This window comes from Accipiter gentilis, chromosome 17 (assembly GCF_929443795.1).
Source record: "Accipiter gentilis chromosome 17, bAccGen1.1, whole genome shotgun sequence".
Taxonomy (NCBI): domain Eukaryota; kingdom Metazoa; phylum Chordata; class Aves; order Accipitriformes; family Accipitridae; genus Astur; species Astur gentilis.
In genome coordinates this window covers 6,513,873-6,585,961 of record NC_064896.1, presented here as the reverse complement: position 1 = coordinate 6,585,961, position 72,089 = coordinate 6,513,873, and positions in this window count along the sequence as shown.

Genomic DNA, 72,089 nt, shown 5'->3' with positions numbered 1-72,089 from the left:
ATCACTGATTGACTGATTATATGGATAATAAAGAATACTGTTAATCACGAATATTTTTATGTCAGGATGTGAATTTTGCCAGACTCAGACTGTACTGGGGCTGTCATACAAATATAGGAATATGCATGTACCCATCCTATGATTAATCATACATATTTTTGCGTTATGGTGGCTAGTAATATATACTTAAAGATCTACTGTAATTCATATCTTTATAGGAAGGAAGGTCATTTTTTGTGTTATATCAGGCTGTGAACCAAATTCCCATGGTGCTTCAGCACTGATGTCAAAGCTGTAACTAAACTCTGTGTAACCTCTGTATTGTAAAAAATGCCAAACGCAATACAGTTAGGAATGTGTAAAGGTGATTTCCCAGGCGCAGGTGATGCACATATTCTGTGCCAGCACTAATTTGGCACCAAAACTACTATGCCCTTGTGGATTAAATGTAAGAGTGTATTGCAAGACAGAACAAAATGGATTATGCCATTGATTCCTAGCAAGCATGTCCCCCATGGCGAGGCAGGTTAGAGCAAGCTCTGCTCAGCTTCTCACATTTTTTGCTGGAAATTAAATAAGAACCAATAGATGCTTTACAGGCATTTAGCATATTCCTGCAGTATTTTAGGTGGGAGCAAGGGATCCAAATTCAAGAACTTCCAAGGGTGGCTTGGCCCAGCGTGCTTCAGGGATGCTGCTAAGTCACAGCACACAAGGTTGGGGATATGTGCTTTATCTAAATATGTTTGTGTTTGTATAAACAAGGCAGCAACATAAAGAGCTTTATTTACCAAAATCAATAAACTTGTTAACTTGGTCTTCTCTATCAGAAAAGATTAGTAACTAATCCTTTCTCCTTCACCTTGGGGGCAGTCCAGGCATATTTATTACAGAATAAGAACCTTTCTGCATCAGCTTGTGGGATGATTAAAACAATCGTATGGACAGGACAACTCTCTCTGCAGCTAGCAATGCCCAGTCACCAACATAGCTGCACCAGTGCCCGCCCCATGGGGGACACGGTTAGCTGTGGCTTCCCAAGGTAAACAAGGACCCAGGAAAATTTTTACAGAGCTCAAGGATTCAAGGACTAGGGTCCAAAAGGAGAGTTGCTGCCCAATGGCCCTTAGCAGGTTCTGCATTTGCAGGCATGCATACATAGGGATGTGCATTTGCAGAAGAGTTTCTGTACTCTCTATGCCTGGATTTTGAGGGCACCCTCAAAGGTGCAACAGTATATAGGAGACTTAGGGTGCCAGGGCTCTGGACAGTGGTGGGTGAGAGGCTGCTGGGAGGAAGGGCAGTTGGTTAAGTCTAGGATGAACCGTTGGCTTAGAGCAGGTAGAAATCTCTGCAATCCACTTGGGCTTTGTGAGGTTGAGCTTTGTATCCACGTCAATCAGCCGTTAAGAGGGGGAATTTCCTTTTGTTCCTGGATTGGTCTTTGTATCTTCAAGAGAGACAATAGGGAGATTATTTTTTTAAATAATAATTTAAGAGCTCAGTGAACACAGATCAAGGAACAATAACTGGTGGCAAATAAAAAGGCACTTGATGTATGAGATGGGTAAAGGTTGTTGGCTAGGGGAAGCTATACATCTAGCACAATAAGCCAGGATGATCATGTATTACCCAGCTTAAAGATCCTTGTACTTATTCTTTATTTTAAAGGGTGATTTAAGATGAAATCCTGGCTTTGTGAGAAAAAAAAAAAAAAGTAAAAATTGGTGGTTTAACCTTTGATTTCAATGGGGCTACCTTCTGCCTCCTGAAATTTAAATAGAAGTTATTATAGTTGTTGGAAAAGGAGGAATAGAATCACTAAGAGGGAGAAGATGGGGCAGAGGAGGGATGAGAGGCAAAGCTGCCTGGGGGGAAGAACAGAAGCATCCTGGAAAACGAGAGTCACAAGCTGAAAAAGATCTCAGAGAAGCTTTCAGGAGAATACTCCAGCCAGGCTACTTTTTGCAGGTCCTGTACCTGTAATTTTGGAGGAAAGCCCTGCCATGGGTTTTAAGAGGGAGCTTTTAAAAGGGGACCTAGGCTGAGCTGTACAAAGTGTGGGTAAGGGGACAGCTAATCCTCCCTGCACAAGGAGAGAGTCTGGTCCTTATTCCACCAGGCTACAGAGAGCCACAGACACAATCTCGCCTGCTTTAGTTAAATTGGAAAAAGTACCTTTGAGTATGTTTCTGCTCTGTCCCATGCCAGTCTTTGAAAAGCCTCAGGGAGAAAGAAAGTTGCTCACAGCCTTTTGTCAGAAAAGTGTTGTGCTTAGTTCTGGGCAGAGAATGGTTAAAGGGCAGCATAGAAATCATCAGAAATGCATCAGAAGATTTTTTTTTCTTTCCATTCGTCAATCAAAGAATCTGGTGTAATTGGTCTTTAGTGGGATGATTTATTCACAGTGTTTTAATGTGACCTAAATCCAATCTTACTCATCATCATCAGCAACCATTGTTCTTGGCGCTCATTTTAATCAGATGTCTCACTAATCCAGACTGATTGTCTAGTGGCTTTCACACATGCCGAGACGGGGTTCTTCAGAGCAAGGAAAAATCCAGGAAAAGTTCTTTTCTTTGCAGTTGTCTTGAGCTAGAGCTTGTGTGCTGTGTATTTCTCAGCTCTGGGACACCCTTGTTTTTGGATGTTTCCAGCCCAGGCTCTCTTTCAGTTTTGTTCAGCTGCTATTTAACTAGGATCCAGAGTAATTTTTTCTCCCCTTTATTTTCTGAGTAATCTAAACTACATCAGGACTTACCAGGAACACTAGGCAGGGATTCACCTCTCCTCTACTAGCCATCAAAGTTGGGTTTCATCCCGGGTCCTCTCACTGAAGGAAGCAGTGAATCAATCATTCTAGTTATTCGAGAGATGTATTTTGGGATGGAAGAAGCATCTCTGAAGGGAACCAGAGCCACCTCACCACCCCCACCCCACCCCCCAATATCTCAGGGATGTGAATTTAAAAGAATCTTTCCATTAGCCTCATGCAATTCAGATGAGGCCAGGAAGGGCAGCAGGAGCCCCGGGCTGATGGGACCTTGCTGGTCCTGTCATCCTGCAGCCAGCTTTAGGTGAAGAGGTGGCAAAATTTGGCACTTCCTCCTTCCTCAGTGCTCAGTTTTGCAATTTTACAGGCGTTCTTTTGTCATTGCTTTTGAAGCAATGTGAAGGCTAATAATTAAACAATCCTTGGCTGTAGAAGACTAACAGGAACCCGGAATGTGGGAGATGCCCTGTTGGAGAGGCAGAGAACTGGGGGAGCTTCACCGGCCCAGTTTGCCCAGACCAGGAGCTGGTGAGTCCGTGGTGGTGGGGTCTGAGTGCTGGGAAACCTGCAGAGGAGGAGCCGACATCCTTCACTTCCCTGCTGCAAACAAGGAGGGTGGAGAGGGGGCAGCCATAACACTGCAACGTTGGTGACAGTTTGGGGGAAAATAGGATGCTGATGAGTGTTTTGATTGAAAGTGACAGCAGATCCTTATCTAGGTTGTGTGGGGGGGGGGGTTGTTGGGCTTTTTTTTTTTTTTTTGTATTATTAATCTTTGCTCAGGAGGGTACCATGGTCCTGTTCTAACATGCTGCTGCTTGCGCAGGTGTGGGGAAAGGCAATGCAGACAGAATGTCATCTTAAGAGAAGTAGCAGCTGCATTTTTAATGGTTTACTTTTTTTTTTTCTTTTTTTTTAATCCCACACTGCTGTAGAGCTGACCTTGCAAGCCTCATGCCATCCCATGACTGTACAGAGCAAGCTCAGGGCTCCTAGTTCAGGTCCTGATGAACTGAATGTAATTTCTAAATAATGGCTCCAAACACAGATGTTTTCTCTCTGATTTCCCCACGTCCTGCATTCCTTGCTCTACCTCTTATAGTAGGTATGTGGCTATTGATCAGGTGGTCATATAAATAAGAATAGCAGTAAGTGCTTGAAATCCTTAGTGTTTCATCCTGGTGTGCTGAGTGCCCTGTCTGGTCCACCATAGCTTTACATGTGTGAATACCCATTAGCTTTGATTAGCACTGTAATTTTGCACTGCTCTGCACCATTGTCATGGTTTAACCCCAGCCGGCAACTAAGCACCATGCAGCCACTTTCTCACTCCTCCCTGCTCCCAGTGGGACAGGGAGGAGAATAAGAAAAAAAAAGTAAAACTCATGGGCTGAGATAATAACAGCTTAATAACTAAACTAAACTACAATAATAACAATAATAATAATAAAATAATTGTAATGAAAAGGAATACAACAAAAAGAGAGAGAAATAAAACCCAAGAAAAGACAAGTGATGCACAATGTAATTGCTCACCACCCACTGACCAACACCCAGTCAGTCCCCAAGCAGCAATCCCCCCATTATATACTGGGCATGACGCCACATGGTATGGAATACCCCTTTGGCCAATTTGGATCATCTGTCTTGGCTGTGTCCCCTCCCAAGTTCTTGAGCCCCTTCAGCCTTCTTGCTGGCTGGGCATGAGAAGTTGAAGAATCCTTGACTTGGTACAAACACTACTGAGCAACAACTGAAAACATCAGTGTGTTATCAACATCAACATTATTTTCACACTAAATCCAAAACATACCACTATACCAGCTACTAGAAAGAAAATTAACTCTAGCCCAGCTGAAACCAGGACAACCATTCAGAGCTGACACCCCTCCCTGCCCCCCTTTTCAAACTGTCTGGTCAAAGATATCAAGAAGTGGCATTGCCATTTCAAGGCAGGGGAAACTGAGGTACAGGGAAGAAACCAGGTTTGACCATTGGTCATTAATTGAGTGTCAGAGATGGGTCTGAAATAGAGATCACCTGGGTGATACGACCTCTCAGCTGTCTCAGGCCTTAGTAAAGCCTTTGTGTGTAGTGAGATGAATCTTTCTGCTTCTGCAAAACTGATTTCCATTGAGAATTGCTCTTGTGGGCTGCACTGGAGATGTCCCATCAGACAGTGGACGCAAGCTTTCCTTGCACCCACACCCCATTTGTATGCTCCTGCCAGGCTTTGGGCACCAGAGAGACCAGCAGGAGGGGAATGCGGGTTGCCAAAACCAAGGTGGGATGAAGTCTTTCAAGTCCTGCAGGTGAAAGAAAGCAATTCCCTGAAAGCCTCTGTCTTCACCGACCATGCAGGCTTGGCAGATGTTCCCCATTAAAATGCACAGAGGTATAATGCTGATCTCAACATCCATTTCTGCCATGATCTGGGATCTCAGATACTTCATTTGTTTATGCTTAAAAGCATTTCTATTCACCTGTGAAATAATCTCTCTTTCTCTTGTCCCCCCGCCACGGCTTGAGCAGTTAGACATGCTTTAAATTCCTTCTCCCTTCTCTCCCCCCCACCACTGCTCCACCGCCTCCGTGATCGGGTAGCTGTGTGCATGCATTATTGGCCAGCTGATAGTCCTGCCTGATATGACAGCATTGCTAAGTACCCTCCGAATGCTTAATGCTGCAATTATTATTCTGGTGGGCATCTCCAGAAACTTCTTGCAGTTGGATGAGTCTAGCCTTTTACCTCAGCTCCATTAACAAACATCTTCATCATCCTGAATGCTGTAATGGCCTACAGGGCACGTGCCTCCTGGAGATGCTCCCATCCTCCCCCTGTGGAGAGGACGGAAAGCCTCCTCTGAATGCAGGGACCTCTCCTATCAGTAATAATCTGCCCAGGAATCTCAAAATAACACTGCTGTTGTTGGCATGGCTCTTCCCACTCCTCCCTTGTGCCTGGCTGAGGGCCAGGAGGCAGCTCTCCCCTCCCTGCTCCCAGCAGCACGTCTGTCCTGTGTGATGCATGTTACATGCTACATACATTTATCACATAGATGTGCTGATACCTGGCTGAATATTTCATGGCAAAGCACCTCCAACAGTGCCCAGCTTTTTGACCTTGAGCACACCACTTTATCAATCACTGCCGCTCCTATTTTTATTGGGCTATTGCATCTAGAATATGTCAAGCACCAGGAAAGTGGGAAACGCCTTTCAGCCCATGCTTTCTAGGCCAGCATCTCCTTGTCTGTTTCCTGACGCCTCATCATGGACAAGGCATTGCCATGGCCAAGCCAAGGTCTCCAAGGACTGTATGAGGCTTGGAGGCAGGTGAGGTGTTTGGATCTGCATTGAGGGTGTTTCCATGCCTGGGGATGGTGTGAGGGCTGGGTGGCTCCATCCTGGAGACCTCTGGGCTTTGCATCAGCCTCAGCATCCCTGTGGGAGGTCTTAAAAATGGTCAGTACTGGTTGTTTCAGAAGGGGACGTAGGAAGAAATCATGGTTCAGCTCCTAACAGGGGAGTTTAGTTTGACAGGTTGTTTTCAGCTTGAAAGCACAGAGACAAATCTCCTGCCAGTGTCCGCGTGAACTGCTGCCGCCCGGGACACGCTGGTACCCAAAGGCACCCCTTCGCTCACAATAAGCAGACTGATTTGCTGGGTGTGCGTCAGGCTTGCAGCAAAACGCCGCAGGCGGCGTGCCGAGCAAGGCTGCTCCCAAAATGCAACCCTTGCTTGCCACTTCCACTCAGTCCTCCATCACCTTAATGAATCCTTGTTCCCAGTGACAGCAGCACCTCATAACAGGTCAGGCACTTTCAAGATACAACGGAAGCCACTGCCTGCCCTGGAGGAGATACAAATTAAGTCCATCTCGCCTTGGAAATTAGACTTGTGGGGGAAGGGGAAAGCGCTGCTGCTTCCCACGGCTGTTGCAAGCCAGTGAGATTCATGGACCAGCACGTTTGTGGGGTGATGCTGTGGGAGAGGCACACGTGCTCGAAGAAGCTCACACTCCTCACGGCCAAAAGTCTTCCAGCAAGCAACAGTGACCAGGAGTCACTGGTGTGTGTTTCTCCCTTCCTGCATCTGCCTTTGGCCCTGGGTGGATTAATAGCTTGGGCTGAATATTTTCTGTTGGTTTATTCATTCCTTGGCTTGTTTTGTCAATTGAGCAGCTCTTGTTACCCCAGAAGGAGCTTGGGGAATGATATATGGCCCTGACAGCAAGATTAAACATCCCATTTACTGCACCCTGTCTCCAGAATTCAGACAGCGGAGGCATGGGGAACAGTAATAATAGTCACAAAGCAAACAGAAAACAGATACTTTTCATCTTTAGTTCATTTCTTTAGGGGAAGAAGGCAGGGGGAGAAAGGGAAGGAGAAAACAGAGGGGAAAGAAGAAATGGTCTGGAAAAGGGAGAAGAAGGGGGAAAATATCAGAGGAGAAAAATGAAAAGGAGTTATTAACGCTTGATTTAAATGAGCTCAAAGTCAGCTCAGGGTTAACAGTTTCTCTCTCAAAATCATGGCAGAGTAGCTGTGGACTGTACAACTGGGAGCTTTTGCTGGTGCATGGCCTGATCACTTGTGCTTAACGCTGCTTTAAGTGGCATCTTCTGACACAGTTTTTTTTATTATTTTTTTTTTTAGGAATTGCAGCTGCTCTGGGCTGAGTGGGAGCTCAAGACACGTGGGATGACTTTGAATGCAAAGTGGGCCTGGGTGGCAGATACCCAAGGCTTTGCCTTGCTGCTGCTTCTGTGCCAGAGAGCAGCAGATGGGAGAAGAGCTGAGAGCAGCTTTGGAAAAGCAGAGCTGTTCTGGTCTAGCTGTGATGGGCTGAGCTCCTCTGGGCTGGGCTGGGCTGGGCTGGAGCTGGTCCTAGAACCCAATCCTCGATGGGAACCCACAGACTGGGGTTGAGGCAGGATGGGGTGCCCCTTCACCCTCCTGCAAGCTGAGGGAGCACAACACCAGCTGCTTTGCTGGCGGACAGGCTTCTGTTCCTGGCTTCTAAAACTTTCCTGGTCCCAGGAGGAGGCTGTGATCCTCTTTCGTCTTTGAGCTTGGCTGGCACTGAAGGTTGCTCAGCTGCAAAACATAATGTGCAATGGAAATGTTCCTAAAGTCTACCCCAGGACAATAGATATATCAGGGCAGCCTGATATCCCCATAGCCCTTTCTGATAGCAATTTGCACTGGGACACCTACAAAGAGGGGCAGAAGTGGAGATCAGAGTATGATAACTGTCTGGACACTTGAAGTCTGGCATAAAAGTGAGGGATGTGACAGGTCTTTCACTACTTGCAGTAGGTTATATCACTTTTTTTTCTGTGGAGGAGGCCATTGCCATGAGATGGGGGAGTATTCAAGCCCCTTATCTTCATTCCTCTGGGTTTTTTTGATGAAGGGGTCATTCCTCCTGATGTGCAAGTTTATGTGTTCAGCAGGTCCTGTGGCCCAGCTGATGCACAGGGGTGTTTTAAACTCTTGTGTCTTGTGTTTTAGGATGATAGTTCATAGCATTGAACTGGGACAAAGAAAATGTACTAGCCAGGCCAATAGCTGATTTTGAGAGATTGCTGTAAATACAGCCATTCCTAAAAAAAAGTCCCAGGACTTTACTGGCAATTCCTGAACCACTTCTCCTCCCAGGACTCCTCTCCACCATTTTCATAAGTCATGTGGGATTCTGCTTCCCTCTATGGACAAGACCTGTCCCCATGCTTTAGGATGTCCTCCTTCAGCACCTGCTAGAGACTGGGAGCTGCTGAAATTCTTGAAACTTAAAATACACATAAAGGTCTTGGGGAGAGGGACAGCTCTGAGCACTGAATCGGTTGAGCCATCTCAGCTGTAGCACTTCGCAAGTCCTGGAGTGAGCTTCCACAACATGGTGATCTCTTGCTGGGAGGGGAGGTGGGGGACAAACCTGCTGGATCTGTTCAGGGTTGTCCCTCATTTTTGAGCTGAGCATGGGAGTGGCTTTGGTGGCATTTGTGCCTTTTTCATGGCTCAGTAAATGTCACTGTGAAATGATCACATCTAACCATGCGTGATGTATCAGCAACAAAAAAAGGTCAACTCCAACCGTAAATATTTCAAACCATGTAAAATATTCATTGGTAGCCATGAATACCGAAGAGGTGAGATGGGCCAGAAATCTTCCAGCCCGCTTCTTGCCCCTGCCAGCCGGGCTGCCCAGCTGCTGCTGGGTCAGAGTTGTCTCGTCCTACTGCCTTTCAACACCGATTCCCAGCAGCATGTCCTCTGCTCTGCGGGATGTAGACATCTGAGGAGTGCTACAGCTTTCTCCAGATATTTTTGGCTAAGAAAAGCTGGCTTTCCCAGGGCATTGTGTGTATTCTTCCCACTCGCATACCTAGTTGTCTGCTGCCAGATTTCAGGGCATACCAAGCACACACATGCCCAGACTGACACCACGGCTCATGCAAAGAAGAGCTGGGCTCCCTGTAGGTTATGCTTTTCTGCACTCACGCACATGTCTCTGGCTTGAAAATCCTAGGCAAGGTTTGCAGTACAAGGGCATGATTTTCTTAAGTCAGCAGATATAGTGGGAAGAAACCAGACTGGTTTTAGGGCTATTCTACCTAAAACAGGAACAGCAACCTCCGATGTCCAGGGCAGGTAGAAACCAGCAGCTCTCAGTTTAGTTGGGTTGTACTACCTATTTAGTTAGGCCATATGGGAGAAGAACAAGCTGGCGAAGGAAAAGGAGAAGTGCTATGATGGCAAAAGGAGATGGGGAGCTACTGTAACCTCTCCCCACAAACCATCATTTTTATCCTTTACCAGTATACCTTCAGCAGCACTTCTCTTGGGAAACCCTGCACTGAAATGCATACCGCCTTGCTGAGGGCTCTCCTGGGCTACTGACAGCTCTACTTCATGTTGTCACTGTCACCTCACTTACTGTGGACTGAATCAGACCTAAAAACACCTGAAAAAGGGCCAAAGTGCATTTTCAGTGTACTGAATGCGGGAGCAATGAAATCCCATGGCCTTCCCATGAATTCTGGAAGGACAGGGCCCATCCCATGTATCTCTATCCATCTGAAGTAAAGTGTGTTCTGGCCAGCAAGGTGCCCCAAAAACCATGGGCATAAACAGGCCTCCCCAAGAGCGACTCATGCCATGTCAGTCTCCTTCAGTCTCCTCTCCATGGGACTGGACTGCCGTGGGATGGACGGGATTTGGGTCTCCATGTGTGCAGGAAGATCCCACAGCCTTCAGCTGCTGGTTCAGAAGAGGGAAGTTTCCCAAAGGTCTCATGTCAGCCCTGCCAGCCCTGCAGAGGTGCCCTGGATGCTCTAACACTTCTTAACTGGCACAGTTGTCTGTTTTTTTAAGCAACCAGATCACACCTGTAGTGTTTGCTCCATTTGATTCAGAGACCTTAAACTAGATACTTAACTTTGGGTGGACAAAGGGAAATGAGACTGATTTCACCCCAAATAAAAGACTGTTCCTCTCCTCCCCACCTCGTCTGCTGAGCAATTACAGGTGTGTTCATCCACAAGCCAAGCCTCCCCCCAGTTTCCTGCCCATTGCCCGAATCTCTTCAGTTGCCTTTGTCTTTTCCCTGTCCTCTCTTGGTGTTTGCAACATGTCCTAATTCATCACAGTCACTGGTGTTTATTATTATGAGTGTAACACCTCAGACCAAGATCGGGCCCCATTGTGCTGGATATTTGACACCCGTAATTAAAAAGATGGTTTCTCCCCCCCAAAGAGCTGAGCAGTTGAAGAGTGCAATGAGGAACCACAGATGGAGACAGACACATGGGCTGTATGGGACAGCAGGGGACAGCAGTGTAATATTTTTCTTTTATCTAATAGGTAGTAGTTTTATTTAATAACATATTTCTGCCCCCTTGGCAAAATCCTAATCAAATATCAATAGATACCTTCACATTTTCTTTTACTGGACCAGTGCTTCAATAAATAATCCCCATTTTTCTAAGAGCCATTGCAAGGTCTTAGATCTCAGGCAGAGCATTTCTGTCTTAATGCCTGCTTTTACTGAGGAATGAGAATGGGCTAATAATCAATAACCAATTGAACAGTAATAGTCCTTGTTTCAAAGCAAGCCCCTTTCAAGCCCTGATCTACCAAGGCAATTCAGCTGGGAGGAAATAGTGGTGCCTCTTAATTATAAATGCAATAAAGACTTGTGGAAATTGCCTCTTTTTTTGCTGAGTGGAGTCACTGTACAGTCCATACAGAGTATTCTAGGGGTGGAGGGAAAGCAAGCAAAAGGCATCTTGAGTCTTTAAAGCAAAAGGCAGAGCTTTTACTTTGTCCACTGATCTCATTGGTATTTTTTTCCCTGGCAGAGGCGTCCTGCACGTCCTCAGGCACTTGGTGCCACCCCTCTGTACCACACTTTTCCCCAAAGAAGATGTAGTGACTCCAGTTTCTTACTGTGCGTTGCTCTGAGGGTGAACACAGTGCTTTTAACAAACACCTACCCAACAGTTCTTCCTTTTGAGAAAGGTCTGTATAGCAAAGCAGTTTTACCAAAGACTGGCGGTGCATACAAATCGTGCTGTCTGCTGGCTTGTGCGCCCAGAGTATATTGTATTTCTTGGCTGGATGCTTGTCACACACAACCCGAATGGATTACTTGAGCTTTCCAAAGAATTTCTTAAGAAATTACATATTTTGTAAATATTAGCTGTTAACCCCAACCCTTTTGTCCTGCTCTCCGTGTCACCAGACTGACCTTAGGAGCGTTTTGAAGGACGAGATTAGATTCTTTGCTCTACCCAGAATCAGCTTCTCACATCAGGGCAGGTGGGAGGAGGTTCAGACTCTGTGATGGTGGAAAAATTACTTAAGAAATATCTGAACACTGCCTGAGAATGAAAGATGTCAGCTGGCCAGAAGAGCTGAAAAAGTGTGCCAGAAATATCAGTGGGTCCCTAGGAAGTCTGGCAAAAAGCAGGCACATTTCACATGGTTTCAGACCCAGCTGCACTGGCTGAGGATTTGTCTGCAGAAACATCGAAATTAGATCTTGGGGCCATAGTGGACACTCTTGCGAAGACCAGCTGGGGAGATCAGAGCATCAGTGCTAACACTCTGGGTTCTCGGAGAGCAGAGCTCTGCGGTCTTCCCAGGGAATTTGTCGCCGCTCTGACTGGCAGACTTGGGCATCCTGGCATCTCTGTTTGCTCTCCAAGAGCTCCAGACCAATTAGGCTCAGTTTGTAATGTTGGTTTTTCCCCGTCCCCAGCTGTCGGCATCACTGATACTCCTGACACCAGAGATCTGACAGCCCGCTGGGAGCATCCTGCTCCTTACATCATTGCTCGTGCCGAATCCCCTGCAGACAAACACACACCATCCCTGAGACCTGCAAAATGCCACCGCCTTCAAGAAACACGTCCAGCTGAAAGATGACAGGAAGCTAGCGCTGACCCACCACCGAGCTGAGAGTCTAATATGCAACTGGTTAGGAGGCACCTAACCCCCCCCTTTCTGGACAGGGCCATTCATTTTTCTGCTGACAGCATGCAGGAGGGTACCAGATGCATCCCACCAAGCTCTCTGTAGGCATTAGCCGCCTATCTATGCAGGAATTAAAAGCAATACAGCCTCTGTTCATGGCTAGGACATGTCAGAGGGAATGGAGTTGTTGAGCGAGGTGCTATTTTTACAGTCAATTCTCTGAGCAGTTTAACGGTCATGAGTGGTCAAGACCTCCATTTTCTATCTCACCATTAAGAAGGATGCCCCGAGCAATAGGAGCTTCCCCTGATCCCACAACCTGGGGCACCGATTTGAGGTGAAGAGCACTGCCTGCTGACATCCTTCCCTGTAGCTCCCTGGATTGTTGGTGAAGGTCCCTGGCCAAGACCTGGCCATGCACAGATTCAGATTCAGGACTTGCACAACATGGGGCTGCCTGTGCGGGCTCAAAAAGCTCCTATCCTGAGGGGTGGCTTTGTTTATTTGCTGTTTTAATTGGAAAGCCATGGAGTCTGGCAGCCTCAGAGGAAGAAGGCTGCTCTGTTGTGTGTCCTGCCAGGCACGAGGTCCTCCCTTAACATCACCTCCCAGCTGTGACCTCCTTTCCATGCCTGTCTGAGCAGACTGTTGTGGTCCAAGACTCCCTGTAGGACCATCAACCTGTCCATCAGTGATGGTGACTTTTGTGAGGAAAATACTTGATCCTATTCCTCAACCCTTTTATGGAAAACTGTTAAAAACACCATAAGAAAGTAGTGATTTTTGGCTGCCACCAGCCTGGGCTGGATGTGAACCCAGCCCTGTATCCTGCAATTCACTTCCTGATTGCCCTTTGTAATGGTGTTAAATGATGGGCTCTGTTGATCTGAGACTTTGTCAGAAAGGACTTTCTCTCAGTGCTGCATGCCATGCTGCAAATCAAGGATTGAGGATATTTTAAATACGTATAGGTTGATGGAACGCAGTCATGAAAGGAAGAGAGCGGCTGATGAGTCTATGTGAGATTTTTCTATTACTGAATTAATTGGTGTAGGAGATGAGGCAGACGCACAATGAATTGTCTGCCTTTCAGAGCAGTTTAATAGAAAATACACAGAGATTCACTCTTTGATGCTTTCTCCACTCCCTTGCCTGGCCTGTTGTCTAGCTGTGCTGGCCCTGTGTCTGCTTTTCCTCTTGCTAGCCACACGCTTTGGTATTTCTTTTGCTCTTGTTCATCCTGTATCATAAGCTTTCGTCTGTATTTTCCCCACCATCCCTTTAATCAGCCTGGAGGTCTGAGGCCATGCCAGCAATTCCCAGCCACTTTGCAAACCAGCTAAGAGTGCCTGGGACAAGCTCTGGTGACCAGCATGCCCACAACTTCATGCTGCTTTGGGATGAGATCCTGTAGGTTCAAGAGAACTGGTTGCTCTCCCAGCAGCAAAGGCTGGATGGATCAGGCTCATGGTCTTCTTCCTCACAGCAGTACGTACCATGGACAATCCAATCCTGCTCTTATCCCTAGATGAGAGATACCTTGCCCACACAAGCCCACTGAGACTTACAGGCACTGTGCCTGGAGCCACCAGTTGGTGTGACTGGAGCCAACACCAGTTCAGAGCTGCCAGGAGCTGGTGACACCTGAAAGTGAAAGTGTGCTGGCTGAGGCATGAGAAAATTGTGGTTCCTGCCCGCAATTGAGTACACTGTTGCACTGGGCAGTTCCCCATGGGTTGAAAAGTTACCTGGCAAATGCAGGCAGAAGGGGTTGGTCTAGCTGCCACTGGGCACTGGGATGCACTGGGATGCACTGGCATGTATTGTCACGCAAGGCAGCGGGAAGACTGAAGGCTATTCTGCCATTACTGGTGCTGGGTGCAGTGTTTCTCTCAGCGAAAAGCATGGATTGAGACACCAAAATGCTCCCAGCACACCTTCCTCCTCCCCCAGCTAAAACATGTGAAAAAAGACCCTGCTATTTTCTTTTTAGATTCAGCATGACCTTTTCAGTTAGGGCTTTTCTTCATTTCATTTTTAAGGAGTTTAAAGGAACGCTTAAAATCTGAACAAAATCCATTCCTTTTTAATTTGCTTGGTGTTTTTTTTCTCTGATTGACCTAAATTCAATCCCCCTCGTCACCCCTTGCCCCAGTTTTTTTTTTTTTTTTGACTTGGCAATAAGCCAAAAAAATGGAAAAAAAAAAAAAGAAAGGAAAAGAAAAAAAAACCCCAAAACCGAGGAAAGATATTCACAAAGCCCCATTTGTTGCATTTTCTCTGAGTAGATTGATCCGAGCTCTCCTGCTCAGCTTTTCTTTGTGTCCAGACAATGAAGGTGCACTTTTCCCTGCTGGCATAATTGGCTACAATTAAGCTGTGGACAAGATATTTGGTTAACGATCCCCAGGAGACACAATTTGGGGATTAGGGGAGATATTGTTTCCTGAGCATGGGCTATCATCCTCTTCTGTGTCTAGTTATTGAATGTCTGTGTCACCAAAGCATGGGCTCAGCCGGACTTTACCCTCTTTCCCTGAGCACCACTCCTTTCGCATTTCAGCTGAGGATCTTGAAGGGCTTTGCAGGTCACGGTTAAGTGAGGACAGCCCTGGATTTTGGCCAGCTAAGCAACATAGCCTTTAGCATCATGGATAGGAGTGTTGCAGAGGAGATTGGGGGTGGCAGGGAATGGCTTAAAAGCCCAAGCGAAAATTTGGGTGCTGGTGGCTGGAGCCAGCTCTGACCCCCATTAGCGTCTCCATGTGTGACCACATGTCTGCATTGCCCCCAGCCTGCTCCAGCATGGATGACTCAGGAGAAAAAAACATTTTCTCTGGAAACCCAATGGTCCTCAGTTCCCATAACTCCATTTTATGCAGAAGTTGCTGATTTTGATTTGACCCACACAACCTCCTTAACCATCTGCAAAAACTGAGCCAGTGGATGTTTCCAGCCTGTGGAGGATCTGCTGAAGCACTTCAGGGAAGGATCTGCAGTCCATTGTACGTTTGTGAATTAAATCCACACTTTGAATGTAAAGATTTGCTCATGGCTTGGGTGGAAACAGCCCCGCTGGGATGTGAGTTGTCATCCCGTGTCAGAGGGCTCAATGTTTTTCAAAGATTTGAGGGGAGAGGGATCACAACAACCAAACGGGAAGCTCCTTGTTCCACATGATGGGGGTTTAATGCTTCATTTTCCTCTTTTGTAGCCTTACTCCCCAGTGGATACTCCAGAGCTCGACCTTTGGCTTGGCTGAAACTGAATTTGCATTGTTTTTCACCCACAGGCAGGTCTGACCTTGGAAGAGAGCTGGCAAACCCTGGTTGCTTTATGAGTCTGAATTTTGTAAATCTGAAGCAAATAGTGTGTGTGCAAGCAATGCTGAGATGGGGGGGGGGCTGTGCTTGGGATGCCTTTTGGGACCCCAGGAGGTGGAGCAAGTCCTACTGCAGAGCCAGGTTGGAGCCAAGGAGAGCCAGACCACCTCTCCCCCTGCAAGATATAAAGCAGAGTCACTAAAAAGCATCACAGCAAATCACTGAGACCCCCCCCCTTTGGTCACCGTCCCTCAACTTGATTCACACTCCCCCCATCTCGGGCAGCTCGTCCTTGGCTGGAGGCAGGATTTCCTCCTCCTGGAGCCTGGGCTGCCTGCGGGATCTCAGGCAAACACTGCCCTCTCCCTCCCTCCTCCCCAGCTCTTGCTAATCACAGTCAACATCCCCCCTCGCAGCCTCCCCAGCACCCGCCAGCTTTGCCGTGTCTGCTCGGCAGATGCAGCCCATTACGAGGCGGAAAGGGGAGAGCAGGGTGATGGAGAGAGGGGAAATCAGCCAGGCCTCCCCGAGACATTAAATCTAACGGTCAGGTAATAATCAGAAGGTCATTGAACGAACAGGCTATAAAACCAGCCACTGCCTCTGCCCTGGATGGGGTTGTTTGTGAACCTCAGCAGCTTTTCCTCGTGTAAACAGCCGGAGACAAACAATCTCCGCTACCCAGAGCCCACTCCCGGGAATTCTTCTTTTTTAGGGCACGTTTCCATTTCTATCCCTTGACCTTTCAATTGAGTGAGCTCTGGTGCTTGCAGAAGCGCCTTGACCCTGGGCAGGGCTCCCAGCACTGCTGCAGTTAAAACATCCAGTACTGGGGGAGAAAAATCCCTCTGCAAGGGTGAGGGAGGCTGGGCTGGGAGCACTGAGCTCTCTCCCTGCCTTTGTATAAATCAAAGCTGCTTGAAAAATGTCTCAGACCATTCAGCAGGGGCACATCGGGTTTTGGCTAAATAAATATTTCTGTCTCTATGGAGAATGTCACACCGTGCTCATAAAATTTCTGGGTGAAGCTCAGTTTGGTTGTAAATTTGGGGAGGGGTGCTCAACTTGCTTGCTTTATTATAATAAAACAGAGTTGTCCATTTTTTTCCTCTGAATTGTTCCCCAGGAAAAAGAGGTTGGAGAGGCTGTGTCTTTGACTCGCTGCATCAAATTATTTGGTCTGTGCCTCAGTTTCCCCATCTGTGGTGAAAGGAGCAAAACAATTCCTCTCTACCCGATGAGGATCAGAGAGGATTCATTGTCACATGGGGTCGTTGCATAAAGAAAAAGATCCTTTTTCCAGTTAGTTTGATGCTGGGAATAGTTCACAGATTGTCTTGGATGATTTTTGGATTGAGCCCTTGGCCAGGTCTCAGCTCTGCAAGCTCCAGGAAAACCAATTGCTGAGCATGAGCGTGCTGAGTCCGACACCTTCACAGTATGCAGCCTCTCTGCCTCAGCAGCGAGGGAAAAGCTTTGGATGCCTGGGGTAAGGTGACGTGTGAAACAAACTCCTCCAGCTCCTTCTCTGATGCTTTCTAAGATGCAGTCATGTTTCGGCCAGAAATGTTGCTCTGCAGAGCAAATGCAATTGAAACACAGGGGCAGCCCCTGCACTGTGAGTGCTACAGGCTGTGGGCTGCGAAGGTCTGATAGCTACATTGTCTTGGGCTAAATTCAGGTAATATTTGCCTTCTCCATCATTCTTACTCTGTTGTGCCTCATTCTGCTGTCACTTGTACCCAGGCAGATCAAGAGTTGTACAGATGGGAATATGGCATGAGTTCTCAGATGCAGAGATGTGTTTTTTCTACAGCAGGGAACATCTTCTAACCCTTTCCAGCTGGGGACATACAAAATGCTCCAAAGGCACATGGTCTGTCTCATCTGGGAGGAAATCACAGCCCCATGTCTCACCTGAAATTCCATCTTTCTCTTCCTCCTTTAATTGCTCCATCAATATTTCCAGCCCGGATGGTTCCTGGGAACTCTGCAAGCAGATGGGCCAGTCATGAGTTAAAGTGATGTGACAAGTTTTGAGTCTGTGGTGCTGCAGTACTACCTGACCAGCACATTAGCTAATGCAGGCGTAGATATTTGCTCTGGATCATGTGTAGGCACATGATGTATTTTGGTTAAACTAATCAGAATTTTTTGCCATATTAGTGATTTTAATCCAGCAGTAGAGCATGGACAATAGCTGATCTGGAATAAAGTTAGAGTTTTGTGGACATATAATACCTGTGTGGATAGGAAAGCTGCTGGCACAAAGTTAAAACTAATCAAAATTTCTGAACACATTTGAAACAGCCAAGTCAGTTTTATATAGTTCTTGGCATCGTGTAGTTGCAATGCTTTTGATCTGATATTAAGCGCCCTAAAGCTGCCTTTAATGAATTGGTAAACCATGACTTGTCTTCAGTCATGTTTCTTCTAAGACAAATTATGTGATGAGATTTGTGTCTGGAAGACTACAGAATGCAGTTCCGTGTCTTTGCTGGTACTGTAAGAGAGGGCATCTTCACAAGGATGTGGGGACTCAGAAATATTCCTAGTTTCTCAGTGCTTGGGAGCAAACTTAGTAATTGTCTTGAAAATCCCTTGACATGGGTAACAATGGGTGTGGTATGAAGCCTGCAAAGAACAGAAGGGAAAAGACATCAGTAATTCTGGTCCCAAGCTTGCAGCAGGGACCTCCCTCTGTGCTGAAAATCCTATCAACTATTGACAAGATTCTTTGGAAGGGGGAGGTTTCTTTGTAACAAATTTCTCCTCGAAGAAGGAAAAAGGAACCTCACAGCATCTTTGGTAGCTTGGGCATGAGACATGCTCGGCTGATACTACAAGTGGCAAATAAATCACACTTATAAACTCCAGTGTCACAGAAAAGAGGCAGCTAACACAATATCGCTGTATCTGCCGGTATGCACAAATGTCTCAGAGATGCAAAAGGAGAAACACACATCAGGTCCAATTTGCATAACATTACAGTTTATTAAAAATACTGCTGGCCAGGATGGGTGTCCCAGATGAGATAATTGATGTGTATTTATGATCTTCTTGAGAGCGAGTGACAGGTAGTGATGAAGTGTGGGCTTGCATTGAGAAGAGGGCTTCCTCTGAAAGTGCCTCTCGTTGCTGAGGCAGAGAGGCACCCCGCTCTGGAGGGAATTTCAGCCTGAATTAATGGCTAGACCAAGGTACAGAGAGGGTGCATGTCCAGTTCCTGATCACGGTGAGTTGCAGAGCACTGGATGTGGTCATTTCCCATGGCAGGTTGGGTTGTCGCAGGAGCGTGACCTGGGCCAAGGTGGGCAGATGGCTCTGGCACAGGCAGAGCCATAAAAATCAGCTGCACAATCACTATTTCTTTTATCTTCTTGTAACCTCTGCAGAGGCAACTCGTAATGGGATGGATGGAGGTTAGCAGAGAGGTCAGTAACCATTTACAACCCAGTTCTTCAGCCATGTCTTCAGCATTACGGCAGCATGGACAACTGCTCTCCTCTTCTCTCTCCCAACACCTTTCTAGCTCCCAGCATCCTTGGATGAGAGGCAGGCATTGAGGAGGGTGCTCAAGCCAGTCCCAGACAAAGGAGAGGGTAGTCTCTTCCCCAGACGCTGTGTGCCGACAGCTAAGCCCTATGGCATCTTTGCAGCCCACGCTTTCTGTAAAGATGCTTCCTGCTGGGTCAGGAATACTGTGGGCTGCTCAAATGCTACAGGACCAGCCACCTTTTTCAGCAGAAATGCCTTTGCCCTGATGCTGTCTCCCAGGGACTTGCACATCTTGTTTTTTTTCTCCTGTCTGCATCCCTCACCCTGGTCCAGGGGAGCCCCTTTGCCTGACAAAGGCACATTTTTGAGTCAGAGGTTGAAAGGTGAGTCAAAGATGAGACCCTGCATGAGCTCTCACCCTGACGGATGGGTAGATATTACATCTTCAGTGACTTCAGTGAGCTGCGGGGCAAGTTAAGGGCCAGGATCTGACTCTCACAGTTCCCAAGAGGAGGACAACATCACAGCTTAGCCCCGACAAGCTGTCCAGAATAACCGTGCTGTTCCTTTGCCAGAACCAGAGGCTTCCTCTCAGCTTCCTAGGGGTGACACAAGGTCTAAATTGCATCCAGATGGAAGCACTGCTAAGGCTGACAAGTCATGGACATAACTGGTTTAGGTAAAAACAACAGCCGATGCCACCAAAAGAGACTGCTGCAGAGCTGAGGGCTGAACCTGCGCTCCCCGCTGGTCAAAGAGGGGCCATTACACCAGAGTTGGGCTACTGGTGGCAAAACAGCTACGACTTGACGTTAATGACTCCTGGAGAGAGGCAAGCCTGAAACAAAAACAGGACTCGAGCTGAAAGGCAGCTCTGTACAAGGAGAGGGGGAAACTACGAGTCTTCTGGCAAAGGACAGCACAAGGGGATGTGTGCTGAATGGAGCATGCCCCAGCATACTGATCAGAGGAGAGATTTCAAAGGTATTGTACGAGAAAATATCTCCAAAGCCCTCACCCTCCCCTGCACAGGGGTGGGTGGCATCGTACAGCGGCAGAATGCAGATCAGGGTAGGACAGGCTGCTCTGCGCAGGGGCCCCAGCACCTCCCATCCTGCCTGGCTGGGGTCCCCACGATGCAGGGGACAACATGCAGCCTTGTACTGGGCATGGGGAGATGCCCTGGGCTGGTGGAATGGGCTGTTTGCCTCTGGATGCACTGGAAAACAAGCAGGGTATTGCAAGAAGGGTGCTGTGCCTGCACGTGGAGGCAAGCAGAAGCTGGGACCCAGTGACTGACGAAATAAGCCCCGGTGATGGAGCTGGGCTGTGGGAGCCTGGGGCAGTCATGGGATGGAGCTAATGGCCTCCATGGCTTGTCTTGCACTGGTGTCACTGTGGTCCTCAGAAACTCTGCCAAGCTATGGGCTAGGGCACAGGGACCAGTACGGGCAGAGAAGGTCTGAGTCCCTGTGGTGTAACATCAATGCAAAACTGGATTTTGAACATCTGCTTGTAACAAGGTGAGAACCTGCAAAGAGATGAGCAAGTCCTCAGGGTTCAGGAGCTGCTTTCAAATTCCCCCAATCCCACCTAAAACCCAGTTCTGCATGGCTGGCTGGAGCTCCTTAGCCCATGGATGGGATTCAGCCACCTTTGCAGTCCAGGCAGAGCTATTTGCGCTGCAAACACAGATACTAAATTCATCATGGGGAGGTTAAACTGGTGCTTATGTGCTGCTCAGCATCAGGAGGGGGGAGAAGAGCAGAGCAGGGAAACCCATGCCCAGAGAGGGGACGGCTTTCTCGTTTCTAAGCACAAGCCACACCATGGCACTTCTGTGCGTGGGGCACCTTTGCACGGTGCCTCTGCCTCCCACATTTCCCTGCCCTGCCTGGTGCAGAAGCAATGCCAGTGCCCGAAGAGCAGCCGGACATGGCAGGGCACAGCCCGGGGCATCCCGGGGAGCCCTGTATCTCCTAGAGGTGCTCCAGGAAACAGTGAGACTGTTGTTTTAGATGAAGGTCCCAGTAAGGCACCAGTGCAATCCAAGAGCTGTGCCATTTGCTGACCATGGGAGGGTTTGGGCGAGGGCAGAGCCACACAGCCCTGAACCAAGTGGGCAGCTGGGGGCAAGACGCTCATGGGGGAAACGCAGCTGAGTGGGTAAAGCATGGGCATCCACTTTTAATCTCTCTTCCAACCTTCGACACACACCTAAGCACTCTCTTCTGTGCCTTCTCCTCCTCCTGCACTGTGTCTGTCCAGTTCGTATTTCATTTGGTCCCACCACTGCCTGGGACCCGTGGTGCAAGACACTGCCCAGAGGTGACAGTCCCAGCCCCAGCAGCCCAGCCCCAGGGTTTCATGGTGGCACAGCGTGGGCTTCCTCTAAGGTGAGATCTCTAGTCACCATTGCATGCTAAGAAACATGTATTAAGAATAATTGCTGTTGATGCTACAATTATAACAACAGCACTGCGTAATAAGAAATTCATACTTTATATAAAGTAGGTGCATAAGTCTTCATTTGCTTGTGTGGCATTTTATAAAACAGAGGTATAATCTTGTATTATAAATCTTGTTTGCATCTGTACCCCAGACATTAACCTCTTCCTAAGCTGCAAAGCATATCTGATAGGAGGAAGCTGCCTATTCCAGGATTCCTGATGAAGTTCAGGGTTTGAAAGCAGCAGCCACGTATCTGTCGGATTGCTGACTTTTTTGTAGGTTAGAAAAGGGGGGGAGATGGGAGGGAGGAAGAGACGAGGCTGTACTTTTAATAATGGATCTTGTGCATTTCAAAAATTAGCGTCAGAAGAGGCAGAAAAAAAAAAATCTTGTGTTTATAATATATTTTTACATAGTCAACATTTCCAGACAGTGATAAATGCATTTTGCAACATGCATTCAGCTAATGACAGCAAAAGTCTTGACAGAATTAAGTGGAAAATACCCACACTTAACTTTTTTTTCTGATAAAGAAAAATGCATGTGTTTGTGGATGTTTTATTTTGATGAAGCTGCAAATGGTTGTGAGCTACCGGGGGGGGGGGGGGCACAGTCCCTGTGGAAGAGGGGCTGCTCCTCTGCGACCTGGAGGTGAGAGGGGGGTGTGATGGCTGGAAACACATAAATGGTCCAGGACAGAGACCCAAGCCAGGAGTCCCTGCCTGGAGCACTGTTTGCAGTGGATACAAGCCAGAGCAGACCCTGGGAGAGGACAGCAGACTCCGGTCCATCACATCCTCTCCTGCTAGTTGCAGTTAAGCCCTTTCTCACCTACTTTTCTGTCCCAGCAACCACTTGAGGAGACCACAATACCTGTTTTTGCAGGAAAAGTGGGGCTGAGCCCTTTATTTCCCACACGCTTGGAGTCCTCAGATCAAGGGAAAAAGTGTCTCCAGGCATCCCATGACCCAGAAAGATGCTGTGATGCAGAAGACCTGGACTATGTGTAGCAGCTGCACCAGACATGGAGAAAAGCAGAAGTCAAAGTGATCCGTGGAGGCATTAAATCACCCAGCCCAGGCGGCAGGGCTTGTCCTGCAACCACTTCAGCATCCGTGGTGCTGGGTCCCAGAGATCCCGGGGATGGGGAGGGGACCCTACGCCTGGCTCACGCCCTGTGGCCGGCAGCTGGGGACCAGCACCAGCATTTTAGGCATCAGCAAGAGGCACGTCATGCCCTGGCTGCAGGGCTGCCCTGGAGCTGGCTCGCCAGCACGCCTGTGTCCCTGCTGCTTTCCAGAACCAGCCTCCTGCTCCTGGTAAAGGGGAATTAAATTCCATCAGGTGGCCGTAGCTAATGGACTGTGTTGCTTTCTTTTAGCCTTTAGTTTTCAGATAATTAGCTGATTTTGAATTATTTATGTTGTGAATTTTCAAATAAATAATGTAATAAATGCATCTCAATTATTTACCCTGTTACAAAGCTGACTTGATGGCTGGGCAAATATTTCCATGAATCATTGATTTTATGAATTTTGCAATATTAAAAAAAATAAATGATCCAATTTCTAAGACTCTAAATTATTCTTTCATTTCTTTAGCCTTATATTCTGGTTTTGGGAATCCTCCCTGGATTTCCATCTTTTAAGAAATTCTGTAATGCATTTGGAAAACTGCAATTATTTTTAGCATGAAAGTCACTCTGTAGACCTTGGTACCACATTTAAGCTGAATAAATATGAGTTCAGGTCACCAGTGTACAGAAAAATGGTTACTTTATCTCACCAGGGTACTTCAGGAGATCATATTCCTCTAGGTGGGTAACTGCAAAGTGTGAATATTGTTTGCTTAGAGCATGTCAAGTGTGTGCTTCCCCCTGCAGACTTTTGGTTGGGAATATGAGATTTAAGGTAAAAATCGGAATGTGTTGCTGATAGCATTAAATTACCATGAATAAAATAGGCATAGAGAAACCTGGATATCTGAATCTGAGGTATAACAAACTGCACAAACAAGCCTCTAGCAAGCAAGAATGTTGAAACTTAAAAATATTTGTAGGCTCAGTGAGCATTGCTGCAGCCACAGAGGAAAATGGAGAGGAAGGAAAAACCAGAGCAGATCCTTATTCACTTCTTGCACAGTCCGAAAGCAAGGGCAGAAGCACAGGGCAGGGGGAAGGGGTTCCCCATAACCCTCACTGCCTTCCCCTGGTGATAACAAGAAGTGAACCTCCTGCCTGGAGGTGGACCCTGACGATCCCCTGGGACCTACCCCTGGCCAGTGCCACGGTCCTCCCTGGAGAAGATAAGCCTTCTGCTAGGCAGCTGGGAGGGTTTCTGTGCTGGGGGAGTTGTTTGGGCCTTTGGGCTGCGTGCCCAAAGAGAGCAGAGGTGGAGCTGCTTAGAGGAAATGCTAAATTTTCTGTGCCCTCCTGGCTGCCGGGATTGTAGCACAGACAGTTTAGCTGCTAGGCAGGCAGAGGGAGGAGGACAGGTAATAAATGCTGTAGTAAATCACAGGGAAGTTACTCAAGGATGTAAAGGTCTTGGCAATATTTGTCTGTCTGAACTGAAACAAGTTACAGGGGGCAAATCCTGGCTGCTGCCCTTCCCCGGCTTCCCGTTGCCCCTTCGGGGTCTGGCGTTCTGTACTGGGGGATGCTCAGACTTATTGATGCTGTATGTGGCATTGCTGGTCTGACTCCAGCGACCGCAATCTCCCCTGGCAAGGAAGGTCTCCAGCTTTGTCCTGCTCAGGGATAGCTGGGAGATGCTCGAAGGAGAGCAGTGTGAATGGACTGAAAAACAACTGGCAGCTAAGTGAGATGGATCCTAAAAGGAGCTTTTAGGACAGCTGGGGTATTCAAACCTTTCCTCCAGTGCTCTGGCACAAAGGGGCTTTTCTCTGTGCTTTGCTCTGCTTTTCCCTCACTCTCCTTGGTGTATGGGACTGACTTTGTCCAGGGCTGGCCAAGGCAGACAGCCTGGGCTCTCTTAGCACAGGGCAGTTCTGCAGTCCCTGACCTGCTTCTTGCACAAGCAGACCCTTATGCCCATGCCCTTGTGCTTGAGCCGATCAGAGGGTAGAGGCTGAGTGTATGTGGGGTGAATAACCCGACCTGCGAGCACTAACCCTGCTTGCAAGAGGCAGCGGGGGCTCAGCCAAATCTGCCTGGTAACCTCCCAGGAGCTGCTTGCACTGATGAACTGATAGAGAGTAATTATCCACGGCTGCCCACCATCCTCCCCTCCTTTCAAAATAAACATACAATTAGTGCTCGGAAGATTAGCGTAGCGATTTACACTTCAGCACTGATTTTTCTTCCTTCTTTCCTCCCCTCCAATTATGGAATTAGAGGTAGAGAAAAGCAAGGGTGGCCCTTTGGCTGATGTGTGATGATTACTGGTGGAGGTGCCTGCACAAGGGAGGTGGGATAATTAATGCTAATAACGTGTAACAACCTGCCTCGCTGCCTTACGTTCAGAGCACAGTTCATCTCCCAAGCGGAGTTCATCTTCCACTTGGAGCAGGAGGTGGAGCACTGCTCTCTGAGAGCCTCTGCATTTCCCATTGCTGGGAAAATTCACTTGTTTCGGGCAGATTTCTTTATGTCTGGTATGGAGCCACTGTTTCACCTCCAGATCAGACATGAGCCAGGGGCTAGAGTGCAAGATGGACGAGAGCTGCTGGAATTTTAGCATCTCTGACAGTTCAGTCGCTTACTGAAGTGTTTCAGGCTGCCTAAACATGATGAATCACTTTGAATCCCTTCTTGGTCTGCTCTCATGGGCTACATCCTTGCTCTTCACCCTTCCCTTCTGTGGATCTAGCTTCTTGGCATTAGCTCATTTCCTCTTCAGGTGAAAGCTTTCTAGTCATTCTCCTTTAAAATCCTATTTCTATGAAGGTTTAGGATCTTCCTTTTAGTCCCTCTCTGAATACCTGAGCCCTGTAAGAGAAGGGGACTATTTTAAACCGCTCAGGTGAGGAAAAGCTCTCCAGAGAGGAGAGGGACAGGAACAAGAGGTGTCGTCACTCCTGTCAGCTCTGTCGAGGCTGGTCAGATGTGACCCACCAGCAGTGCCTTGAATTTCCTGAGGCCCCTCCGATGCCTCCAAGACTCCTCCCAGCTGCAGCCCCGTCCATGGGATGCCGCTATTGCAAATTCGGCAGCTCCTGTGTCCCATCTAAGAAATCCCCCTTTTTCTCTGTCCTTTAGGACAGTGCACAGGACCGTACAGGAGCCAGTGTGATTACCGTTTCCAGTTGGATGCTCTTTTAAATGCCCTCTGCTGGTCAATGACCCACAGGCTGCTCTCCTTCACGAAGGACATCCCTTGTAGTCAGCTCCGCGTTTATTAGTCAGCAATAGCAGCAGCAGGTATTACAACTGGCAGCCCTAAACAAGAGCTATCTGCCACTTTGCAGAGTAGGAAGGATCAGCAGACCCATGGATGAAGGTCCTTTATCAGGATACTCAATCCACTGGACCAGACGCAGGTTTTGGGGCAGAGAGTATCTTTTACATACAGGGATTTCCATTCATGTGCTGCATGGACAGACAATGGCTGATCTTTTTAACAGAGCTTTCTCCTCCCTGAACACAGCGTGGGGAATGCACGCATGCTACTTTGGGGGGTTAGCAGCTTTTGCACCAACACCTCCCACCTTGGGAAAGTAAAACCTGCGTCGCATTATCCCGCACTGTGTATTAGCATTAGTGCCAGTGTGAAATGGATGTAAGGTCTTATGAGAACAGGCATTCACGTTCCCCAGTATAGATGACGACAGCGGAGGGCAATGGTGCATCGGGTTGTGAATTGTGCATGAACAGAAAGTGGTTGAATAGCCCTGTCTTCTAGGAGGAGAAAAAACAACCTCCAGGGAGTCTGAGGAATTGCACTACCATATTGAATGAATCGAATGGCTTGCTGCAGTACAATGTATTGGAAAGGAACACCCAGACGTCTTGCTCATGTCTTGGCAAAGCAGATTCCTTTTTAATAGCTTTGTTAGCAGCAAGAATCCTTTGCTCTCTTGCTGGATGTTAAAAGCCTATTTCTGCCGTTAAGCAGATAAAAACCCTTTTCTGGATACTCCAGTTCATTCCCTGCCTGAAACTTGTTCCTTTACAGCAGTTTTCTTCAACTAAGAGAGATCCAAGGGGTTGTTGGGACCATTTTGTGTGACCAAGAACTGCAGAGCAAGAGAACAGGAGCCAGAATGAGATGGGTGGAGGTGGCATGGAGCTGTTCAAGTTAATCCCATTAAGGAGGCAGTTGGGGAACTGTGGTGTCTTTGAGCTTAATGCTGGGTTATACAGGTATGTTTGGGGATGATGAATGGATCGGAGAAAGTTGTACAATTTGCCTGGCTTGGCTGAGATGTCCTATGGGCTACAGAGATACCTAACACCTGAGTGTGGTGGTTTAGAGTGTCCCCATGCACACAGTCTTGCCGATGGGACTGAGGATGATGGGGAGAAAAGGATGTGCTGCAGGGGCAGGTTGGGGCTGGTAACTTCTACGGCAGCATGTTGGAGCAGAAACCGAGATACTCTGCACATGGGCACAGCTTTGCTCTGAAAGCAGGTGGGAGACTCACATTCATGGGGCATCTGAATGCGCACCAACACAGGCTGATGCAGAGCCAGGCATAGGGGAAACCACAGCCCTAAGCAAGAGTGATCTGTCTCCCCACTTTAATTCTGCACCCAGATGGTGTTTTGGGAGTGTAGCTCTGGTATCACCCCCTTTGTCCTCCTTGTTTGATATCCCACAAGTGTGCATCGCCCAGCCAGGCTGAGGAATGCAGGTCTGAACTCATAGCCAATGCACAGAGTGTGGTCCTGGTGCAGCCTTGGGATGAAGTCCTTGCACAGCCTTGCTGCACTAATTTTAGTTGCTGATCAATTTGTAAATGAAAAAATAAATTTTTGGGAAAAGCATATTCTCCACTGCTTTGTGGATAATTCATGCAGAGAAGCCTGGATTTGTCAAATGTATTAACTCCCAATGAATAATTCAAAAGTGGCTGGGGAGGAGCCATGTACCTTCCAGAAGTAGCTCTGCACATCCCTGATGTGATACTGCTGGCAAGAGGTACTTGGCCACCAAACTCCCTCCAAGACTGGGCATTACAGAAGACAGCAAACCTTCTGGCCAGGCAGGATGGGGGGCAGTTAATCCCTGTGGTACTATAACAAGGTTGATGGCAGAGCCTCCTTGCTCTGATCACTGCATTTTTGCAATTTAGCAGATAACAAAATAAAAGGAGCAACACATACAAACAAAATCAAAGGCACCACAGAGCAGGATCTACTTTGCTCATTTATTTTGACAAGTCTAGTTGAAGTTTAATTATTTATAGTACTTCACAGAGTACCACGAGATGATCTGTCACGCATTTTGTAAAAGTAATGGAGCCTTAATAACAGCACTTGGATGTTAAATTCAGAGGGAAGGGGGGAGGAGGGAAGGTTGTTTTTTTAATGTGTCAGTAACAAGGTGAGATTTAGGAAAATATTATGTATCCAAATAGAACTAAAAACACAGAGAGAAGAGCTTCCCCTAACATGGATGTGCAGCTGGCTCTGGGGTGGGGAGGTATAGATAAACCTCCACATAAGGATGTCTGCTGGCAACTGGGACTCTGTGATGAGTGAGATGTTACTATGAGCAACAGCCCTCTCGCGTGGACGGGGGCGTTGATCCTGCCTGTAAGCAACCCAGCATCTTCAGGATTTGGTTTAGGAAACACAGAGCTCTTTCCTCTAGTGCTCCTGCTGCCCCAGCCGTGCTAACAGCCACCCTGTTGCCCAGCAGACAACACTCTGTGCCACAGGAGCCATCCCACCCCCTGAGAGCCGGTTAATTTCAAAAGCCTGGTCGCCTAGTCCATTCCCTGAGGTACAGGGGAGTGGAGGGGAGGATCTGTTCCTCCTTTGATTTGCTGTCTGACTTAATTGGAGTTAATTTGTTGGCCGTTCAGCATCAGTGCAGAGCTGCTGCTCTGACATTTACCATCTCAATGGGCACAAAGTGTGCAAGAGCTAAAGCAGAGCAGCCCTCCCTTTCTCTCCAGGCTTGTCCTGTGCAAACGCGGTGTTGGTGATGATTTAGGATGATGTCCTCCTTAGACACCACCTCCTTCTTACTTCTGGAAGTGGTGCTGGCCTGGAAGGACCGCTGCTCTGATTCAGTAGAAAAATTCTTCTGCAGTATGCTTTTATGGCATGGGAAGGATTCATTTCTTTAGTATTTTCAGCCAAAAAAGGTGAAGAAGGATGGGAAGGAGCTGAATTGCAGCAGCTCCTCTGCTCGGAGTGTGAGTTACAGGGTCACGGGGGGCTCGGGGGGCTCTGGCAGGAGCCAGGGGTCTGAAAGGCTCTAGGCTTTAAGATGACAACAACGACCTCTTCTAATTTAATTGTAATCCCCTGGGTCTCTGAGAAGATCTATCTCTGCTGGCAGCTCAAGAAACGGTTTATGAAAGCAGAGGCAATCAAAAGCATCTAATCTATAAAGACAAGGACATGACAATCTTTGACACTTTCTCAGCCAAAACAAGTCTGGGCGCAAAGCTGCAAGGAAATTCCCCTGATACTTCAAGACATCAGTTTAGTCTTCAAGGGAGTTTATTGAGCTGCTTCCCAGGGTGCTAAGGCATGTTGATGTTATGTGGGCATACTTTAAAAGTTTCACAGTCTTTTAAGCAGATTTGGGGCATACTGTGTTATACAACAAACTTTAAATATTGGGCAAGCAGGCCTGTTTCGCAATGCATTTGGCAATAAAATTTATAGATCTATGAGTTATGTTAGTGGATTTATCCAACATATTATGCTATATGAAACAAACCTATGGACCAAGATGACTTTTCCATATGGAAAGTATTGTAAATGCCTACATTTTTAAAGTGGTAAAACTGAATCTGTTATTTTAGTGCCCAGATCTCTCCTTTTCTGAAGCAAGCTATACGACTTTAATAGTTTGGAGACCTTTACCCCTCTGTCAAATTTAGCTGAAATTACCCAGTGACATCAAAGATTAAAGGACAAGGGCTGTGACAGCACACACCTTGGCTTTTTAATGCTGAATGTGTCATGCTCTGGGTCCTCTGGAAAATGCTGGACATCTCTTCAATATGTAGATGTATTAACAGTAATATACCCTTGACATTATAATGCTTCAATAAAATTAATCAGGTCTGTCCCCTTCGTCTGAGGGGATGGATATGTACTCTTCTGCTCTGTTTTATTAAAAAAAAATTGCAAGACTCAAGACAGCAAGCATCACCCAGCAGTGCAGGAATGCTCAGAATAGGAGCAAAGAAAGTCCAGAGTTGAGTTTCAGCCTGTGATGAATGTGGGTAATTTTTCTTTACACATAAAAAGTTAAAAAAAAAAAAGAAAAAAGAGGACCCACATGTGATTGGGATCATAACAAGATTTCTGCCGCCCTAGGTGAGGCTAGATAAACCTTGGGGGTTTGCACCACCCTGGGGTCCCCCTTTCTGTAACACAGGCACATGACAACAGCTAACAGCAGGCAGGACATGAAGGTTAGTGTCAGCCTCAAGCAGCCAGCATTACTAACAAACATGAAATGCAAGTTTGCAATGAGACTCTAAAAAAAAATAAAAAAATCCAAAGAACAAGTGTGTTTGGATAATCAGTGACAGTAAGAGTTGTCACACATTTCAGACGCTTCACTGACTTTAAATTCAAGATGGTGAAGTTTAAACTGAAGCTGTTTGAAAGACGCCTATTCAGTTTGGGTGAGACTTTCATTGCATTGAAATTTGTTGTTCTGCTCTGATGTGCTTCTTTGAAATGGGGAGAGTGCAAAGTACAAATGTTTTCTCTGGACCTGGACTAATGGTGCTGCATCTCTCTGCCTTTTCATGTGCAATAACTGTAATAGCCTCTCTCTGAGGGTGATACAGGTATAAAGAGAGCTGTCCCCCATGGGTTAATCCATAGGCAGGTCTCTTGGCACTAATTCCTATCGGCGAGAAGCCCTTGGAGTAAATGAATCCTTCTTGTAATAAAAAATGGCAATTTTCATCACTTCCTCAACCTGGGAACGAGGTGGTAACAAGTCTTGTTAGGAGCTTGTTTGGCTACAGTGTGATTTCATTTAAATTTCATATCTAAATAAAGAACTAAATACCTGCTTGGCACTGCTGCATTGGCAGTGGTGGGTTTTCTCCAGACTGAACCATTTTACATAATAAAACCATTAGGAAGAGACTGGGTGATGGGAGCAGTTTGATAGTATGTTTGTACTTATGAAGCTGTCTGCTTTGGTTTATCCCTGCATTTCATGCAACATTAGCTTTAAAGAGCCTGTGTAGACTTGTTAAATTTCCTAAGAGTGAATAACAAGCAGAACATCCCCTGATCCAAAGGCATATGAAAAGATAAAAGGTACAGGTCCCCGTCACTGCCGAATGTGGGAAGGAGATGCAGATGCAAGTCTGGGCCTCTTCAGCACAAACAATTGCGGTAAGTCACTGGGATGGAAAAGCGTTATTGGCTTTCAATTAATGACTTTGCTATTAGAATTCCATTAATGACTAAACAGTGTTTCCACTTTTGACAGTGTTACTAGGTTAAGCTTCATTTCAGAGGCAATAACCCAATGCATATGGTTAGCACTATATACTGTTATTAAGGAGGTGGAATCAGAATCATCACAGAGCCTGGATTTATAGTTAGAAATTATTCATTAGCATTGATGTGGCATTTTCTTTCTGCAGGAATACTTCTGTTTTCTCCCTCTGGTGCAGTTTGGCATCACTGATGGTGCCCAGGTGCCCCTCTGGGGAGAGCTGACCCTCCTGCTGTCCCCCATCCCTCTGTCTCCATCTCATCCCCAGCATGGGCAGCTTCTGCTTACTACTCAGGGACTGCAGGATCCGAGCTCCCCATGTGGCAGGTCACCTCTTGGCCACGTTCGATCCAGTTATAAAGCTCGCTAGCTGGCCATTTTAATTATTGCATTACTTGGAGCTACATTTCTCTGTGGCTCTTAGAGCACATTGCAGCCATCGGTTAATTCTACCTTTTGATGCATATGGAGAAAAAGAATTATACTGCTTTAAACTAAAGCAGAGAGAAGATGCCTGGTTTATAGGTCTCCTACAATTAAGTGTTGTGAATAGAGTTGATGAAAGGACATGGATCTCTCAGTCTAACTGCAAGACAATACTCCCTGCCAGGCTTATATAGCCAAAATCAGGCGCACAGTTTAGCATAACCTGCTTTTGCTCTGTGGCTGGATTTGCACGGAAGAGTTCGACTGTCCTTGCCCTTGCACGAACAGCTCTGCCTTTCATCCCTCAAGCTAACAAACAAATCAACCTCATTGCAAACCTCCCCAAAGGCAAATTCCCACTGCTGACAGCACCTCAACAAACAAAGTCATGATAGTTGCATCTTGCCAGCTTTTTTTTCTCCCTTTGGCTTAAGCAGGGTAAGCCATAGCCAGCAAGCAAAACCAGGACACTGGGAAGTTTGCTTCTATTTAATGGGCCCTTATTGGGATTTCTGGGATCTGCAAGTGTTTCTCCAGTCCAAAAAACACTGGCAGAGCCACAGGTCACCCTAACAGCAACTTCATGGGTGTTGGGCGCTGGGTTCTGTGGGTACTTGGGCAGCCGTGCTGAGCTGCGTTGCACGGTGTGGGGGCAGAGGGCACAGCTAGGAAATACGGGGAGCCTCTGCTCTGTGCTGCTTACAAAATTAAACATCCTTTATCTGGAGACAGCTTTGGAACAAATAAATGCAACAGCCCTCCTGCCAGACAAAATACTCTTCCAGGTGCCAGTTGTGCTGATGGCATTTAGTGGCTGTTTTGATTCATCAGCTGGCTCCTGCCCAAAAAAGCACATTGTTATCTCACAGGCCTTTTTCTGTAGTGAAAGAGGCACACGCAGGTATTGCTGTGTGGGAAGGGGATGTGTGCTTTGCAAAAGGTTAACAGGAAAATAAATATTTTGTAATTTAAAAAAATGCTGCAATAGCAACGGAGGCTGGAGTGTTGTAGGGAGGTGATTAATGCTGGGAGTTGATGCATGCTCACCAGGGGCCTAATTAGGGAGGTAAAGGCAGCCTTCATTCCTGGTATTTCCAAACTTTTGCATATTTGACTCTGCATTTCTAGTAATGATCACTTATATGAGTTGCTGCATGTGTGCAATAACTCATGGCCCAATAGCTCTCTGTAATGCTCTCTGTACTGTCCAAAGAGAGAATGAGGCATGAAATGGAGCTGAAGCCAGTGCCAAGTGTCACACCAGCAAACTCCATTTTAATGCTCTTCACTTTGGGTTCTGATGGGTTTTGGCTGTGCAGACTGTAGGCTTCCTGCACCAAGTGCTGCTCCTTGAGAGCTAGGAGGCCTGAGTATAAAAAAGAAAGTGTCAAGTGCCTTTAGGTGGTTGTTTTTTTTTTTCAAGTGTCTTGAAAAGTCTGGTTTTGTGGTTACTTGCATATATGTGCATTTTGGATCTTTATGATTTCTTTTATAGGCAAGGTGAAAAGAGTTGAAGTAGTGAGCTCAAGGCAAAACAGTGAAGTGAAAGCAGGAAAAGACTGGAGTTCATTTCAGCATCGTTATGCTGAGAAGGGTGAGCCATCATTAAAAGACAGTTATCCATCCCTCAGCTATACTCATGGCAAATGTTATGTTGCTTTTGGAGTAAAAGCCAAATGGTGGGAGCTGCATCCCAACCTGGCCTTTGCCAAGGCTTTCAGGGAGGTGATTTTTGTTAACAAAGGGATGCAACGTGCCATGTGTGGGCAGGCTCTTTCAGATGCCTTCCCTGTCTACTGGGTGTGATAGTAGCAAAACCAGCTGGCAGAGAAACTCCTACAGCAGAACACAGGCAAAGCCCAGGATTCTTCTTGAGAAAAAAAAAGAAAAGAATCCTGGAAAAAGGCTTGGGATTTTGAACCAGGAAACTCTCCTGACTTTTAATCCTTATGTGCTCAGGAGGCAAAAGGGAGCTACATGTTTCTCCTCTTACAAATGTTGCTGCTGTTTTCCATTGATTTCCCCCTCTCCTAGGTCTTAACATCGTCAGAAAATTCAAGAAAAATGCCCCAAAGTTGCCCTGAAGTAAACACTTAAATTAAAAAAATCAGAATTCCCAGCCCATAGCCCCTAAATCTCATTAAGAAATCCTCAAAATATTAAAGATCGCATACCTGCATTTCCCTAAAGCGAAATGTCAAATATCAGAGAGGCTGTTAATGAATTGGCAAATATAACCCGGTGAACTGCACTGAAATATATTAGAGGAGAAAGTAGGAAGATTAAATTGCAATTAAATGACTATGGAACATCCAACCCCTATGAGAAAATGAAGCTGACTGTTAAGAGGAAGCAACTTTAACAAAACTGCTGCCTAGATCTTCACATTTAAGCAGCTTCAAAGCCTTTTCTCATCTCAGAGCAACTCCAAAAGAACAGACAAACAACTGAAACCCATAAAGCAAAACAATAAGAGCACTGATAATTAATCTTGATGTGATTAAGAAGTTGGAGGAGATGGAAAATCTAATTGCACAACAATTACTTTTATTTATCAGTTTTATAATGAAGTGCTGAGGAAGAAGTTTCTCTGGAGATCCATCCAGCCATGGGTTATTTTTCCAAATCTCATCCGTGCGGCACAGCCATCTGCTGTGCGGAAAAACCGGCAGCCTGGTGAGCCCGGCACCTCCTGCCGCCAGTAGCCGCCTCCTCGCCTTGCAGAAAGCCGGTGCTGGGTGTCAGGGGTGTGCGGGTGCTGTGGCCGACGGGTGCAGGGTGGAACCAGTCAAACTTCTTTAGGGGGTGACATGTGAGGCTTCGTGGCAGGAGCAGTGTCCTGTGTGCCCAAACCCATCTGTGCACTAATGAGATTTTTCCCCATTATTCTAAGGACTTGCTTTTGCAAGGTGTCAAATGAGCTGGTCATAAAAGACTTAGGATTTTTTCATTTTTGCACTGAGTTTTTTAGAGGAAGGACAACTTTCCTGAAAACTTTGAAAGAAAAGGATCAGTCTTGCTCAAGACATTTCCTTTCGATAACCTGGTAATATTTGTTTCAACCATCAATCACTTTGTCTTCTTTTATTCTTTTAAAATCCCTTTTATTATGGACATGTGCAAATACACACATCCATGACTCATAACTTCCATGGTACATTTGTTGTGAAGTTCCAATAAATCACTCCTATGTTGCTGAACTACCTGGAATTATCTACCTATGAAAAGTTAAAAAACAGTATTGGGTTTTTTTCTCCCCAAAGAGCTCAGTGTCAGAAACATGGTGCCCCAGTGGGCAGAAATTCCCCTTGCCCATGGGGCTCGATAGCATGTGGACACAGAGGAGATGCTAGTCCTACCATGAGCCTTGGGCATGTGGCAGGCACCGCGCCACTCCCGTCCCTGGGGCTCAGAGACAAAACTGGGAAGGAAGAGAGGCTGTTTGGGGTCCACAGGTGCCTGAGGAAGGGTCAGCAAGCTCAGGCTCCTGAACCCCACACCATGGTCTTAGTGCCTCGTTTGACATGCTCTGAATAGCCTGAAGTGACCCTGGATGCGTTGCTGGGTTGCCACCTCCTGCAAGCTTGACTTACGGAAGAAGAATAAGCATGGAAACAATTTTGCCTTTGCATCCGCAGCCTGTTTGTGTGTGCTGGACCAGAGCAAAAAACCTCAGTGGTTTGCAGAGCCTTCTTCATCCGTGTGGTGAGAGGCACTTGGTGCAGTGATCCCCCGAGTCCTCCAGTTCTCTGCTCATTGGAAACATTTTCTGGCAGGACAAAAGAGAGAATTTTTTTCTGAGTAACTGGTGCGGATCCATGTTTAGAAAAACTCCTGTTGCCCCAGTGAGCTCTACAGCCACCATGTATCTGCTTACTTATGGCCACCAATGCTTAATTAACCCTTCTATGCTGCTATATGTGGAACTTTTGGATCAAGAGCTTGGCAGATTAATTTCTGTGCCTTGCTGAAGCCTTAATAACCTTTTGGCTGGCTGACTGAACAACCTGGAGCTCGAGCGAGCAGCCTTGCAGCTGAGGATGGGCACTGCCAGCTGGGCTTGTGCGGCATAACCCAGCACTTGCCCTTTTGCTGCTTTTCCGTCCTGCAGCCTCAACGGCTGTATGTGCCGCTGGGGAAGCAACTGGCCAGAGATAGAGCGGGTACTTCAGGGTAAATGGAAACCTTGGCAGCTGCGGGTGGTTCTGCAAGCGCTGCAGGGCCGTGCGGTTTGAATATCACCTTCTCTCCTCTTTCCTAATCAATAACGCATTGTCCTGGATGGGATTTCACTCTGAGAAGGGGGTGTTGGCACAAGACTTTGTGACCCTCTTTTTTGGCATTGCCATGCAAAGTGTGCATTGAAAAGGAGCTGGGGCAGGGGACAGAGCATGGGGGAAGCAGAACAAGGGACTGTTGTTCACGGTCCATTCCCAGTACAAGGAGTAAGTTCAGACAAACAACAGGAGGCTGTTCCTTGTGCGAGAAGTGTTTATCCGGTGGAACTCCTCGCCGCAGGATGTTGCAGAGGCTGACATTTTTTTAGTTCAAAAACAGTCACATAAGGTGCTGGCAGAAAAGGCTCAAGGGCTCAAGCACAGAAACACCACTTCCACCTTAAAAAGTCTCTCACACGTGCTGGGGGTTGAAATTATTCTGGAAGAGGAGCATCACTGCATAATTGTCCTGTTTATACACCACTTGGTGACTCTGAGAGCCAGGATCAGGCCAGATGGATCACGGGTCTGACCCAATGCCCTGGTACTGGCATCCAGACCCAGCTGTGTTGCTCCCATCAGCAGCAGTGTCTCTCTGCCAGTTGATTCCAGATGCTGCTTGGAGTCCCTTTCTCCCATCAGCGATTCCCTCATGCCCACATCCTTGCCTGGATATTTGCATTTTAATAGAGCTGCCTTGACCACATTGCTGGTCTCCTTGATGCGCAAAATGTATGTCTATGCCAAGAGTACTGGCTGCTTTTCATCGGAGTGGAGGGAGGCTGGGCAGGAATACCAGGTGTAATCGGAAGGCTGGGGGCTACTGTATCTCATAAACCTTGGATGGGTATCATGGGGGAGAAGATAAAAGGACATTCTTATTCTTTCGGCCACAAGTATGCAAGTCAAACAAAGACAAAGCCGTGATGTGCCCAAGGGCGTCTTCCCAGTGGAATATGGGAATAGGGACCTGTAAATAAAGGTTTTCTTGGCAGTCAGTCTGAACAAGGGCAGGTGTTTGAAGTATTTCCTGGATGCCTTGAGGCACCGATAATTCGTGGAGGGAGAGCTTTCTGCTGGTGCCTCTTAAATAGGGGCACAGCACAGGGTTAATAAACCCTGGGCACCGATCATCCCGGGGGGTCCTGCTGGGGACCTGCTCTGGGAACTCTGAGCTTGCTGCATCTGCCCCATGGTTGTCATTCCTAAGAGGGACCCTCAGCCTCTTATTAAGGGCAGCTCTTATTAATGGCGAAGCCTAGCATGTTGGCATTTCCTGTTAGCGGTTAGAGCTGCATTTAATTACTGTGCAGAGAGGCTCTTTTAAACAGGGACCAAGGTCTCTTTCCCCATGTAATAAAAATGCTTTCTGTTGGCTCGACCCTGAGGGCTTTATCTCCATGGGCAAGCCATCCCTTGAGGATGCACTGGCCAGGAGAATCCAAAAAACATCCGCTGGGGTCTTTCCTAGTGTCCTTACTGTGGCTTTGGCACCAGCAATGTCCACACTGAGAGCCACGGTGGGGCTGTGCCCGCTGCTGCCAGGCAGGCAGATGGGGTGCAGAGGCAGAGCGCGTGTCCTGAGCGGTGCTGGAAGCCTGGCTGCAGGCAGAACCCAGCAGTGAAGCTGTGTGGGTGCCTGCAGCAGATTTGGCATTGCAACAGGGGTGAGTGCTGCAGGGAGAGCTGGTCGTGCGTGCCTGTGTTTGCTGAGGGAGATGGGACAAGACAGCCAGGGACGGTCTCTGTCCAACCGAATAGCTGGTGCAAGGGGTGATGGCCTCTTCCAATGCTCCTGCAGAGCCACATCACTCGCCCCAAGGAGTCTAGCTGTGGGTGGTTTCTTATTGATTAGTGGAGAGAAAAAGGGAAACATAGCTTGAGAGGAGTATTTCTAGATAGCAAGTCCTTGTGGAGGAGAGCAGCTCCTATATCAGTAGTGGGCAGGAAGCAGCCTTGCTTTTGAGGACAAGTCTTGTAGGCCTGGCAGCACAGGGGACCTGAATTATTTACCCTTTGAGGAGTTATGACCATGGGAATAGGGAGAAGTTTTTTCCAAGAATCTATTAAATTAACATAAAGGATTTTTTTTTCCTGTTTTCATGAAGATTCAGAACGGCTGAAAAAGACTGAAGTGTTTTTGTCAGGCAGAGTAGAGAGCTTGTAGCTCTCAAGAGGATCAGATTTTTAAATGGAGGTAATTTTTTTTTCCCCATTCTAAACCTTATTTTAAAAAGTCATTTGGGAAAATGTCAGGGTTTGTTCTTTCCTCAGTTTTCAGGAACAGACTAGGTTGCACGCAACTTAATGGTACTGAGAAACATTTTTCCCAAACTAAAGGTTAGGGGAGCATTATGCCAAACATTTTCTTCCTTCCCAAAACAGAGGTTAAATACACAGTGAGAGATGACAACTTCCACTGAGTTCAGCAGGACTCTGGCTATCACGTGCCCTTCCAAATCTGCCCAGCAGTCGTATGTACCAGTTATACTTTAATTTAATGTGCTACTGTCCTGAGTCTGTTCTGCCTCCGGATGAACACAAAACCCTTTTGAAGTGTTTTGTTCATGATGAACTTGATATTCCAAGTCGATAGTTTGCTCAGCAGGGCATGAAAACGCCCATTTGAATCCCCACTGCAGCTCGAGCAGTGCTGAGGGTCGAACCAGGCTCCCCAACAGCTGGAGGAACCATCCTCATTTACCAGCTTATTGGCTGTTTGAAAGGATGCTGTCTAGGCTGATGTGCTCCAATGAAAAGTTTTAGCATCAGTGAGCCCATGTTCTCAAATGGAAAAACTAAGTAAACAAAATCCCCTTAATAGGAACCTCCCCAGATATTGCTGTATTGTGGTGCAGAGCACATCTTTCTCCACCTTATGCTCTTCCACTCTCTCTCCCCCTTCATGACCAGTGGTCCTTACCACAATAAATTGATGGGTTTTTGGCTGGCTGTGTTCCCTGGGGGATGTCCTGGTCTCTTGTTGGGACCTGGTTGGGAGCAAGGTCAGAAAGCCTCCAGGAGTATTGAGTTTTGGGATGCACCTACAAAGATTAATTTGAATATATACATTGTGGAGAGGGATTATTTTAGCTGTTGTAATGAGGCTATCTCAAAGATAGATCGAGTTTTGTGGAGTAGGAGGAACCCATAGGACCTGAGGAACTTGCCATGTATTGACAGCCTGCAGACATGATAAACAAGCTGATGTTGGAGGAATCAATTGATTTTAATTTGGGAGCAAGAGAGCGGAAATGACTGAATTATCTCCTCTTACAGGGATGGTCCCAGCAGCACCGGAGTATTGGATTTGTTGTTAACTTTTACAGCTATTTTTTTATTGTCTGTATTTTGGGGAAATATATTGAGGAATCTAATGGCTGCACCTCAGAAGGGAAGCATATGGGAATAATAAAAATAATAGCTCTTTTCAACTATAGATGTCAAAGTATTTCATGAGGTTAGTTTTCCTTGCCTTACAGACAAGTTACTTGCCAGTGTAATCCCTTGCAATCCCAATGCAATCCCTTGCAGCCCTTTGCAGAAGGATGGGGAGATGATGCAGGCGAGCAGTGCCGTGGCATTGTTGCCTTGGGACCTGGGAGAAGGATGAGGCAGTCGAAAGCGGATGAAATCCCACCCCGTCTGTGAAGAGCAAATCCAAACATCTGCTCCTTCCTCTCTTTTTCTGTCCCCTCCAGGCAAATTACAGGAGCCTCTGCCACAGCAAAAGGCTTTTAATCAAAGCTAATTACCCACTTCAAATGTTTTTTCTCAGGGTCAGTCCTGGTGACGGTGTCCCCATGATGGCACACATCTTTGCCTGTGCTTCCCCTGAGCAGAGGAGGAAAGTGGGCTGTGGACTTTGATGGCAGCCCTGTCCTACCTCATGGAGCAGGTCTCCATGGAGAAACAGCAGGAGAGAGCTGATGGGTTGCTCAGTGAGACGGTGACATCCATTAGTTCGGCTTGGAGGGTTTAGCGATGCTGGCTGACTTAATTGGATTTTGGTGTGACACAAATCTGTCCAGTCTGGAGCAGGGGAGAAAATTAAAGAAACTCAGTGGCTTTCTGCCTTCTGTTTCCTTGAGAGCACTTGGCAGAGCGCAACTCCTGCCGTGGGCGTGATGCGGCGGGGATTTTTTGCTGCTGGTAATGATGATCAAGCTGGGGCCAAGTGGGACAGATGAAGCATCCCACAGTAATGTTTCTGGCTTGTAAACTGAACCAGTGGCTCCAGGGGCTTGTCAGGAATATACTCAATATAAGGCTAATGCTGGTTTGGATTACCAATCCCCTGCGTAGGGGTCTGGTCGGTTGAACTCCATGGGGAAAGGCAGGTAGACATGAGGCCCAAATTCTGCTGCACCTTGAATGTATTTTGACCTCTGGGTCCTTCTTACATGTGCTGCTTGAAGTGCACGAGTTCTACTATTAAAGCAACCATATTGGATCAGAAGCCCATTCAGCTGTGTCTCCAGCAATGGTCACACGCAGATGCCAAAGGAAGGCCAAGTCCATCCATGCCAAGTTGCCTGGCTCCATCCCTGGCCATGCTGCAGATCTGCTGTGTAGCCCGGGCAGGTTTCCACACCACACTCTTCCTCTCCCACTCCCATCTCCCTTACAGGACACAGGGCTTCTTGACTTAACTGGAAAATGTCCCACGTGCTGCAGATCCCAGGTCCAGCCCCAGCTTTATGGGATTTCAGTGTGGAAATCAGTGGAAGCCAATGGGATTCCTCAGTCTGAGGTGTGCTGGAGAAGACACCCACTGATGTCACTGGGTTTAGGACATGCCCTTGATTTTGCAGATCCTGGAAGCACCAAACATGCACTAGAAGTGCAGAAAAGCTGCTCGAGCCAGGGCTGACCGTTAGTGGCCTTTCAGCTCCCTCTGCAGATATAAGTAACACAATGTTTCCATACTCAGATCAATTCACTGTGTCTTGGACCTCCTTTCACCCCCAGTAAAGACAGATTAAGTTTGTAACTGCCTCTGACAAATCAGCTCAGCGGAGGCTGAGGGACTGGAGACTCCGCCGCTCTCCATGCTCCCGGATGGACCAGAAGCACAGGCTGTTGCCAGCTCTGTCCGGTGCACGGTTGCCTCTTGCCATGCTTTTGGCACCCTAAGGTGCCAGTTGGCAGAAGATGGGTTGTTTCTCCTGCCTAAGTAGCCGGACCCAGGGAGGCAGGGAGCAGGCAGGTGGTGCAGGCAGCGCCTGTTGTCTGCCTGATGCTTTGCATCAGCTGTGCTTTTAGAAGTCTTCCGCGGCCCTGCCCTTGAAGGGCTGCTTGGATGCTTGTGCTGAGATCTGATCTCTGCTGTTAGTGCCAGAATTCAGCAGCAGCCCTAAAATCCCCACTCCGTGCCTGGTCTGCAGCGGTGCCCTCCCTGGGTTGTGTCCTGAGGTAACAGTCCTGCAGTCACTCAAGCAAGCCGTAGCAGAAGCTGCTACCATTGCCTTCGGCGATGGGGTCTTGTCCCTTGCTCTAGATAGGGATAGTTGTTGTGGGCTGGGATCAGCATGCCACAATACTTTGGGTCAGGGCTGGGGCTCTTTGCAACGAGGCCAACTCGTGATGGTAGGTGTTCACAGTGGGTTTGAGGTATGCCCGTCCTGCAGAGAACTGGGCTGAGAACCCCACAGTTCATTACATGGTGATACCTGAGCCTCCTTCAGTCCTGCTGCTGGTTCAACTCCTTATGCAATGGCAGCATTTTACATTTTCTTTCCAAGGAGAGCAAATAGCTATACAAGGTATGAAGCAGTGGGATATAGAGCCCTTTGCTTTCCACAGGAGACATCCTAGTTGTCAACAGCCCTCCCCTTCTACCTCATGGTCTTCTTGACCTAACATAACCTAAAATGATCCATACTAAGTCAGACAAATGCATGTATCCTGCAGTGGATCCCTAGGGAGCAGTAAACAGGACAGAGGTATTCAGGGACCCCTCTCTTAGCAATGCCTGGTAGCATGTTCTGCTCTGAGAGGGAGGGAGAGAAACACTGGAAATACATTGCAGTGAGTGAAATCAGCTGCTCCAAACGGTGTCCAGCTCTAGCCATCACGTCCATGAAAATTCAAACAAAGACTGAGAACCTGGAGAGAGGAGATGAGTGATTCAGGGAAACCTCTTCTGTAAAAGATTAAGCAACTGAAAGAACACATGGTGAAAGCATACAAAAAAGATGAATTATCCAAAGATGGGGAAGTCCTGTTCCTCTGATTGTGGGTACATGCACAAGTACCTTTAGTCATGAAGTTATCGAGCAGTAGTTTCAGAGCTCCTCCAAGGCACTATTTACCCCATGGCAAGGACTCCGGCCAAGGAACTCATCAGCACCTGATGTGACACAGGCAGACAGAGTTCAGCTTGATAAAACTAATTGCATAGTCCGGGTTCATTTCAGGAGCAAACCCAGACTTTCTAAGAAGCAGTTTTGTACTTTATAATGAAACCTTTCAAGTCCATTTGACTTCTCACTGTCTAGGTAGCTGTGGTCTTGTGGAATTTGAAAGGTGTTGAAGATGTGGGTTCATTGCAATTTACCTTGATGCATGTTTTACAACAAATTCAGCAGAAATACTTCCAGATTTTCTTCCTTTTAATCTCCTTTTTCTCTCTCCCTGTCTCAACTTTCTGGCGAGAGTTGTCATCTCGATTTTGATAACATGATCTCTACTGTTTCAATAATGCAGAAAGGGGGAAAAATAGTGCTTTCATTGATAATTTTTCTTATGTGTCCTGCACTGAGGTTAAGCTTTGGCTGGAAAACCCTATCCTTCTCCCTAAATGTACTGTTCATACCTTCTCTGGGATTCACAAGGGAGAACTTGCAGCAGGAGAGGGAAATTGCACAGTAATATTGAGACTGTTATGAGTTTGATGATCCTGTGCTGATAGATGACATTAAGTACGAGTAATATGTGTGAGTTTGATATGAAGTCAAATATAGAGAAACAAATTTTTCAGTTTCCCACCCAAAGCCTTTAGCTCATGATGAGCTGGTAAGATGATTTTTAAAGCACTTCTGTTGCTCCCACTAAGGTGGAGATGCTCCTCTGATTGTGTGATGTCATATGTGACACACAGCTGCCTGGAAAACTGGGATAAGTTTTGGCTTAAACTTAACATGCTTTTAATGATGATCCAGACCAAGGCACAGCCTGTGAGCATGTCACTGGACTGGGTCTTTTGCAGCTGGGTCTGGGCTGTCACAGGTGCAATATCCCATGAGTCAAATGAGGCAACGCTTGGGAAGGAAAGACAAGCAGACAAAAGCCCCAAGACCTGAGGTTTTTACCTCCTGTTGGATTCTCCACCCTGAGCGGGTCCTGCTTTGAGGATTATTGGTCCCTTTGGGTGCTGAGACCTGCCTTATTTCAGGATTGAGGCATCCCTGCTCTTCTTGTCTGTTTTCTTGTTTTCCTATAACTTACATCAGAGCAAAGCACAGTGATGCTCCTCACGGAAGAGTTCTCCTGACTCTCATCTTGTATTTTGCTACACAGGTTTTCTATGCAGGCTTTGGCATGCAAAGGGAGGTGTGCTCTGGCTGCCACTGCCTCTGGCTTTTCTTTGGGGCAGTTGTTCTCTGGGGACAGACTGGATCTCTCTTAAGAATGGGATGAGACCCTGAGAAAGAGGGGAAGCAACTAGAGATTGCTCAAATCTGTCTCCAGCAGAGATAAAGAGTTGAGAAGGAGAGAAAGGAGGAGTCTGTTCTACCTGAGATGTTTCTCCAAATGTGCCTGGTTTCACAAATAAATCTATTTTAAAATGTTGTCAAGCATCATTCAGGGTAAGGTGAAAGGTCGCAGTTTTGCACCAGAAGTGTGTTTCTCCTCTCAGTCCTCTGCTAGCTCCTGAATCCTCTCTGAGGACTAAGTAAAGGAGCGTTTGGGGCACAGATTTAGCTGCAGTCTAGCAGATGGCATGGAGACGGTGTTTGCTAAAATGGTTGGATGCAACAGCTTAGCTGGAGGATTATGGGGAGGGTTTCCTTCCCCCCTCTTGAAAGCTGTCACTGTGTAACTACTTTGGTCATGAGGATGCACTGTGGGAAGGGTGGCCTGTCCTTGCTGATGGTGGACAAGATCCACTGTCCCCCTAAGCCCCAACCAAGTGGCTCTTCCTGCCCTGCCAGGACATGGCTGCACCTTCACGAATTTTTTGCTCTTCTTCTCCATTTACTACTTCCAGTTTTGGAAATGACACAGTTGTTCAGTGAACAACTCCAAACTTTAGGGAAACTGCTTCTCTCCCAGATTCATTCATTTGCAGGATTTATTATTTGTGAAAGGTCAAAAAAAAGAGACAACTCAGTGCCATAGGAAGTTTCCTCATCTTTTCCCTGGTGAGGACCATATGAAGTCTCTCCAGAGCTGTTCTCCAGGCATTTTTAAGCTTGATTTCATTTTTTATGACTTGCTTTTTGTGCTGCTTATTTGAGCTGTTGTGGTTGCACTACCTTTGAGGTATAGCAGGTGTGTTGGGTAAACGTCTCTTGTCCTTGGATTGGGGTTGAGGGCAGCCTGCATTGTCCCATGTTGACAGACAGCTTGTTTTTCAGCCTGTCTTCCCCTGAGAAAGCTTGTTTCCCTCCCAGAAAAGCTCTGCCTTTACCGGTGGTGCCAAGGAGTTCATCTGTCAGCCACATTCATCATCCCAGATGTTAGCTGGTCTTTTAGGCATTTGCAACCTGGATTGCCTGGGAGGTAAGTGTGGGGAATGAGCCTGTTCTGATGTGCTGCAAGGAATGTTAAGGTCAGCTTTTCCACCTCCCAGCATCTCAGCAATGTACTAAGGAGTTTTCTGTTCTGTTACCATGGGTTATTGCTATTCCACAGTACCATGGGTTATTGCTATTCCACAGTTTGCTAATCCTAATACTACCCAGGTAGCACAGCTCCAGCTTTCATCCTTGCTGCCATCATCCCTGTCAGAGCAATGCTAAGGCTTTGTATAAAATTAATTTCTATCAAGGTGATGATGCCACTGGTTTATCTAGCTTCAGCAAAACAGTCTGAAGAAACTGTACATGCACTGAAACCTGTCACTGCCGTGGCCCCCAGTTTACCATTGCAGCAAGTTTTTCTTGTTCATGCGGTGCTTTGGAAAGGGCCAGCCTGTCTGTCAGCAAAGGTTCTGCCAGATGGGGGAATTAGCTGTTATCTTACCTGGAGCATCTTTCTAGAACGTTGCACAGAAGGCAGAAGTGCTTCATTTCAGGTACCTTCTCCTGATTCTCAGCCAGCTGAAATACAACTATGGCTGTTTTATTACTATCACCTACAAGTGTGATCATAACAGCAAGGAAAATACATCTGTCTGTTGTTCACTGGGAAAATTAATGCTCCTAAATGAGCTATCAGTGAAGGCTGCAGCTGTGCTCAGAGACAGGCTGGTTGCATGAAAGCACAAACTGTAGTAGTAGGTTAACACGGTTAAAAGCTGATGCTCTGCCACAGACTCTCCTGATGACCTCGGATAAGTCCTTTGGCTGCTACCTGGTTCAGTTCTTGGTTGGCACCTGAGGGTTATGGCACAGCTCTGGCCACAGGGCTTGTGAATCAGCTAAAGCTTAGACTCTCAGCTCCCTTCCACCAGGTACCAGACGCCTAATTACATCCATAAATTTGAGCTGTAAATTCCTGGAGCACTTCTGTAAATAGTTTACATTTTTGCTGAGTTATCAAGTATACGGACCCTGTTTTAATACAGATGGGCTTTATGGCTAGTTATCATCCCATGGATGTAATGCCCTGTGCCCAGCTAAGCATTTTCACTAATGTTGGTGAATTTGTATGAATTAGTTTTCTGTTGAATTGAGTTACTTCATTATGGTGAAAAATTTGAAGGACAAAAAGGGGGGTTGCCGTAGAAGAGCCAGTCTGCTGAATCCAGTGCTCTTCTTCCCCTCTGCAGTACCATCATCCCTCTGCCCCTGGTGCACTGGGATGAGAAAGGAGGGATTTCAAAGTAGTGACAATGCTGCTGCTCTTACCTTTGGCAGGATTTGAAAGCATGGGGGAGACCCCTCAGAGACCGCAATTCACTTACCTTTGTCATTCAGCTCTAAGTGCTTTGCAGGCAGCACTGTGGGGGTCACAAGCACCCCTTGCTGTTGCAGGCAGATGCAGGCAGGATCTCAGCAGTCCCCTCAAGGCCATTTCACCAGCAGCTCCTGTATGAAAGAGGAAAGGGCAGACCAAGAGCATATTATGTGGCTTTTCTCCAGGAGACCCCAAGAACATGAGGTTTAAACTGAAATATCACACAATTTCCCATGTGAGCATCACAAACAAGGTTTTCCCTTCCTTCCTGAGCCAGCCAGCCTTTTCCTGCAGAGATAAGGGACAGATGCTCATGAATATTACTGGACATAAGGAAGATGATAGCAGTGAGTGTTATTTTCTCCCACCAAGAAGCAGTTGGTTTCAGAGATGCCTCTGGCAGCTGGATGTATTGCTGCTTCAGAGGCTCTGCTGCTGAAATCTCCGCTTTGTATCTCAAGAAAGGATCTCTCTGCCTCTTCTGACTCCATAAAGCACAACCTATATTTAGAGTGTTTAGAGTTGCGTATTTAAGTAGCAGGCTTAATTAAATTCTCCTGGTGAAGGAATCAGCCCCTATTGCCTCTTCATGATCCTAACCACAGACTGCTTTGCTGTAAATACAGCCTGTCCAGACCAAATCCAAATGGGGACCTTCTGCTCTGTCCTTGGGGCAAAGGCATTTGGACCCAAATGGAGGATCCCAGATCAGTGGGACTGCTGGGCTTAACACATAGATGCTGTTCAGGAGGAAAGTAAGATTAAAGCTCTCTTCTTGTCTTGAAGACTGGACAGAAAGGGTCTTTTTCTGGGTGTTTTTTAGCAGCACTGGAGTTTAGGAGCAGGGAGGCAAATCTGTGCTCTTCTGCAGGATGGTTCCCAGAAGATATCATTATACATTTGTTTATTGAATTAAATAAGAATGTAATCCTCTCCTAGGCCTTCTGCCATTTCTGTATGAGGGCATGCACAAATAATGGAAACACATCTTCTTCAGTTATTTATCTGAAGAGAAATGCTTAATGCGTTACGATATATTCCACTTGAACTGGAGTCCAGTATCCTGCATTCAGTACATTAAGCTGTAACTCGATTACGCCAGATGCTGGAGTCCTAATGAAGATCAGGGCCTGCTGAGACTGCAGGGTTCAGCAAGAGAAAATGGTCTTTGTTACCGAGATCTCAGTTTGAGTCTGTCCCTCTTTTCTAGGTGCTAAGATATTAAGGCCTGTTGCAAAACAACAAGGGCTAATGGTTTTAAACTAAAAGAGGGTATATTTAGACTAGATATAAGGAAGAAATTTTATACAATGGCGGTGGTGAAACACTGAAACAAGTTGCCCAAAGAGGTGGTAGATGCCCTGGAAACATTCAAGGTCAGGTTGGATGGGGCTTTGAGCAACCTGATCTAGCTGAAGATGTCCCTGCTCATGGTAGGGGGATTGGACTAGATGACCTTTGAATGTCCCTTCCAGCCCAAACCATTCTATGATTCTATAATTCTATGCAGAAGAAAGGGCATTTCTCTTCTATGCAACATCACACAAAATCCAGTAATTGATGGGAAGGAAGAGTGAGGGAAAAACTGTAGCATCGCCCTCATGAGACAGGGCAATGAGGCATCCAAAATGCTTCACACTGGCCAAAATTAGCCTGTGCAAAGGAGCCCAGATCCATCTGTACCACATGTCCAAAGGTGACTTACCCACGGTCATGCAGGAGATCTGCAGGAGAGCAAGAGGCTTGGGGTCTCAAGAGCTCTTGACACACAAATCCTCTTTCTCAGCTGTGCTGGGGAGCAATCTCCAGACCTACCTTAAGGGCAAGGAGCCCATCTGGTTCCCAGCTCTGTATGCCAGCACCGACCGATGTAGTGTAGGGAAAAATGTAGTGTGTAGAGGAGGAGGAAACTGGAGAAGATCCTGATAGATGTAAAAGCTGATCTTTGCTCTGAGAACATGACCCAGCCTGTTCCTCTCCTCCCTAGGAATTTGGATTTGAATGCACAGAAAGCATGTCCACATCAGCTATTTTTGTAGCAGAGAGCCAACAGCCAGTGCTCTTTGCCACCTGCCAGAGATCAGACCCAAGAGCAAGCGTTGCACCACGTCAACGTCGAAAGGACCTCGGTGCCCCTTTCTGGATTGGAAACATCCTGAGCGTCAGCTGCGTGGGTACTTGCAATTCTCCACCGACCAAAGCGGGAGGGGGAGCTTGTTAATCCGCTGCTGTTGAAATGCTGTCGTACAGCTCAGCTGGAGAGAGCAGGGGTTATCCTCTCCTGTGCTGTTTGCTCTCCTCCCCAGCTCCCAGGCAGGATTTGCCAGGCTGATTGAAACACACAGCTCAGACCTAGGACTGGCTGAAATATCCATGTTGTGCTCCATCCCAAGCACTTTGTGAAAATGATGGTTCAAGGATGCCATCGTTTATAAGGATGCTACAGTTCCTGTTCTTCAGGCCAGTATTTCAGGCAGGATGCTCTGTCTCCCAGAGCTAATATTGTACAGGGCTAAATGCAGCACCCGCGCTCTGCCAAAGCCCCAGAGAGATAGTCTTTTTCGGTGCCTGCTGTCGCTGCTCATGTTATTGCTGTAGTTGTAGAAATAATATGCTTTATTGATGACTTTTTATTTCCTGTCGGAACGGCATAAATATGTATACAGACATTGTGAGTGTATTTATACAAGTGAAAATTATTGCTAAGCCCCAGCCCAAGGAGGACATTAAAATGAAGCTGGATTTGATTTTAAATAAAGACACAGAAGGATGACATTCAGCTTCTCTAGGATCTGCTTCTATTTGCATTTTTAAAGTGTTTCTAACATCCAAATGCATCAGAATGGGACAAACACAGGGACCAAATCTAAATTCTTGAGTGGTGACAAACTGCTGTGCTCTCACACTGGGAAACTGTCCCCTAAACATGGTGCAGAAGACTGTTGTTTGGTCCCTGTAAGCACTGTGCTGGAGGGGGGACACTGGGCTGTCCTTAGAGCAGGTCGTGTCTCTCCTTTTTGGCTGTCAGACTCCCGAACAAGGTTGCCTCTTTTCTGGCCAGTGGGGTAGGTATATTGGATGCTCCTAGAAATGGAGCTGTCAGAGTGGGTGTCCCTGGTATTTACAAGGATGCTCCCCGAGGAGCTGGTTGCTGGACCCTCCCTGCCTGCACCCTCCACATGCTCCTGCACTGTGTTTTGATGTCAGCATGGTTTGACTGGCAAAATGACCCCTCTTGTTCTGCAGAAAGGAGGCCACTGTGCCTTGACAGTGTAATAATGTAAGCCTGTCTGCTTACAGCAAAGAGGGCAGCAAAGATCATCTTGAAAAACTACCCACCGTCTTATGAGCCAGATCGAGTCATATCCTCCCTTAATACGTCAATGCAACACATTTACACAGCATAACTGAAGTGTGAGTATGGTTACAATACTAGTTAGTAGGGCAACGCAGGGTATGCTGGGGTGGTCCTTGTAGTCTTGCAAGACACTTGTTCTAGAAGATGAGGAGGATACAGAAATGAATGGCTGGAAGTGGCTTCAGGGTACCATCGAGACCAGCCCACTCTGCTGTCCTGTGGGAGGATGTCAGTCTGGCTGTTCCTGGTATCTGCAGACTTCCCTACCCTCTCAGTGAGCCTCATTCAGAGCTAACTATCCTTATTTTAGAAATGTTCTCCAATGCTCAACCTACCTTGTCATTGTTGGGGATGTTCCAGTTGCATCTTTCCCTACTCCCATGGGACAGTTGGAGTAAAATGATCACCTGCTTTTTCGCTAGGGTTGGCAAGAGGGACCCCAATGCAGGCTATAGCTATGTCCATGGCTAATAAACATTTAGAGAAAAAAGACAGAGCCCACGTGTGTCCCTTCTCTGCTATGCTGCTGCCTGGTGTTTACCCTGTCTTGTCTCTGTGTGTTTGGTTTCTTTCTGCTTTATGCAACTCTCTTATTTATTGTTTTAATTTCACCTTTTACTTATTTCAGACTATTTTGCTAACATCCTTTTTATTCTGAATTCTAACCGTGTACTTCTCAAGCTTAGCTCCCCTTTTTGGATCACACACAATAATTTTAAAGTGTATTATCTTTGCCATCATTGTGGTTTTCAAGATAAGTGTTTGGACTTGGACCAGTTTCCTATGGGACTCCAGATGAGAAATCTTCCCTGTTTCGACAACTAAATGTGAATAAACACTCTCTGAGTACAATTTTCCCACCAATTTTGCATCTGCCTCACAGGCCTTTCCCCTAAACTATATTAATTTAGGATGTCACGTGAGACCATGTCAAAAGCAGCTTTGACTTTGCTAAAGTCAAGAGATATCACATCTGAAGGACCGCCCCCCCCCCCCCCCGCCTTATTCACAAGGCCAGTTACTCAGAGAAAGAAATTAGATTGGTTTGACAAGATTTGTTCTTAACAAATTCGCTTTGGTTGTTTTTTATCATTTTATTATCCTCCAGGTGCTTAGAAATTGCTTAGTGATTTGTTTGAGGGTCTTCTGGGATATGGAAATCAGTCTGTCTGTGCTTCTAGGCTCTGGGTCTGTCAAACACAGACGTTATATTTGCCTTCTCCAGTTCTCCAACACATCCTTGCTGTCCTGGACACTGTGAGTCCCCATGGTGGCAAGGCTGAGTTTCACCAGACTCTGCTAAGTTGAGTGCATGGAACACATCGTGTCAGTGTAACCTTTCTCCCCTCCTTTAGCAATAAACCTTAGTTTACCTCTGTCTTCTCATCCTTCTGAGAAGGGCTGAACTTCAGCCATAACTTAACCTTTGCTCATTGCCCTGGCTTACGAATGAAAAAAAAAGGCCATTCCTGTATTGAAGGATTTGTCTGGTAGGTGGAGACGCCAGCTGGTTGTGTGGCAGGAGGTACAGCAGCAGCACAATGTTAAGGTTTTGGTCCAGCAAGTTCCTCCACCTCCTCCTTTTCAGTAGCAACAATCATGATGTTACTCAGTCCCTTGAGAGCTTATCTTCTGGGAAAATTTTGAGGATTTCAGGTCTTACATCATCTGAATTCAAACTTGCAGCTGCGGAATAAACCTCAGGGCACATTTACTCTCTACAGGGGAGTAGGATGTGCAAAGCCCCAACTAGCCCAGCCTGATGCATCCATGGGCACAGCACAGCCCTCGGCCAATTTGACAGCAGCACCCCTGGTCCTTGCAGTGCTGGGCCCCAGCTGACACACAGCACCTCTGAGGGGTTAATGAGCTTGAAATCTGCACCATGTTAATGCTTCATACCCTTGCTGCTGTTGCATCTCCTGGACTTGGCTGCATCCCTTTAGCTTCTCAGTGCTTCAGTCGTGTGTGTGTGAATTATGCTGTTACCGTGTCTGCTTCACAGGGGCATTGAGGAGGCTGGATGCATTGGGATCCCTGGATGAAAGAGACCTTAGAAATGCAAAGGAGGAATATTCCTCATTAGCAAATGCAGTGTGGAAAATACAACGCAGCAGGAAAAGGCTGGAATGAAAAAAGACAGCGCTGATGAGAGCCATAGCAGAAACACCCATCACAGAGCAGATAATGCAGGTGGATACGGCAAGGATAAAGCTGAAGTGGGCACTGCCTGTTACAGTACATAATTGCAGCAAAGCCATAACACATCGGCTCTGTACCAGAAAGAAAATAAAAAAATTGAATACATTGCATACAAACAAAATGAAAAGTGTCTGGGAGCACTCAGCCCACCCTGAGTTCCGGCTGCCACAGCCCAGGTGCCTGCAGTTTTATCGGTGCAGTGGCAGGTGACGTGTCCTGTTTGTTTCCTGATGGGCCCCAGGTTTGCAGCAGTTGCTGATTCCTATAGCCAGGTGGTGATTGATCTCAGATTCTTACCTGCAAGTATTGAGGTGTGACAGTCCAGTGTTTGGGGTGATGGGATGGAAAACTGGGGAATGGAGATTAGTTCACAGCTAAATTGGCCATTTCTTTGGCTCTGGAAAAGTCTGTCCTGTCCCATGGTTTCTCCAGACGAGATGTATAATAATGTTAACCAGCTCACAAGGGCATTGGGGGTGACTCCAGCGGTGGCTGTGAGATGGTCTGATAGCCACTGGCAGAGGTCCTCTCTGACCTGCACAGGAAAGCATTGTGCTTTCTCTCCTGATGGAGAGGCAAAAGGGCTGAATCCTTCAGGTCAGTCAGGACTCTGATCTCTGTTCAGTAAATCCTATTGGTATGCTCTGGGTGTCAGGTGCTGCTGAATTTTGCTGGATCAGTAGAAAAGGGACCAGCACTTCACAGGATTAGACCCTTTGCGCACACAGCAAAGTCATACAGGCTGTCCATGACAAAACAAGGACATGAGTCCCAATCTGCCAAAACCATTTCTGTGCCTTAAGATCCTCATTGCTGCTCTGTAAAGATTTCTTAAAATCTGAATCTTTGATGACAGCATTCGATTCTGCTTTTCTTTGCAACTCATCCAATGCTGTAAAATGGCCTTTATCACACTTGGATATCTCTTGTTAATAAAGTGCCAGGAATTCATTAAGTACAAGGACTGAATGGGATCAGGATGACAAGGAGAAACTCCACCACAAGAGGAAGTCAAGAGGCTAAACCTTGGCAGCACAGCTGGCAGCAGTGCTGCTGACAGTGAGTATCGCCTCCAGAGAGACGGGGCATCACTTGGAGTGACTCTTCAAGAGGGTTAGCTGTTGAAAGCAAGCTGAAGGCTGGATTTGTGCTCTATGGCTCGGGGATTCGTAGGGAAATGCTCACACAGCTTTGGCCTTCTGTAAATGTTTTCTAGGTGTGAGTGGTTTGAAAGAGTAGGCTGGGCAGTGAGCAGTGGGACTAGTGTTGCGCTGCACATCTGTAGCATGCGTTCTGTTCCCAGGAGTGGATAGTTACACATGTCCTTGTAAAATTAATGTGTGTCTTTTAAAGAGCAAAACTAAAAAAGACTAATCCTGAATCAACAGCGGTGACAGCCTCTTTCCAGCTCCATGCACAGACTGTCTTGCTGGAGCCATTTCCAAATGCATCCCCTCTGTGCCCCACACCCCAGGTTTTCCCCTGCAGAACCTCCATGGATCTCCAGAACCTGCTTAACACCACTCAGTTCATCCACTTCACACAACAGCTGCCAGCTCATGTGTACCACTCCTCAGAGGAGAGAGAGGAAATTCAGGACAAGATATCTATTCTGACCACTGTTTTCAGGCTTTTGGCAGCTGCACGACGCTTCTGTTGTCCAGTTGTCCAAAAGACCTTCACAATAAATATCATAGAAACCATTTTAGCTACAGGCATCATTAGGAAGTTCATTGCTTGCACACAATGACTGCTATCTGATTTCAGAGATACTGCAGTGTTATATTAAGTTTGAAATGGAGAACAATTTTGTGGTAATTTGTGACTTCAAAGAGGAATAGGTTTTGCTCTAAAGGATGAGACTCAAGCTGCTCGAGAGCAGTTAAGGAACTGCCAGCCCTGGAATTTTTTAAGAACTGGTTAAGCGGTCCTTCAGATCTGTGATTTATATCTTGTCTGAGCTGCTTTTTCAAGAGTATGAATAAAAAGTCTAAAGCAAGTTTCCTAGCTAAATTTCTCAGACCAGAACCCCCCAGACAATTTCATAACTAGCTGGCCACAAGCAGCACCATATTCCACATTAAAATTTTCAAAAGCAATGAAAAACTCTAGGTGTCTGAGGTTTGGGGCATTCAACATTTCCTAGGAATTTTAATCCTTCCAGGTAGGGCTGTGTTAATCTGAAGTTCTTCCACTCCACTTGGGAGACTCCTAGGAGTTACCCCATCCCATCCATGCTGTTAGTGGCTTTACAGCATCATGCCAAGGCAGAGGATAAACCAGGTCAACAGATCTGAGTTAACAAATTAACACAGATCTGTTGAAAGTGCTTGAAAGAGGAATCAGGAAAGGCTGTGAGGAATAAAAGAGAAAAACTTCCAAAACAAATCAACAACCTCAAAGCTGAGTAAGTCGCTTCTCATACCACGTGACCAATTTATCTCCTAATATCTCCACAAACCTTAGGAATGGACTGAAATCAGAGCCAAGCACTCTGGTGCGGGAGCATGCTGTGCTGCTTAATGAATTCCTATTGTTCTTTACCTGCTTTGTTCCTCGGCCACTGTGCTGGCATGTTGCTGGTGGTTGAAGACAGGGTGCTGTATTAAACTTGCTGGAAGGTGCAGATGCACCTACAGTGGCTGCAAATAGTTTATAAATCACTCCAGAGAGGGGTAGCAGTAGGGCACAGTTGTCTGTCTTCCATCTGCCTTACCAATCTTCATCTACTCTGGCAAATGGGACAGGGACAGGCATTTCTTGAGCATGACCTGTCAACAAGTAGACTTTACAATTGTCAACGTGCTCCCTGGCATAATACTGGCCTGTGCCAACAAGTGCTGTCCCAGGTGACGCTTGAGTACAGCTTGAGAATAGCTCAGGACAGGAGCCTTATCTTCCGAAACATGGACATCTATTTCCTGACAACCCAGATGCTTGCTGAGAACACTACTGGGGCCATTTTAGCAGCTCAGCAGTGTAGACATCCCTGTTTGAGGGCACAGGCCCATACCTAAGCATTGCCCAATTTTCTAGTCTAAATGTACTCATAGGCTACTTATGATTACCTATGCTGAAAAAATTGTAAAGGAGACTCCATCTCTGCCACTGCCTCTGCAAAGAGCCCTTTGATGGTGCTACATGTCCAGCACAGCTTCTGTGAAATCTATTTCTGGGTCCAAATCCAGGATTAGCAAAAGTAATGGGAGTGCATCACTACACTATAGTAGCCCTATACATTGTGCGGTTGGCCCTATATGAATGGGAGAGGCTTTCTCCGGTTGCCTAAGGCAAAGCAGTGGCAGCTGTAGCAGTGCTGAGTGCTGCAGTACCATAAGATTCTGGCTGGTTTGAAGTCCCCAGTGGCCTTGATGTAGTGGGAACGTCTTGCTCAGCCTTCATCCACAGTCTCTGCTCTCCCCATGGAGCTGGCTTTCATGATGTGATTGCGGTCCATGAGATGCTTAGCTAGAAAGCCCTTCAGATCTGTCTCCTGAAGATCACTCAGCAGCAAGCGGACAGTAGCTTCTGCCACTCTGAAAGTGGATCTGAGCTCCTGTCTGCAGCAGGACTTGTATATTCTGTATTGTATTCCATGCCCAGCATCTGAAACCCATCAGCATCCCTGTGAGCCTTCCCTTGCCCACACCCTGCCAGCCCTGCTTCTGAACCAAGTGCCACAGTGGTGGTGCAGGCATAAGAGCCATCCCCAGAGGATATCAGTTCTTCCTTCTCTGTTGAATGAAGGTAAAATATATTCTCTGTTGCTGTGTTGTGAGGAGCATAGGAAGGATTCTGCCTGTCTGGATACTCTAATTAATCAGATTTGGTTCAGTTCCCTCGCCTTGGCTCCGAGCTGCGCATTAGTTCACGATCAAGCGCTGCACCAGAGAAAGCTGATGTTTTCCCTTCCCTCCTGCCGGGCAGGGGAAAGCAATGCAAGAGGTTCTGGAAAGCCACTGCTGAGTGATCTTGTTCTTAATTGCGCTCCACAGGCCAGATTTGCAAAAGCAGGATGACACATCGGGTTGTTCCTGCTTGTTTTTCTGCTGAGTTGATTTAGAAGTAGGGGCTCCCAACTTTGTACTGAAGAAATATCATTTATTGCACTTGCTGCTGCGGCCGGTGAGAGTTTCAGGCGCAGAAGAGGAAGGCAATACTAGAAAACCAAACCTAGACACAGAGTGGCTTTTATTCACCTAGTGAGCAAATAGGAAAGGCAGGAACTGGGAGTCATATGCTGTGTATGTGTGTAAGACCCACAGCTGCCTGGCTGCAGAGATCACAGTGTCTCGTGTCACTACAAAGCTCAGCCTCTTGGTATTGTGCACCCCAAAAGGGCTTTTTTGCTTCCCAGAGGCTCAACAGCAGCAAGTAAAAATGTGCCAGCCTGCAATACTAGTAGACAAAATTCAGGATTTCCATTTATTAACAGAAACAAATATTCAGGAGGAACATTGTGTGATCTTTAGGTGAAAATATCTATGCTGTCATCAGAAGGGAAAACTTGAAAGTTTTTACATGTTTTGTTTTGATTTAAGCACCTTGAGTGCCCCTGGCTGGGCTGAATGCTGAAACAAGGAGCCGGAGCAGCCACATGCCTACGCCAGGCTTTTAACATCTCCCCTCTGCTGCCGCACAGGGTGGGTTACCACAGCTCTCCCAGGAGTGGGGAATTTGCTAGGCTGCATGAAATGCAACTGAACTCAAGTGTTGGTAATTCTATTTTTCTACCCTTTGCTTGCTATACCCTATCCCTGCAATGAAAAGCAAGCCCTCCACTGCCTGCACTGGGCAAGTGAGCAATCCTGCCCAGTGCTGAGCTGCAAATGACAGTGTGGGGCAGAGGAGGGGTGCATGCTTGTTTCAAAGGGGACTGGAAGAGTTTGGCACCTCCAGAGAGTCAGGTGGTGATCTGTCATGGGGGATAAAGAGAAATGAATGAGATCCATTGGTGTTTCTGGGGGACCAATGCCTCCTGAGAGGCTGAGCCAGGGCAGGAATACAAATATCTCCTCTCTGTTTGCAAAAGGTTTTTGGACTATAATGAAGAGTAACCATGTGCCTGTCCATGAAGGTTGAACATCTGCACAGACTGATGCAACTCCCCATGCTGCCAAAGACCTAGTTATAAAGCATGTTTCTAGCTGCATTATCATTATTTATACATTTGCTGAAGAAACAGAGATGATCTCGCTTGCAAATGGCTTAAAGAATGTGTTTTATTTTAGAGGAGGCAGGGACATAAATAGCCCCCATTATGTTGAGATGCTGTAAGTAGGTCTGAGATAAGGCTTCCATGGAGCTGATTTTTCTGGAGAGTTTGTGCAGAGATCAATTACGCTCCCGTTTTCTTAAAAAAACACAATAAATTGTGGCCTGGGGTGTGATTTGGCTCTGTTCCTGAAACTGTTTATATCCAAGGACACAAGAGGCTCCTAAGTATGTAACAGCTTGAAATCTAAGTATGCAGGTCTGCTCTCTTTAGTTGAGGAGGGTTACATCTTAAGACTGTGTTCAAATACAAGGAAAAAATGTGGGGTTAGGGGACCATGGCAAATTGCAGTGTGGCAGTCACGCGGGGGACTCGCCCATGCTCGGTGCTGTACAAACACAGGGCAAAACCAGCATCTGTGCCTCAGGACTTGCTGTATCCTGCTAAATCCAGTGCACTGATGGTAGTGATGTATTTTCCTCTGGCTTCACTGGTTGGTGTGTCTTGAAAAGTGCAAAATGCTTGGAAATTTGATGGCTTGAATGGTACTCCTGGGTTAGCCAGTGCAGGTACCCCTCTGTGCTGGGGTTTCTGTCTGTGTGGGATCTCTCTCTGCCTCTTGGACAGCCTAGAAGAGTCAGTGAACTGAAATGGATTAAGACTATTGAGAAATTTGGGGTAAAAGTTTGTAAGAAGTTGAGAGTCTTTGCTGAGATGGATCAAGGATGCACCCACCCCAGTACCCTCAGTCCAGCATGGCCACAGGCAAGAGGTAGGGAGCACACTGGGGACACAACAAATTCAGCCAGGAACCATCAAGTAAAGGCACAAACTGAGTGGGGCTTCCAGATGCTGCAGGATTAGTGATACTTTCCTGTTCTCAGCCCTCAGCTGCAATAGCTGAAGGGGGGTCATTGTTGCATGGGAGCAAAGAGAAATTACTTCTTGGGTCAGACAGGACTACCCAGTTATTAAATCCATCCCTGCTCCCAACCAGAGTATCCAGATATGAATAATGTCACCCAGCCCAGACAACTCCTCCCCATTCTTCACTCCTACACTCAGAGAAACTTAAGATAGAGCTCTGATTTTTTCAACAAATCTCTTTTCTAAGAGGTCTCATAATCCCAAGATCATTGTGATGTCTAGCACTGGACTGAAATGCTACAGAGCACAGTGCCCGATACAGGGCGTATATACAAATGAATGCATTGAGAAGGCAGAGCTTGGGGAAAGTTAGCAATTTCATTAAATTACCTTTAAAAGCTATGCTATTTGTCAGGTGTCAGGAGCATGCTAACAGTGGTGATGTGAACAGTAATGATGGCCTCATCCTGTGGTGGGAGCAGTGTTATTTTTAGCCTGATTAGTCCTACTTTAGATTTTAACCTAGTTACCAGATGTAGATAAAAACAAAATGAACGCGATCTGGTCCCTGCAGCATGATGTCCTCGGGCTCAGGCACAGGCTGCTTTCAAGAGCAAATGAAATGTAATGAACAGTGTAGAAGAGAGGACGTAAGAAGATTGGATTTGTTTTAATGGTTTTCTATAAATACCCTACCTTGCTGTTAAATGCAAGCAATTATTCTTGTGCTGGCCCCCAAATGCCCCAAATGGCCCCTTCCACCCAAGGTGAGAGGCGATATCTAGGGATTGGGAGGTGCTGACATGTTCCATGGGAGCACTGGCATGTGTTTTTGTGCTGTTTGGGGCTGCTCCTGATAGGCTTTGGATTCGGGTGACTAATTACACGATGACAGTTTGGAACATGCATAACTTCAGGGACTTTGGTGGCTCCCCAGGGATTTCTGCACTTTTTGATTTAGCTTCATACTTGTATCTCTTGACTGAAGGTTGTTTTGACGCCTCTTGCTAGAGCAGGGCAGAGGATGCCCAGCATGGTGATCGTGCCCTGGCAGCTTCCCGAAACATTATCTGGGAGCATTTGCCTTGCTCATACCAAGGGAAACATTGACGGCTGCTGTAACGGGGCCTAAAAACTGTAGCAGATGTGATCCGGCTGCCCTAACACCAACTAAAAAGCAAAATGCTCCTCAGAGCAAGAGAAAGAAAAGGCTGTATCCATCACTTTGCCACTCCTTACGCTATCAGACAGAGGCTGTCACGGCCGATAAACGTTTCCTCCCAGCACAGGGCCCTGACAGGACTGTTGAGTGATTTTTGCTGCATCCATTGAAGTGGGCTGTGCTGAGCGAAGCCCATCTCATGCCTGCATCTGAGACCCCTGCCCGGCCAGGAACAGGTCTCTGCCGCTCGCCCGAAGGGTGATGGAGAGGATTCATGTGAAAAGACAGAACAGGGACATGTCCCCAACCCTCTGGAGGAAAGGCTGGAAGGACCATAGTGGAGGGCAGAAGAAGATGGTCCCCATTAGACCCAATTAAACACAACAGCTAAATAATGTTCATAATTTGCAGGGCAGGCAAATCTCTGCTTGGCTCTGTTCCTGCCCAGGATTTACTGCGTGACTTTATATCTTGGCTTGCCTCTCCCTGCCTCAGTTTCCTTATCTGTTAAAGGGATTTAACAGCACTTATGGGAATATGGAATGAGGAAAAAAATAATTTCACTTCCTATAGTAGGAGCTGGCCAACATGTACAAGTTGACTTTTACAGGAGAGTCTGCAATAATACTCTTCCACCAAAAAGCTGTAATTGTTTTCACTTTTCTTGTGGAATAATAAAAGTGGTCACAAAAAGACCATCAGCTGCTGAAATGTGACCATGTTTCCTTCAGGTTTTGATGCTTTCCTTCTGCCTTGTTGCCCTTTCCATTGGCAGAAAGAAGGGAGGTAGAAGAGGAATGTGCACAGGGATGCGCGCGTGGGATTATTTAGTTTTATTTTCACACATGCTCTCAGATATAGTAATTAAAAGAACATGCATTCCCAAAGCTTTTCTTTGAAAAAAAAATTGGTTTTCATTAAAAAACCCAAACTTTGATTGAAAACTTCCCTCTAGTTCACATCATCACTCCTGCTTGTCCATTGTGTTTGCATTTGGGTAACAATGCCAGATGGCATCAAAGCGGCCACCCCCACCAGCCAGTGGCTGAGCTGTGATGAGGTTGGCACCAACTGCTTCTGAAAGGGACGTAAAACGCAGTGCTGCATCCGTTATGCTGGGCAGATGGGGAGTATTGTCCCCCATCCTCCTCGTTAAGCTTCATCCCCATTGCTACAGGCTTGTTCTCCCAGAAAGAAGGTGGTGACATGACTTGAATCACCTATTGCACCATGGGATAAGCTTCTAATGAAGGAAGGAGGTAGTTTTCACGTGAAGATGCCAGCCAGGCAAACCCTGCCTTGACCTGGTGACTCATGTGCAAAACCACTTGTTAGACTGAACTCATTAGGAATTAATTAGCTCGGATGAGGAAAACACCTTTGTTTCTTGTCATTGAAGAAAAGCCTAGGAGCTGGGTTGCAGAAAGCCCTGCAGCACAAAGTTGAATATCCATAATGTTGCTTCTGGACTGTTTTTCTTCTTGACATTTTCTTCTTACTCATTGAGTATTAAGTGACCTATTAAATTCACTTTGAAATTAATAATAAGATCACGACTCTAATGCTGTCCAACTAGACAGCATCAGGCTTGGCACTGACAGGATCTGTGCTGATGTTCTGCCTTCTTTCTTTCTTCTTATTAAATGCAAGAGGCCCCCCCCCCCCCCCAAAAAAAAAAAGAGGGGGGGGGGGGAAAAAAAAAAAATTTTTGTTTTAAACTCCATGAAAGTAGTTGTGTTCAGGACTGAAATCTCTCTACATGCGACTGGACACCGTGGAAATGCTCCTGACATCCAAACTTCAACAGTATTGGGAACATTCACTGCAGATTTAGGCTGTAATTTTTCACTTGCCTTGAATGTTAATGGCTCTTGGGCACATCATTCTTTGGGGATCCTTTAATCCTGGTCTGAATTAGGATGTGCTGGGTTTTGGCTGGCTCGCTTTCAGAGTTTTCTCGCAGTGGCTCTGTGCCCTGGATGGAGCAGCCTAGGGTTACCCCATTGGGTGTAAATGGCCAGAGCTGATAGGAGACCTTCCGGCACCACTCTCCTCTTTGTGTCCAAGGGAGCACATCATCTCCCTCCTCTATCCACACACTGGGCCTCAGGATCTCCTGCAAAGAGAAAACATTGGACAAGGCTGTTAAGAAACTAGAGGTTATTTACATATTTTTAATGTTTTTTTCAGAGGACCTGGGCAGCACCAGATGCTGTGGTTGGGGTTCCCCAGCCTGACTGATCCAACCCATGGTGCCTGGGAGATCTCACAAAGACACATAAACACGCTCCAGTTATGGTTACATAAATTTTCCTGAATTATTTACTGAGGACTGCAGCCCTTCCTGGTGCAGAGAGCACAGCCCTCCCGGTGCATGAGAGGAGGTTTCCCACTGAGCTTGCTGAGCCTGTACCTGCCTGCCCTTTCTCACCATGTGGTATAAATGCTCTGTGGTGCACATATACCTCTCTTTTTTGAGAGGGAAGTCCAGAGAGATGGAGAAATGGGCATCACTCGAAGGCATTACATGTCCCTGTGGTTTTCCAAGTGCTGGCTCCAGGGGTTTATGCTGCACTAGGTGGGGAGAAGCTGCATCTCCTGCTGATGCTGGCAGAAATTCAGGAGAGGCTGTGGAGACTGTGGTGCTCTGGTTGCAGGATTTAAGCCAGGGCTTAAGGTTCAGAAAACACCAAGTTGCCCTGCCCTGATCAACCCTGAGTGGCTCAGAGAGGAACCCAGATTTCAGTGGTAGGAGATGGTGAGCAAAGGGACTTGCAGCTCCTGTTGGAGCAGAAACCATCTACCCCAGCTCCCTTTGCCTTCCCCTTGGATGAGGCTGTCTCCCTTCCCCTACCCTCAACCTTTATGGTCCAAGAACCTCTATGGGTGGGAGCTTTCCAGCAGCAGGACCTTCCCCTGGAGGTCCACTGGTTACTGACAGTCAGATGTTCACTGAATTGTCAGAAAGGGTCTATCCCACCTCTTTTTTAAATTTTCTTTTCTTTACTAGAGAGTTTAAGGACTGCTGGTTAAGTTATCTAGGGAAAGGGGAATTAAAAACCTAGTTTAGAAGGAGAAACCCTGCAGATTCACCCAGTTCATCATTTTATCAGAGACTGACAGGTAATTTATGTCCAGGCAGAGTGTTGAGATGTTGCCAGGGCAACTGACCTTTCTCATGAAGGCTGCAAGCTTAGAAACAGAGCTGAAAAAAGGAAGACAGGGAGGAATTCTGCGAAGTTTTGGAGCAGTTGAGCTGCGTTGTCTATGTCCTTTCATTGCTGGAACAATCAGGGGCTGATCTTTGGATTATTTGTCAAAACCACAGGAAGGATAGAGTAAAGATCCTTAACTGGGCCGAGGTACAGCAGACATCTGTAGGTCCAGATATCAAGTATTGCAGTCAATCTGGATTTGTATGAATGAGGTTGCAAGTAGCAGATCGCAGAGTGGATGTTAGTCTGCATCTTATCTTGGCTGCTTTGTGCAGGACTCCTCAGAAATACAGGCTCCAGGTTTTCTTGCAAAAAAACCCCAGTGTAAGAGATGAGATGCTTTAAGTGAGTAAAAGGCTTCTGCAAAGTGATAATAGTAATATCGGTAAAACCCATATTCATTAGTGCAAAGGAATTCCCCTGAGGCTGCACAAACCCAGAATAACTAACAAGCTTAAAGTATTTGTGAGGGGCTACAGGTGTATTTAGATGAATGGGGCAGAAATGATGAAGTGGTGCTGGCCAGCTCTGCAGTTACCATGCTGCTCTCAAGTCTTCAGTGATTTTTTTATCACAGGAACATAGAAAATGGGTTGGGAAGTCTGACACAGATAGGAATATGAAGCAGCTGCCTGTGGAAGGAAGGAGATCACAGCTTCCATTTCTGTGGCTCTGCACCACTTTTTCTTTCCCCCAGCTTCTAAGGACTTTGAAAGGCAGTGATTTCCTGCATAGCTAGGAATTGTAGTCTGGATGCCTGGGATTTTCTAAGCATCGGTGCTTAGAAACTGTGCCTCAGTTTCCCACCTTGTATATGCTGATATTTGGCCAGTGCTCAGTGAGTCATGGAATAGAAACGTCCCATTCCCCAGCAGTGACCAGATGTCTAGGGAGCCTCATGCAGGCATGGAGATAAAACCAGGCTCCTGCTGCCATAAGAGGAAGGCCAAGTTCAATCCCCTGACCTGACAGGCCTCCCTGCAGCATAAACACATAATTTCTAAAAGAGTGCATGCTGCTTGCTTTTCTCTCCTTCCCGTCCATGCTCATATCACTAAGGTGTCCAGCACAAGGAATGAAAATCAGCTAGAAAACAACCCCAGTAAAAATTTTCCAAAGCTTTCTTAAAATATTTTTGCTCATGGATGTGTGATGTTTGCAATGTGGAAATAAAGGCAGTGTTGGCATTTGTTGGGCCACATCTTTGTGGCTGTTAAGTAGTGATCTTCCTAATGTAGGGTGTACGAGCAGTGCCAGCCCCAAGGGCACTGCTTCTGCCGATGCACACTCAGGGCTGCCCCAGTGCAGCACAGCAAGATCAAAACCCTCATTTTCTCTCTCTGTGTTACCCACCCCCACGATCCACCCCCCACCTCTGCTAGGAACCTGCAGCTATTTCTGTGCATCCCTAGAAAGACAAAACCAGGGAGCATGTACATCAGCAGAGGCAGCCACAGCCGAGCTGAGCGCTTGCTGCTGCTTTCGTGAGAGCAGGAGAAAAGGCAATGGAGGAAATTGGGGCAATAGAGGTAGGATGGGATGAAAACACATGGAAAAGATCAGTGAAGAAGGGACCCTTAGGCTCTATATCTTTTTTGTTGTTGTTGTTCAGGGCTGGGAGATCTCCACTGTCTGGGTTGTTTCTATTGCAGGAGTGATGGGGAGCCAAACTTGCCTGTGGGTCACTCTTGAGAGTAAAATATTGGGCAGATCTTTGAAGGAGCCATTTCTGCCTCTCAGCTGGGGGAAAGGAGCATTAAGCAGGAGAAAAAAACACCCAGGAGCTGGAAAATCTGCTGGTAAATACTAATTGTTCCTCCTCCTTTTACGTCTTTGCTTTTGAACTTGTCTTGACTTTTTGTTAACAAACTACGCTGAGTATCAGCCTAGAGCAGCAACATGAGCAGTACAGCAGATGCAGGGTCCTCATGAGCTCCATCCCTGGACTTAATAGTAATTCACCCGGTGACCTCCGCAGAGACATTTCACCTCTCTGCCCTCCAGGCTTGCCAAGCCCAGTGATGGATTTCAGTTCCTGAGAAAGCTGCGGGGAGGAAATGAAGTTTGCAAGGAGTCTCTAGTATGCAAAAGCAAGTTGTTTCTTTGCTGGAGTGGGGGGAAAAAATCATAACCCTGATCTGACCTTCTTTCCAGCCCTTCTACAGAGTCATCTTGGAGTTCATGCCCCTATGCAGCCTCCCACATCCTCTGTTGTTTAGAAGGAGCATTTTGAGTTCACACTTGCCCTGGGTGCTGAGCTGCTTTTCACCTTGTAACCTTTAAACAAGGCTCTGCCCTTCCACGGGATTCAGTTTCTTTGCTTGTAAAACTGGGGACAAAGATTTGTGAAGGTGAGGACGGATTTCCAGCCCCTCCAGTGATGTGGAGAAGCTTCCCTGTATGGAGCTAGCACTTCCCTATTTCACTGATATCCTTGCAAAGATAAGGATCTATTAATGACAGTAATAAGTCACATATAAAGACTTAGAGAGAGTAGTGACTTAATGTTTTAGCTCTCTTCTTTACAGCAGAAAACTCTCTGGAGGCCATTCAGAGTTAATTGCTGGGAATTAGGGTGACTCTGCATTTCAAACTGATCCATTTCCTGTTGGAAAATGCAGGGTTGCTTCTGTTTTATTTTTTTAAATAAAATCTTTCATCATTGATTTCAGTGATATTTTACAGAGAAATTGAAAACTCTGATGTTTCATTTCAAATGAATTACATAAATTTTTTTAAAAAAATTCATTAAATATAGGCTTCTATATGATTGTTGAATAAAAAGATTAATATTCAGGTGTATATTTACAAATCTGATTATATAAATATATAAAACCATCCATCTTACATGGATTTTTAATATTAAGAATGACATTTTATATATGAGCACAGCCGTGCAGTGACAGGACTGAAAACATTTAATCTAGTCACAGCTAGTACATAGGAACTGTTCTACAGAAACCCTTCTTAGCAGATATTTGTATAACCTGGTCCTAAAAGCCTCTAGAAACTGAAATTTTGCAATCAATCAGCTGCACAAGCTGTTTCAGTGCTGTGCCATTAGAAAGGCTCTCATAATGCCTACCTAAATATTCCTTGATGGAGGTGAACCCACTATTTCTTGTCCTGTCTCCAAAGTTGATGGGCAATGGCACACTCCTTTCCTTTCATTGTTTTCCTTTTATATATTTGCAGATGGTTATTGTGTTCCTCTTGGTCAGTTTTCCCTAGATTAGACAGACCCAGCTCGTCCAGTCCTTCCCTAAATTGGGTTTTCTTGCTGCTGTCCTCAGGATGCCTACATCCTCTCTGGGTCCATCCATGAACTCTCAACTTCAGCTAAGACGTTTCTGGGCTGAACAAATCGGGAAGGTTCCTCCCATATCTTCCTACAACTGTCATGTATATACCAGGACATCTTCTTCTGCTGATGCTGACTCTGTGCAATCCACCATCACTCTCTGGTTCTCTTCTGCAGAGCAGAAACTAGTCATTTCCTTCCTGAGGTAGTATTTCAATTATTATGGTATATAAGTATTACAGTATTTCAATTATTAATGCACTGTCCTTAACTAATTGTGTACGCCAGCATTTGTAGCTTCCTCCACACCTAACCTAAATACTCTCCACTTCATAATCAAAGTCAGCAATGAACACATCAAATAGCACCAGGTCCAATGTGGGTCCCTGCTCAACATCAAACAGCCCAGAGAATTGTTAGCTACTCTCTGAACAGGCTTTTTAAAAGTGTTTTGGGTTCATTAAGTAGCCAGTTGTGTCTCCCCACCTTGCTTTTGAGCATGCAATGTAGGACAACATCCAAAGCACCACAAGGGCCAATCCTTCTCCCTTATACACAAAGCCTGTGAGGCTGTCATGAGAGGAGATTGGATTGTTCTTGCCAAATCTGTTCTGGCTGTGATTCATCTCCTCGTTATCCTCTAGAGGCTTACAGAGGACCAGTTTGATTATCTGTTTGTATCAGGTCTGAACCAGGTAGCTGATATATAGTCATGGGGTCTCCCTTTCCTGACATGCAGGCATGATGCTTGTCCTTTTCCAGCCTGCTGGGACATCACCCACTGTCCATGTATCCTTGACAAGAGTAACACCAGCTATGAGCCTGCATCATTTAGGTCAGTAAGTGCTCCAGACATTACCAAGCATCTGAAAGTACTTGATTTATTGAAATATTCCCCAACTTGCTTTTTTCCCTTTGCTGTAGCATGAGCACATGCTCTGCTGTCACCAACGTTAACCATGCAGTCCAGCCAAACACTGCTTACCTGAACCACACTTGGCAAATATGGCACTGTGCATGTCAACTGTCCTATCTGTCCCCATCTTTGCCTCTCTGTTGAAGAGTGCACCAGCCACTTCTTTGATCTCCCCCTTATCAATTAATGTACTTACAGACTCATTTTTTGTTCCTCTTTTATGTTCCTTATGGCCTGTTTATCGTTTTGTGCCTTGATCTTCCTGTTGTGAATATCACATCATTCAGGCAGGGAGAACTTTCTCCTTCACTGATGCTCGCTTCTCACTCATTGCCAGGGAGCAGCCTGGCATCCCTGCTGCCAACGCTCTGCCTTGTGGGGGTAAAGCAGGGTGTGCATCCATTTGTGTGCAACATCTCATAAATTTCCTTCTGATCTGGACTGAAGAAAAGCTCTCCCAAAATGTGCTTTTTCATAGGATGGAAATCCTGTTGCTAAATGTTCCCTTCTGTTAATATCAGTGGTGGGGAGTGAAAAGAGAGAAGAATACAGCCCTTCTGCTCATATTTCGAGATCTTCTGGGTCCCCCTCAAGTGGCATTTGCATCTTATTTTAATGAGCCCATGTTACACCAAAGTCAAATGAGTTCTTGAACCATTGACCTTAATGGGATTTTGTGTTGTTAGAATAATAGGCAAAGATTATTGCTTATATTATATTGTGCACATAGATAATGTGAATAAAATGACTGCTGATCCAACTTGCAGGATTACAGCATTGTTCTGCAAGTGCTCTGCGTAATCGAAGTGTGGAACAAGCTTGCCATAAAAAGAAATACAGTGGTTACAGATGAAACAGCAATAAGTAATTTTATGACCATTAATAACCTTTGATGCTCCGCAAACTAAGACTATGATAAGGGTAATGAAACCTCATGCTTCAGGACATAAGAACACTTGCAAGGGAAGAGGAATGAATTTGCTTTTGCCCATTGAACAACTGGCTAAGCACATTATGAGTGCTTCTGCCCTTTCTCTGAAGCTTCAGGCCTTATCTGCACTTTGGGATGGAGGATGCTAGAACCCAATAGAAAATGTTTTGGTCAGACGTGGAATTTTACTACCTGAAACAGTGATTTTCACTGTGTTAAACCCATAAAAATAAATGGGATGTCTGCTCCATTAAGCTCATTGATTCTTTGGCCCCAAAGTGTAATAGAGTTGGTGTGCAATCTGAAGAGAAAATGGCAAAGTTCTTTGTCAAGGTGCATGCCATAAAAATCATATGAACATGATTAGGACTCACTGCCTTTGTTTCTAATACAGCAGTATCAGGTGTGAATTTACCCACCAAAACTTACAAGGAAAATTGAAGTCCTGAAGGACTGATGAAGTTTCATGAAGTATTTTATTTGCTAAAGATACATGCAGAATGACAGAATAAGCCCTAAACACCACCTGAAAGAAGTTGTGCAAGCAGGATACCATATGTTATTAATTCCCAGTGGGTACACCCTTGTTCTGGGATAAGAGCATCTGAATTCCCCACAGGAAATGTAAGTGGATTAAGCTAGTCCAGAATAGGGATCTTAATTTTAAATGTGTTTTGCCATAAAAATCACTCCCATCTTAATACAGTTTAACTTGAGCACTAAATGTGAAATGCTGACTTTATGCTGGCAGATTACCCACCCTGCAATTAAAAGGTACGTGAAATGAGCTCTGCATTTGAAAAACCAACCTGATGTCCCCCAAAATAAGTGCCTGTTCCAGCAGTTTAAGAACAAGATGTTATAATGTCCCATGTAAGGTATAGCTGGGTGTGCAAAGCCTTTCTGGTGTGTGAAACAAGGGGGTCAGAGACTGCACCTGTGTCATGATTGTCACTGGAGGGAGATAAAGTTGAGATTAGAGAAAATCTTGAGAGGAGTAATAAAACAGCTCCACATCTGCCCCAGAAGAACAGCCAGGCAGAGTATTTTGACCCAATTCCTTTTTGCTCAAAATGAAATGCTTTGTTCCAGCTGAAACATGTGATAAGAATATTTTCCCATGGTGTTTCTAAGGGGAAGGTTTCTGAAGTCCAGGGTGAATTTTTCTGTCCTCTCCAGAGAAGTACATGGCTCTGAATTGAAATCTTGGCCTTTCAAATTCCAGGCCAGAAGCTCTGACACCATTATTTCTACTGAAAAAGGCTCCCTTTCATCCCAGCACAGAATTAAATCAAGTTCATAAACCATAGTAGTCCCAATACTTTGTTTTCAGTGAACTCTAACTGGGAAATTACTTCAGTGACTCATGGATGGTCTAGCCAACTTATTAGGACACTTAGATGAGTCAGCCCAGGTCCTCTTAATACCTGTAGAAGCACTGTAGAAGATGCTAAATGTCCTTCTTTGAAACGTAGAGGATCAGGAGAGAAAGTAAAAGATAATTTGCTGAAAGTCTCCTCCCATCTGGAGAATCCCTATGTATGGATGTCCTTTGAGCAGCAGGCGGTCTCTTGCTGGGCCTTTGCTATAAAGGAGGATACTGCAGCAGCACAAGGCTCTTGTTGAGATATTGCTCCGATAAAGGTAGCAGAAAGTCCATACTGAAAGAAAGATGACTTTATATATGCTCTAGGTCAGACTCTTCAGGGCATTTTCATATTGTCCTTGTATGCAATAACTCACTGCAGTAAATGAAGTCTAATGACATTTCTAGGAGAACAATAGTTTTAATGGAGTATCTTTGCCTTTGTTTCATAAGCAGTGTAATTCTAAGAAGACATTGAGCTAAACATTTTTGGGTATTGAAATACTTAATTTATGAGTGTAATGTAGGACATGCCACCAAAATGATTTCTAATTAGGATGAAGTGTAAGAAATAAATCTGATTAGAATTAAGACCTCCAGCAGTTTGGGTGTTTGCCTTTGGCTTGGTGCAGAGCTGTTCTGCTGAGTCCCTGCAGGGCTCCCAGACAACGTGGCTGATATCAAACCCTTCCCTTTCTGAACCCAATGGGTGGCCACCCTGGCAGGACAAATGTGCCCTTGTCGTGGTTTAAGCCCAGCCGGCAACAAAGCACCAGGAAGCCACTTGCTCACTCCTCCCCTCCCCTCCCCGATGGGATGAGGAGGAGAAAATATAACAGAAAGCTCCTGGGTCAACACAAGGACAGGGAGGGATCACTCCCCACTTAAGGTCATGGGCAAAAAACAGCTCAACTTGGGGAAGAAACAAAATCAATTTAACTTACTGCCAATCAAATCAAACCCAGGATAATGGGAAGTAACCCCAAACCTGAGAACACCTTCCCCCCAGCCCTCCCTCCTTCCCGCCTCAGCCCCGCTCCCGGTTCTCTCCCCCTCCTCCCCCCGGCGGCGCAGGGGAACAGGGGACGGGGGTTGGGGTCGGTTCCTCACCCCTTGTCTCTGCTGCTCCTTCCTCCTCGGGGGGAGGCCTCCTCGCTCGTCCCCTGCTCCGCCGTGGGGTCCCTCCCACGGGAGACAGTCCTTCACGAGCTTCCCTGGCGTGGGGCCTTTCCGCGGGCCGATCTTCAGTCCCAGCCTGCTCCAGCGCGGGCTTTCCCAGGGAGTGGCGGCCATCTTGGGGGGCACCCACCTGCTCCGGCGTGGGCTCCCCTCCTTCCTCACTCACCTCGGGATCTGCAGAGGGGTTCCTCTCACATTCCACTCCCACTACTCACCGCAGGTTCCCCTTCTGAAACCTGTTCTCCCAGAGGCGCGACCGCCGTCGCTGCGGGGCTCGGCCTGGGCCAGCGGCGGGTCCGACTGGGAGCCGGGGAAGCTTCCAGCAGCTTCTCACAGGAGACTCCCCTGCAGCCCCTCCCCCGCTACCAAAACCCCGCCACAAGAAACCAAAACAGCCCTTCATAAGAAGAATGAAAGCAGAGATCTCTAGAATAACAATGGGCTGTGGAAAATAATAATAATAAAAAAAAGATCTCTGGGAGAAGGGAGTCAGTTGAGCTCAATAAACGGTAGTTTAATTAAATGTAGCTCCCGAGGGCCCCGAAGTCAGGCAGGTACGGGCTGAGCAGTCGGCGGGGTTGGCTGTGTTACTGTGCAAGATGGAATAGTGCAGGCACCATGCTGTTTTATGAGCTGTTATTCCCCCACTGTTTCTGCAGCAGTGCAAGATCCAAATGAAAGTCACCAACCAGGACTGCAGCATTGCTCATCGGTGAGTTCAGGACACTGCCCCAGGGCATGGCAGGACACCCCATGGAGAGCAGGGGACAGGGGACAATGGGAATGTTGCCTGGCATGAACACTACCTGCAGAAAAGGAGGAGATGGAGGAGGTCCATCCAAAGGATTTGGATGCTCTTTGGTGCTTAAATGCCTCAGGCCTGCCATTTCAGCCTTTGGAGGTGCAGAGTGTGGCAGACTGACAGTTAATGCAGTAGAGAAGGTAGTGAAAACATGGGGAGGTATCTTAATGGAGAAAGAAGTTACCTGCTCATTCCCTACTACAAGTATAAAGATACCTACCCTGCTGTGTGCATCTCTAAATCCACCCACAGAAGCCAGAGGGAAGGGAAAGGGCTGGCTATTGACCATAAGAGCTGAGATCCTCTGCTCCACGCACCTCTCTATTCAGCTGCATCTGTAAAGCCTGTAGCAGTCCTGCAAACCTCGGGCCGAAGCTTTGTAGGAGGGGGTAGGGAGGAAAACCAATGTTACAGGCAGCTCTGATTTCCTTGCGGGAAGAAATGGCTTGCTTTCTGGTTTTGCTTATGGTCTAACCGCAAGCCGGTGGTCCTGGAGATGGGCAAACTCTGGAGTAATTAGTGGAAAGCAGGACCCAGCACCTTGTTAGGCATGTAGAGATGGGCCCTTGGAGGTATAATGCTCCTGGTTTAAGGGATAGCATTATCGCTCTTGACTTTTAGGTGGTCTCAGGCTGTTTCCCAAGAGGAGGTGCATTCTTCAGCCAATTTTATAGAGCTAAAACCACCTTTCCTTCAATTGAAGGCAAGAGGCAGTTTTGTGCTCTCTGGACATACATGCACCCCTGCTCTTTTCCTCCCCCACTCTTTGACTGCTTTCCAAGTAAACTGCCTTTATAGCAAGATTCATCCTATTTAAATATTAAATAGCAAAGCCATATAAATTAATGGTGCTGTTTTAAAACCCTCCGTTAAAGCCAGGCCTATCAGCAATGACAAATTGTCTCATTATGGGACATTAATTTCTTGTAATTTATTTTAGTGAGTGAAGGTAAATTTATGGTTCCCTTTTCCCTGGGGCATGTTGAGACCCAGCTACCAGGTCAGAGAGAGGTCATTAAGCCCCAGGGGAACTGAACTAAACGTCTTGCCAGGCAGGGAAGGAAGGGAGGAGAAAATTAATTTGTGCAACCAAGAATCAGTGCAAGATCAACAATGAGCCCTCTGGTCACCAGCTCTCTCCCGTGGTGGCTTCCATCTCCGTCTGCCAGGTGAAGCTCTCAGAAGCCATTGCATCTCCCCCAGCATTAAATTACATGTCTGTGCAATGCAATTGTAAGACCTCAGCCCTGGTGGAGGCATGGTCTTAGAGCATACATCTGCACAGCGTCATCCTAAACTCTCTGGATGTAAAAACAAGGGGTTTGATGTCTTCCTCAGCCCATCTTGCTCAAACACATACAGCAACACGATGCAAGACAGAGGGGATCCAGGTTGCCTACATTCCTGGATGTCGTTTGCAATACCAGCTGGGGAGGGGGCTGCCGTGCCATAGGGGACTTCAGCATGACATGTGGCACATGGAGCACCAGGCCTGGAAGTCAGAGCTGGGATCTGTATGTGAGAAAGAGCTCAGATGGAAATGACTGAAATTTTCATCAGGGCCAGTAGCATCTGACAATTTGAAATGTCTCTTTGACCCGTCAGATGAAGAGGATTGGGGGTGGGTGGGGGTGGGGTGTCTCCCCTTTGCTAGCTGTGCAATTTTCACAGCTAACACAGCACATTTTCAACTATATATATATATATGGGGAGTAAATAAAT